The following is a 72,089-nucleotide window of genomic DNA, read 5'->3' on the forward strand; positions in this document are numbered from 1 at the left end:
ATTTAAATTAAGAATATAGGCCGCCTTAGGGAAAACTTAAGACAAAGAAAAATAGAAGTTGGGATAATGACACATGGATTGTGTGCATGTAGATCCTCTTCCAATCTCCTTTCTATTTAATGGATGAAAGGGAGATGAGAGGCATTCATTCTTTTTGGAGGAGAATGTTGGGAGACAAAGGATTCACTAGCTATAGTAGTTGACTGAGGGCTTGAGGGTGACCAGTTGTAGAAATAATTTATGTAGCTAAGAATACAGTTGGGCGAAGAGTCATCCACAAAACATTGTTGCATTAGCAAGATTCAGATAACACAATTATTCTGAAATATCCAATAAGAGATATCATTGCTTTACATGCAAGTATTTTCTTCTTATGTTTTCTTAAATTATATGCTAATAAGTTCAATATTTTGTATTGATTATTGATAACATAGATTTATGTGATTGGTTGCATGTTTTGAATTCTAGGTCACTACATATGATATCAAAACGTGGTCACAGTGCTTGAGACCTATAAGCCATAATATGCATGTTTAAAATCTATTATGTAGATTGGATTATTAGGTTTTATATATATGTGTGTGTGTGTTTGACTATAATTATTTTGTCTTAATTTTTTAATTATATTTGAAATTCTTTAGATTAATTCATTCTTAATATTTTATTATAATTTTTTAGAATTATCCTACATATGAAATACATGACTTTTGGTCTCTTAGTCATCTTGGGCCTTGCTCTTTCTTTTGAAGACTCGACTGACCCAACGTGATTCTTAGAGCTCTTCTCCCTTTTGACAAATTTTTTCCTTTTGCATCCTTCTTTCGCTACATCTCTTTGATATCAGGAATTCCCTCGGCTTTACTTGCAATCCATGAGTACATCCACCTTTTGCCTCTGTAACTCATCCTGGCCCTAGAGCTCTTTCATAAAATTAAATAGGGGTCCTCCTTTGTAATATATGTAATATCCAACCTCAATGCGGTAAATTCCATAAGATATTCAGTCTTTGTGCTATCATAGATTATTAGTTTAATTAATGTTGCAATGTAAGACATGATCCAGGCATGCTGCTTTGCTTGGTAAAGACTTGTTCTAAAAAAAATTCTTCCCATGTCTTGATGTCCAAGAGACAAAAAAAAAAGGAATAGAGAAATTTACTCGAGACAAATTTTATGGCAAATATCAAAACTACATCCCTTTTTTTGAAAGACCATATTTCAAGATAATGAAAAATTTAAACTAAATTTTGATTTTTAAAATAGAAAAAAAAATAGAATATTACTCATTAATTGCATTAAACACATGGACCTTCTGTGCGATATATAGGATGTACATAGAGAACTAACTAGATTCAAGAGGAGTTAATTAACTTCTATTAAAAATAAATTAAATTAAGTGTATATTAATATTTTAATTTATGTTTAAATGAACGTGATTGAATAATTGAAACACATTATTCGCCAAATAAATAAATTGTCATAAGAAAAACTTTTATCCAGTTATTAAATTAGAACTATAATGTAACAAGTAAAATTAGTAGCAAAGTTTCTTATACTTGTTTATTAGAAATATTTTGATGTAATTGTTGTTAGTAATTCAATTATAAGACATTTAAAACTTGTGAAAATGTATTACCTAATAAAAATAAGAGCGATTGTTTCATGTATTTAAAAGTTAAGAATAATTGAATAAATTTAGGTATTAGTAGCTATTGACAATGTTCATATTTTATTTCGTAATGATAAGTTTTGTTACGTGGATGCTATTGTAATGATGTGATAATTATATTCATTTCCTTCGCATATTGATCATTTATACACGTAACAATTCATGAGTGTGATGGATAGAGTAATCATTTGAATTTTGCAACAACTCGCATTAGATTACATTACTTAATATTGTGTGGTTTCAATATTGGTTATGATTTGTTGATGATGTGTTTTTCAGATATTATGAATAAGGGAAAATTTTAAGGGTTAATATTTTCAAATGAATTAATTTTCCATGCTTTTTCTAATTTTTCTTTGTTTTGTTAATTTGTTTTTTTTTTTTTTAAATAATTCAACCAAATTTGATAGAATAAAATTATTTTATCTTAAAATTCGCAAAAAAATGTTATAGAGAGTATATAAAATTATTATAAAATTGAATATTTTTACAAAAATATCATAACACATTTTACAAATTGCGTATTATGGACTAACGAGAGTCTCCAATGTTTCTAAACTTTAAGATAAATTTCCATCCTTAAAATTTTCCCTACTGTGAATAATCAATATTATAACCAGTGGCCTCCATCCTTGTACTAAGCGACCATTCTATTGCTTTTAGTTTTAAATTATTTTGTCAAACCTCTAGATAGGTTTGAACTTTGAACAAGAAGAAGGTGGATTCAAATCTTCTCGAGTGAAGCAAAAGGAATCACATCTTTTATGTGATTTGTTCACACTTTTCATAGTTAAATTAGAGATTTTTCTTGGTTTCTATTTTTATTCAAATATTTTGTTGATTTGGTAGGGTTATATATATATAAACCAAGAAAAATAACAAATCACGTAAAAGCTGTGATTCCTTTTGTTTCACTCGAGAAGATTTGAATCCACATTCTTCTTGTTCAAAGTTCAAACCTATCTAGAGGTTTACTATATATATATATATATATATATATATATAAATTAGGGATTTCACTTGGTCGTTATTTCTATTCAAATATTTTGTTGATTTGGTATGGTTCTACGTCCATGGGAAATAATCTACATAGATTCATCAAAGGTGGCCTAATATATTGGGCCTAACCCCAAGGGCACTGAGGAGATTTGACCTTGTGACCTCCCGATAGGCAAGGTACTTAGCAATGAGGGCTTGACCAATTGAGCTATCCCTTAAAGCTATATATATAATTTCAAAAATAAAAAAACAAATTTAATTAGAGTTTAATATTTATCATAGCTCGATAATTAAAAGGTAGAAAATGAATTACTTTTCATATTAAATTTAAAATTATAAATATTTCTTAAATGATTATTTTTAAAAAATATTATCATTAAAACTCTTTAATATAATGTTAATACTTTTTTTAAAAAAATATTATCATCACAACTTTAATATAATGTCAATGATAAATTTATAATTTATTTATTTAGATCAAAAACATCAAGAAAAACGAGAATATAGAAATTATACATATATTAAAACGAATTTTTTTGTTAAACAATATTATCACCACTTCACCCTTTAATTTTAAATATTTATGAGAAAAAGTCTACGAAAGTTGTAAAATATACCACACATGAAACAATTTCACACTTATTATACTTGGTGGAAACTCAATAGACTTAATAACCTAAAACTCAATATAGATTCCAATAACCATATAGACTTAATAAGGAAGAGTCAATGTTTATAAAAGAGACTCTTAATGGAACATTATGTCACAATAAGACTTGAAGTTGGGTGAGGAGGTTATCATTAAACCCTCCCAACCAATTAAAGTACATGCAATTGAGAATGACAATACTCACCTATTAATAACTTTGTTGCACTCTCTAAGTAAATAAATAATTTTGTTGCACTTTTTGTGTGAATAGATAAATTTAGTTTAACAATGAGTTACACATTTAATTTAGATCTTATACAAAGAGTTTGATGAATTAATTTAATGGTCTTTTAATTAATTTAATGATTGGTTTTAAATTTCATATAAAAAAATTGAGATATTTATAAATTAATTTTCTTTATTAAATATTTGATTTTTAGAATTAATACAATTATATAATTTTTGACCAAAAAAAATTAACAAGTTATTTTACACATATATATTAAAGTGTATATATCTTAACATAAACAACATTAATTTATTATATTCCTAAATTTTGTTATGGTATTCAACAATATAATATTTTATTAGTTGTCTTATTTTTGTGATGAAACCTTTAGGTCTTTATTGTTTTTTACTTTAATTTAACTATATTTAAACAAAGCGGAAGACGCTACTATGTAGTACTTATTGGGCTGAGTGGGCCTAATGGTTAAGAGCATGTGTTTCCTCCTAAGAGGTCACATGTTCAAAACCAGAGGGGGTAGAGTATGTATGCCTTCATAGACTTAGCAGTCAAATCGTTGTATGGAAGTGGGTCCCTTGTCCCACAAACAAAGAGATCTCATGCACCAATTTAGTATTTGGCTTAACTATGACCTTAAAATCAGATAATAATAATTATTATTGCACAAAATTAATAAACTTAATTAACACATTTTCTAACTCATATACCTACTCATAGATAAAACATACCTTGTTCAAATAAACAGATCAACCTCTACATCTACCTCAAATAGAAAAATAGTTTGATCAACCTCTACATCTACCTCAAATAGAAAAATAGTTTGAGCAACCTCATCTACCTCTATTAATAGAAATGTTGCCTCATCCAAAATAACATGAAATGGTTAAATCTCTAACCCAAACACCATTTAAATTACATCAAACTTCCACTTTTCCCAAAACAATTTTGTATAAAGTTTTGAGAGCAAGTCACATGGAAATGCCCAAATCCGTTGATGGTCATGTAAAGGTGTGATATGAATGAAATAATCTCACTCGTGCATACAAATAAATGATCGATTTTGTAACTTCTACATCACCATGCAGTGGAGTTTGGGATAAATAGCTATTCGATCCTACAATGAACTGCTTACCCAGGGATGGTACAATAAATAGGTTAGTCCAGTTGTTCTATAAGAGTAACAAGAAGCATGGGTTCGAATCCCATCTTTTGCATATATTGATTAACTAATGTAAGGGTTAATTAATCGTTATTGCAATGCAAGTTAATTGCAATGTAAGTGTTTATTGATTAACTAATGTCAAGGTTAAAGTTAATTAATTGTTATTGTAATGTCAGTGTTCATGGATTAACTAAGGTTATGGTTAAGACATGGTAAAAGTTTTTTTAATTTTTTAATTTTGAAATTATTTTTATTCTTGATAATTTTATTTAAAACCAAGAAAAAATAATCACTTCTTTTACATCAATCTATTAAAAAATAAAAATTTGAATTTCAAAAATTTAAAGTTTAATTTTAATTTTCAAATTATTCAATTTAATATTTAAATTTTATAAAAATTTTAATAAAGTTTTTAGATTTTTTTTAAAGATTTAATAATTAATTTAAAATTAAATAAATTTGGTAAACAACCAATTACACTACAATTTTTCTTTAAACAAATATAATAAGAAATAGCTTGGGGTATTTTTTTTTTTTAATTTCACATATAAAATAACAAAATACAAAAATCAAAATATATTATTGTTTGTTTCTGTGATCCATAATGAATTAAGCAAAGTCTTTCAATAAAAATCATATACGAGAAATTTTTGGCTAACGCGTTTCGAACCAACAAGTGTGGTTCATCATCAGGACTAGATGAAGATGTACACCATGGCAAAGGCTTAAATAGAGAGCAATTTCTCTACATTGTTCTCTATTTAAGCCTTTGCCATGGTCCATCTCTTCATATGGCCCTGATGATGAACCACATTTGTTGGTTCAAAACATATAAACCAAAAAATTCTCTTATATAATTTCTACCAAAAAAACTTTACTTAATATTATTATGTATCATTTCTCATATGCATTTAATTTATTAAATAAATAAAAAATAAAAGAAATTGCTATCATAAAATATTAATTAATGTAAAATTGTGGTGATCTCCATAATAATGTGGTTCTACAACTCTGGTTCAATAAATAGTTATAAAAATCCAATACAACACTCAAAATCACTAATTCCAAAAATTAAATTATTTTAATTTTAAACTCCATTATTATTCTTGTCATAAGGTATATATATATTTTAAAATCCATTGTTCTTGTCATAAAGTATTTACATTAAATTCCATTATCATAAAGTATTTGTCAAAGTTTATCTCTTACTAAATGCATTAAAGTTTATTTAAATTTGGATCTTTCCTCTTGCATATTGATATTCCTTTTGTACATGATTCCTTGATTCGTCGTAAAAACGTTCAGGGCATCATTTTTGGAGTTCTTTTTTTTAATTTATTAGTCCCCGCTAAATATGCTTTTTGGATAATGAACTCCCTTGAATTACAACTTTTAATCATTTGATTAGTTTATTTTAATCTAGGATTATAAATAACTTTTAAGTAAAAAATATTTTATAATAATTTAGTTTTAAATTATTATTTTAAGTAGTTTAAAAAATTATATGAATATTATAATTATTAATATTATGTATTTAATTTTGTATTTATTTTATCTTTATTTTTAAATATTTATAAATTAAATAATTTTGGTCGTTAAAAATTGTTAAAGTTTTGTGAATATTTAAAATAGTAATGTGAGAACTCAAAATCAAATATGGGTTTAGATGCTTTAGTATCGACATTATGAAGAGGATGCTAAATATGAAGGAATATAGTAGCACAATGAATTTGACTATGGTAACTTGAGGAAATAAAGAAGACTGTAGTTATTTAAGCAAGATGTGGATAAATTATAAGTGATCAAATTAAGAGAATAAAAGTACAATTCTCCAAGGAGTATGTTAGCATCAGGTTTTCACCTTCAATTCAAACAATATTTATCGGTTCATTTTTGCAAAGTCATGGTCATGTAAAGGACCTATTAAATTTTTTGTGAAATTTGTTATCTAAGCCTAGGGACATGTCTAATAAAATATTTTCACCTAACCCTAAGCTTATCCTAAGTATTTTGCAACACATTTAACCTATCACAAACCTACAGTTGGTGCTACAAAATATTTTTGTAGCGCTCACCGAAAAATTTGAAAACTTGGTTTTTGAGCTGCAAACACCATTATTTCGAGTGCCCAAGTGTTTTTTCATAAAGCCTTATCCCTTTTATTCTGTGATTTGACAACTAATTGCATTTTGAAGCCCAAGAGAGACATTGAAAATCAACCCTAATATTCCTTGTTTACCCTAAAATGACATTTCCTAGCAAACCCAGAATTTTGATTTCAAGGAGCGGGAAGGTTTTTAGGCATTTTGTAGTGTTCAACCAAGGTAATCCAAGGTTGGGAAAGGTGTTTGCAACATCATATACTTTACAATATGGTTCGATCAGGTCATGTGAAGAGGTTTGAACCCAATGGTATGTATTTCAACGTCTATCTAGAGATGTTAGTTCTTTTAAGAAATGCAGGATGGGAACCAATGTTCCAACACTTCAACGAACATAATCTGAGTTGGCACCATGGTTTCATCTATTCTTTCGATGGAAGCACAACTAGAATCATAACCTTGCAGTTCCCTATCATAGAGGAATCCATCGTTGAGGCAACATGTTTTCCAACTAAGGGTGAGAGGTGGTTTAAAAAATAGAGATTGCAGAATGCTAACCTGGATTTTTTCTTAAAGGAGGGCAGTCAAAACCAAGATTGGAATGTCAAGGTCCTCCAAAATAATAAGCTAAATCCTGAATGGTCCAATGGCCTCAGAACTATACAACTCTTCTTCACCTGTGAGGGCAGGTATTCTAAAGCCTATTTGTATCATATGAGGTTTTTATGTCATTTAGCAGGCTTTAGCAAGATGATTTTTCCTTATTTCCTTCACTAAAGTTTGCTAAAGATGTGCACTAAAGTAAGAACCAGACCTGAGCTACAACTCCATGAAATTTTTCATCACACCCTAATTAAAATACTATATAAGAATAAGCTAAACAAGAAGGTGGAGTAGTTGAGACAAAGAAACCTAAGACAACTTGCACCTAGAAGATCAAGGAGAGGCCAAACTAGAGTTTCTACCCAAACCCTAGATTAGGAAACCAAGGGAGAGTATAGTCACATCCTTGTTGAAAAACATGATGAAACCCCTGTGAAATAACCAGAGGTTAGGGTTTATGAAAGGAGGACCAGAAGCCAACAAAAACTGATGGTAGAAGAAGAGTAAGAAAAACAACAAGAACCACAAAGTAAAAAAGGAAAAAAAAAAGATAAAAACAAGGGATGAAGAAGCTGAGATAGAGCCTAGGTTTTACCGCAAAAAGCCCCACACTCGCCCTACAAACAATATGAGACTAAATTTCAAGGCTAAAATGAACCTTAGGCTGAAGGAAACATTGATTATTGATGCAAAGGAGGAGACATTGCAAGATTCAAAGAGCAGAAAGAGACAAAGAAAAATAAAGCATGTTGACAAAAAGAAGAAGAAACTTGAAAGGTTGCTAGAATCACACAAAAGCATACTAGAAGGGTGACAAGAAGTCAGAACAAGCTAGACCTCTTTGCTTAGGCTACAAAATCCATGTAGCAATGATCAATTTACTTCATGGGGCAGAGAAATACACAAACCCTAGTTTTTTTTAACCAACCCTAATTGTCCCTCAACATTTTGACCTACTAAGTTTAATTTTTATTTTTTTACAGTAAATTATTTTTTATATGTTATGGTAATATATGAGAGGGTTTTTGTGGCTGAGGGATTATGAGTCAACATGAGGAATGAAATCCTTAAAAGGAGCAAGCAGTTACAGAGCTAGTTACACAGTTTCGACATAATTTATAGGTTCATGCACCAGTTTTTCTACAAGGAGGGAAGACAAGTTTTAGTTCAAGATATCAAGACTAAAAACAAGTGAACAATTCTAGATCCTATAATGAAGTTGTGACCTTGTACTTGTTCCAAGATAATAGCAGGAGATACACACAACAATTCTACAATCTATTTTGACCCATGATATGTGCCAGATAGAGATATGAGTAGCTAAGATGATAGAATTATGATTTTTTTTTTAATTAAACTTTCAGATATTGTATATATCTTGTAATTATTACTACTAGACTTTGAGGATCTTATCTCTTGTTAGAACCCTGGTAAAAATTCCATGTAAAAATATATATAAGGCCATGATGATGGGACACATATTCCAAGCCGAATGGTGGGAGAAACATCCTAGTGGGTGTTAATTAGGTTTATTATGGCTAAGGGAATTGACAAAGGCAATGGATAAGGTTTTGGAAAGGTAGGAGGCATTAATTGGCATTTATTTATGAAAATAATGGAAATTAGGAGAAAAAGGAGGTGAAAGGTCACAGGTTGCATGTGAGGAGAAAAATGAAGGAAAATAATGGAAAATGAAGAAAATAAAGGCCTCATTCATAAAAAGGCTTCTGAGGATCAATTGGTAGGATTTTGACAGGTTTTGGTGGAGCTCTCTTCTATTCTATATCTCTCTCTCTCATACTTTTGGATACTTAGAGTTTTCTTGGAGCACTCTTGGTGGGTGTGGCATACTTGGATTCTTGGAGCAAGAAAGCAAAGGAAGAGCAGGAAAGTGAAACAATACATAGAGATTAGTAGCTACATCGGATTTTATTGCAGGTACCGAGTTGCATGCATGCTTTCTTCACTAGTTTTGGCATGCATGACATATGCATGTGGATCTTTGGTCATGATCTCTTCTTGGCATGGAGGATTGTCTGGATCAACACGGGATTTCCTAGACTTTCCATCTCCTGGTTAGCCATGGTGATTGTGGGTTTACTTTTATTGTTTGTTTTTGGTTGGTTCTAATTTTACCTTAGCTTGGGTTGAGTTACTAGTCCCATAGCCTTGGTTGAACAGACACTCTGGAACCCTTGGTGGGTTGAGTTACTAGTCCTGGAGCCTTGGTTGGACAAAGGTTTTGGAGCTTGATAAAAGTTGTGGATTAAGTTACTAGCCTTGGAGCTTTGGTTGGACAAATGCTTTGGAGCCCTCGATGGCTAGGATGAAGACTGATCTGATGATGGTTTTGTGATGTCTGACCGTGAGGTGGAATCACTATTTGATGGTTTGAGGCGTATGGCCTCTGGAAGCCCTGAATGAGTTTTTGATTGATGTGTTCTATGAGATCCCACATTCATGCTTAGAATATGGCATGAGGGTGAATGGCTTAAGAGAGATTTGGCTTATCCATTCTACGGTCGGGTGGAATGTGGTAGTCCCATCTTTGGTTGGTTCATTGCATTTATTAATGAGAAATTCATTCCCTTTATTTTCATGTGCAAATGTACTGATGTATATATGGATTTTAATGGCTGATATGTTTATGGTATTTTTGTTCCTATTATGCTGGTTATATGTATATGTTGTGACCACAACTATGTATGGATCTCATCATGTTTTTACTTGTTTATGAATGGATAACATATCTATTTCCTAATAAATGATAAGGAAATGAATGACATGAGGAAACAATGGTTCATGGCGATTCTCAGATAAGTATGAGATCCCTACACTTAATTCTATTATTGACACTTGTATAGGTTACATGTTGATGACATGTTTGACGAAATTCCTGTCATGATTAGTAGGGGTCTGGTTATGGTCTTGTTCAACTTATTTCTTTTGCATCCTTGTTTCCTTGTATTCTTACCAATTTTAAGTGATCATTCCTTTTTGGGCAGTGTACTAGGTGTTGGGCTGAAAAAGGTGGCTCAAATCATGGAATGCTGGCAAAACAGAGCATTAGCCTAAAGACTAACTTGCCAGGGTAGTGTCTGGGGAGTGTTATAAATCACCTGGGCAGTGTCTGGGGAGCATTATAACTCGCCTTGGTAGTGTCTATGGAGTGTTGCTCTGGCCTAAGTTGGTTAAAACAATAGTAGGACCCAGGGACATGCTGTCAGAGTGGCTGACTTGTCTCCTGAAGGTTCTGTGGATGATGTTGGGTGATTGTGTGTGATGTTCCATCGATTCCACTTCTTTAAGGTCACATAATAGGTCGAATCCCATCACAGTAGCCTCTCGTCATATGTTTACCCTAGTTGGATAGTTACTTGGGTAGATGTGGGAGGAGGGTGTTACAGAGTGGTATCAGAGCGTGGTTGCGCTCTCCTTGGGTTCTGTGTTGATCATGCTTTCATATTGGTTGCATACATGTTCCTTATGCTTGTAGTCCATGTGCTTGTTGCATTTGCATGGTGTTGATCATGGTTGTAGTGATGTCTCAATGTGAAGGTTGAAGGTGTTGTTGTGGAGTATGTCTTCATGTGTGAATGGTTGGTTATGCTAGAAAATTATATATTACAGAGAAACGGAAAACATAAAATATTGAAAAAATATAAACATAGAAAAAACATCAAAGAAGAGAGACATAAATATACATGGTTCACCCAATTTGGGCTACATCCATGGAGAAACAGCCAATCCTTCCTTTATATTATCCAACTAAATGAAGAGATACAACCTATAGTCGATCCGTTGTAATTTACTCTTTGCTCTCACATAGTCTCCTCTCTCTTTCTCGCTCAAAATACCCATATACATAGCCGCAATATAGTTCCCTCATATATAGTGATGGGTTGCCTTCTAGGGTGAAAAGCCATAAATTAAACATAACTTATACCGTCAGATCATTTGCCTAATGAACGACTAAAATTGACTACGAAATTACAATATTTTACAAGGCAATTTTACATCTATTTTTAGCTTTGGGGGCGCTGCCCCCGAACCCTCGCCAGGGAGGCCTCATAAAAATTGTCATCGCCCCCCTTGGACCCCTTAGTAGTGAGCAAATGACGGTGTTGCCGCCCCATTACAAAATGGGGTCCAATGTGGGGATACCTCTGAATAAAGAAGATAATCAGGGTCCACACTCACCAGATTATGTAGTTGTTATGCATGTATGGTATTGGTTATAGTTATGCATGAATAGTAGGGAAACCATGCCTTGTGAAATCATTATATGAAATTTAGGTCATCATGGTGATATTGGTTGTTATGATGCTAATGTGTTGGCTGAGATAGAACAGGAGATGTATATCATCATAATGAGGTTGCAACATTGGACTTTGGGGTAAGTGCAAATCGTCATACATGTATTGTATGTTTGGCATGCAGGTATGTAAGTCAAGGATTGTTATATGCATTAGGTTTATATAGATTAGGTTTATGTACATGTGTTTTGATGTTATGGTTACATTCATGATAAATGATAGTTTATTAGTATAGTCATATGCACATGTGTTAGATAGTCATGAATGATAGTAACCTATGGTTGTATGCATTGCTATTTTTGTTTATGTTAGATAACTTGATGATCATGTTATATGTTGTTGATGAGTATGCTATAGGTTAACTTGTTGTTGTTATATGTTAGTTAACTTGATGATTAGGGTTATAACATTAATATCTTGATTTTATATGTATCATGTTAAATTGGATTGGACTATGCAGATGGTTATGGTTATGATATTCGGGTATGAGCCAACATATTTGTGATGACTTTGCACACGTGGTTGTTATACATGAATGATAAATGCATATGATGTATGATGAGAACATGTTAGTTAGTTAGTGTTATGGATATCATGATATTAGTTATGTTTGAGTTGACATGTTGTAAAGTTATATCTTGCTAACTAGATGGATTGTGCAGACAAGATAGCTTCCTCTAAGATACATTAAGGTACAAGATTTCTTATGTCATCTATTTAGTTTTTGAATGTTTGATTATGTCATCTATTTGATGTTTGAGTGTTTGGTATCTATTATGTCATATAGTAGATTTATTGAACATGGTATGTTTGCAAGTTGGTTGAATGTTTGATGAATTGCACAATATGAGTAGGTGTTTATAAGGTTTCTTGTCGAAATGATCTTGTTTTAAGAGGATTGTATTAACATGTGTTGAGATAGTTGATATGTACTTGAGTATAGTAGGTGACAGTTGTAGCATTGTGTCAAAGGACTATGAGTTGACTATGAATTATGACATGATTGTTAGTCTTGGTAAAGAATGATTTCAAATTGATAGATATGATTGTCTTGATATTTGGAACATGTGGTTTTCATGTGTGAGGAGTTGCAGGGTAACATGTTAGGTATTAGCATGACAAGGTAACACTTTATGTGTTTACATAACTAACAGTTGGGTGATGTGGCAGTACATAGTAAGCCTCGATTGCAACAAGGTAAAAGGAAGGAAACGGGCAAGAATTCTTTGGCTATGTTTGGAAACCCGAATTTTGAACAAATGAGTGCCTTACATACAAGGAGCCTTCTTAACCTTGATTTTTACTGATATTATGTGGATATGTGCTATAGTCATGAACATGTACTTGACAGGTATATTAGCCAGTCTCCAATTGTAGGAGGATCTGTCAAGGGAATTGGAGTCCCTTGAGAGATGGCATGGATGTGTTTAGTTGCAAGCAATGTGCTTGGCACAACAAGGTAATGTAACTAGTGTATTTTTATGTTTATTTATGCACTGACAATTATGTGTTGATGGCAGTATGATGTAGGGGATTGCATGGCAAAGAGATTTCCATGAAATCTTGAAGAAGGATCGGGTTGAGATTTCCTTGGGAAGAATGGGTATTGGGTCATGGTTTTTTGCTAGTCTTGTGTGTTTGGTCTTTTGGTGCTTTGTTGTACTTGACTACGATTTTGTTTGCATCTTGTGTATGGCCATGCCACTTGGGTTGTGGTGTCATTATTGATTTTCATGGTTTTATTTTTGTTTTCATTTTTTCTTGTCTTTTATGTTTTGAGTGTCTTGGGAATTGGTTGAGAAAGAGGAAAGTTAATGGAGCTCAGGGAGAGCTATGTGGTACTCAACAAGTAATGTAAGACACAGATGAAACTTAGTGCATGAGTAAGTGCAGCAGAAGGTAAGACTATGACAATTGGTTGGACTAGTTGGGTCCATTGTGGTAAATGGATGGTGGTAGTACAATCATGAGAAAGGTAACCAGAAAAGGTAAAGTAAATGGATCTGAGGTGTTAGATGCCTTGGATATGTTGGGAAATATTGTTCTCAATGTTGTGCATGAATAAAGGAAGTTCTATTGACCTTGACCTTGATAACTAGTAATTATTTTATGATCATGATTATGTTGATGTTTATACATGTAGGTGTGTATGTATGTCATGTCTAACAAGGTCATCATGGATCATGATTATTAACGCTAACATTTATATGCATATATATATGTGTGTATGTATGTCGTTGTCTGATAGGACCATGATAGTTTTATGTATATGTATCTATGTCACTGTCTGACAGGGTCATCAAGAATAGTTCTTGTGAAGGAATTATTGCTTACGCTGGAGAATGACATGAAGAGGTTCCTAGTTCATGAGGAATCAAGTGGGAAGAGTAGCTAACACATTTATGAGGTCAGTATCATGTGGTTATGCGTTGATATTATGTGATTATATTATGTCTATGTTATGGATAGGTCATACCAAGGGATACATCAACAAAATGGAAGTTGTGTGGTCTGTGGCATGCTAGGATAAGCAAGGATGGCGGAGAGACACTAGAATCAAGGTTACCTAGTAGAGACAGTGCAGTTTGGATGTGTGGTACTATTGTTGTGCATATGTTGTACATGTTGCATCTGTGATGTTCTGCGCATGCGGTGTTGTGTATATATAGTGTGTGTACATGTTATTTATGCAATGTTATGTACATGGTGGTACATATAGTGTTGTATGAATGTTGCATATGCAGTGATGGGTATAGACGATGCTATGTACATGATGGATATGCGGTGTTGTGTGAATATGGTGTTGTGTGCATGTTGGATATGGTGCTATGTACATGTTGTATATGCAATGCTATGTACATATGGAATTGTGTTCAATTTGTACATATGGTGTTGTGTGCATGATTTTACAAGTGGTGTTGTGAGCATGTGGTGCTATGTACATGTGGTACAAGTGGCGCTGTGTGCAGGTGGTGTTGTGTGCATGTGGCACTGTGTACATGTGGTGTCCTTTACATGTCATGAATGTGGTACCTGTAGGAATTTACAGGGTAAGTTCCTCAGAAAGAATATCAAAAGGACACCGCTCACAACCAGATCACAGATCAATACACCAGTATTTTTGACGTGGTTAAAACCCTCAAAGTGCAAGGAGGGAAACAGTCCACGGCCTGTCCCAACGTGGGTACTACAGGCAATTTATTAATCAAAGAATGAAAATTTACATAAGCTTCTCTCATGCACGGATTACCCGAACAATGACCCTCCATGCGCTTTAAATAGAACTCATGGACCAATCGGGTGTCAAGCCACGGATCAAGTGTCGGTAATACCGAGGTGAGAGTGAACCGTCGGATCACTACATATCGTGACCGTTGGATTATAAGTTACAAAATGTACAACGGTAAAGAAACACACTTTACCTAACTCTAACCTAACTCTATACTAGACCAAGTTGAACTTAACTATATCCTATGTGTCGGAATATCCTAACATCCCCCCTTAAGAACAACTTGGTATAGGATTGAAGGATTTACAAATATGACACAATAGGAGAAGGAAGGAGGCACTAGAGCCTATCCCCCCTTAGTGACAACTTCCTGAACTCCAAGCATATATCAAAGTTTAGTGAACTTCGCCTCTGTGAGAGCCTTTGTGAAGATGTCTGCAACCTGATCATCTGTTGGACAATATTGCACTTCAAGAACATGGTCATGAATGAGCTTTCTGATGAAGTGCATGTGTAGTTCAATGTGTTTGCTGCGCTGATGCTGGACTGGATCTTTGCATAGCTGAATGGCACTTTGATTATCACACCAAAGTGTGGTTGGATGCTGCTGCTCAAAGCCAAACTTTGATAGGATCTGACGAAGCCACAAGGCTTCCTTACTAGCTTCCATGGCACCACGATACTCTGCTTTTGCTGACGGAAGAGAAATGGCAGCCTGTTTCTTACAAGCTCATGTAATAGGTCCTGAACCAAGAGTGAAGACATAACCGGTAGTAGACTTCCGATCATCAGGGTCACTAGCCCAATCAGAATCAGTGAAACCAACTAAAAGAGGAGCTGCTTTGGCACTGTAATGAATCCCAAACTGTACTGTACCTCGAACATAACGAAGTATTCTTTTAGCTGCTTTCCAATGACTTTCACGGGGGTTTTGCATAAAACGAGCAACAAGGCCAACAACAAAGGAAAGATCAGGACGAGTATGGGTTAAATACAAAAGTTTTCCGACAAGTTGACGGTATAAGGTAGCATCAACTTCAGGAGAAGTACAAGAGACTGAAAGTTTGACTCCAGACTGAAAGGGAGAAGGGGCTGGCTTACAGTCTTCCATGTGAAAATGACGAAGAATATCACAAGCATACTTGGACTGGGAAAGGAAAATACCCTCCTGGGATTGCAAGACTTGAAGACCGAGAAAATAGTGTAAGTGTCCTAAGTCTGTCATTTCAAATTTCTTTTTAAGGCTGGACTTCACATGGTTTATAAGGTTGGGATCACTACCAGTAAGAATAAGATCATCAACATAAAGAACAAGGATGATAAGAGAGTTGCCCACTTTCTTGGTGTAGACAGTATTGTCAGAATGACACCTAGAAAAGCCAGATTCTAAAAGAAAGCTATCCATTTTGGCATACCAAGCCCGAGGAGCTTGCTTGAGGCCATAAAGGGATTTCTTAAGTCGACAAACAAGGCTGGAGTCTGTTTGTATGAAGCCAATGGGTTGTTCCATATAGATTTCTTCCTGCAAGTCCCCATGCAAGAAGGCAGATTTAACATCCATCTGATGGACTTCCCATTTTAAAGAGGCAGCAAGGGAAAGAACAAGGCGGATAGAGTTCATTTTGGCAACAGGGGAGAAGGTTTCAGTGTAGTCAATGCCTTCAACCTGTGAAAATCCCTTAGCAATGAGACGAGCTTTATGTTTATCAACTTTCCCATCTGGTCCATACTTGGTTCTGTAAACCCATTTACATCTAACAAGTTTGCGTCCCTTTGGTAGAGGAACAAGATCCCATGTATCATTTGTCATCAATGAATGATATTCTTCATTCATAGCTGCTTCCCAATGTGGATGGCCTGAAGCTTCTGCAAAAGTGTCAGGATCATGATTTACTGGAGCTTGAGCCAGTAAAGAAGAGGCTCTTTCAAACTGAGAACGTGTACGTCGCTGATCTGTAGGATCACCGGCAAGATCACCTGCTGCATCCCGAGTAGCACGGACCCATCTTGGAAGTTGAGGATCCTGAGAAGGTGGGGGAGGATTATCATCCTCGCTTTCATCATCTGAAGAAGAAATGTTTTCAAAAGTAGAAGAGATAGGAAGAGGTGGCACATCCGCCGGACTAGGCTCGCAGGCCGATTTATTTTCATCAAATTTTACATCTCTTCTAATGATAACATTTTTGGACTTAAATGGAATAAGTCTATAACCTTTTACATCTTCAGAATATCCAACAAAAGTACATTTCTCACTCTTAGGTTCTAAAGCTTTATGCTTTTCATCTGGAATATGGGCCCATGCTTCACTTCCAAACACACGAAAGTGACTTACATCTGGTTTAATGGAACTCCAAGCTTCTTCTGGAGTGATATTCTCTAGAACCTTAGTAGGAGTGCGATTGATTATATAATTTGCACAATTAATTGCTTCGGCCCAAAAACTAAGACTGAGTCCTTTAGATTGCAGCATACAATTAGCCATTTCCTTTAAGGTGCGATTTTTCCTTTCAGCTACACCATTTTGTTGTGGAGTGTATGGAACAGTATGTTGCATTTGAATTCCATTTTCGGTGCAAAAGTTGATGAATGTGTTTTTAACATATTCTCCACCATTATCAGTTCTTAGCTTAAGAATTTGATGTCCAGATTGTTTTTCAACAAAGGCTTTGAAGGCCAAAAAAGTGTTAAATACTTCGCTCTTGAGTTTTAAGAAGTATACCCAAGTGCGTCTGGAGAAATCATCAATGAAAGTTAAGAAGTACTTGCAGCCAGAGAATGAAGCAACAGGAAGAGGACCACATAAATCACTGTGCACAAGCTATAAAGGGGTTGAGGCGTGCCAAGAGGCACGTTTGTCAAAACTGTCCCGATGATGTTTTCCGAGTACACATCCGGAACAAACACCATCTCTGCAAGATACCATAGGAAGACCTGTCACCATATTTTCTTTACATAGATGCTGAAGGGAGCGATAGTTTAAGTGACCAAATCGCTCATGCCAAAGTTTGCTCACTTCATCATTATGAGCAACAAATACTGAGGGAAGATTTGATGACCCAAAGTTGTGAAACTTATACAACCTTTTGGAATCATCAGCAAGACCAGTAGCTAGAATCTGTTTAGGATCTTTTAGATCCTTGATTACAACATCATGAGGTGAAAATTCAACAATTTTACCTTCACCTGAATGAGTTATCTGATAGACAGATAGAAGGTTGCAGGATAAGGTTGGAACACATAATACATCATTAAACTGACCATTGTCTAGATGAACAGTTCCAGTCCCTACAACATTAAGAGATCTATCATCACCAATATATATATTTTTGGTGTTACAATCATTTAAAGAAGAAAACATGGCTTGGTTTTTGGCCATGTGATAAGAGGCTCCAGAATCAATGAGCCACTCATGAGAATGAGAAGAAGAAGAAGATACATTTAATGCATAACCAGACTGAGATGATTGACAACGACATGCAGAAAGTGCCATTCCGGAAGTTGAAGTTGAAGTAGGCTCCACATGGATGTTATGTTTCTTCATTGCGGCTTCCAAGGCTTCCATCTTCTTAAAGCATTTAGATTCTAAGTGGCCATCTCGATTACAAAAGTTACAATGTCTATCAGTCTTCTTCCATTTGTTTTTATTGGTCTTATCATTTTGCTGAAATGATCTTTCATTTTGAGGCTGAGATGGTTTAGGACCATTCTTTTGAGGATATTACTTCTTAGGATTCTTTGAATTTGGTTGCTGCTGGGCGGCTAACGCTTTCGCGGAAGAGTTTCCAAGATTAAGAAGACCAAGGTGTAAGAGTTTTTCTTGTTCTCTTATTAAGGAATCACAAAAGGAGTCAAAGGAAGGGGCCTTGTAGTCTTTTCCTTGACAAATGAAAGCTTCCCTTGTAGAATGGAAAGTGGAAACAAATACAGAGTAGGCTGGTCCCAACTTAGTAAGGATGGAATAAATAAGGTTACCATCTTCTTTCTTAACTTTAACACCTTCCAAGAGATATCTAAGGGTCTTGAATTTGGACAAGAAATCTTCAATGCAAGAAAAATTATTAGGATCCAAAGTAAGCAACTCATTTTCAAGTTGATGGGCTCTAATTTCATTTTTAATCCCAAAAACTTTAGCGAGTTTTTCTAATGCTTCATGAGGAGTCTCAAGTTCTGCAATGTGGAATCTAAGATCAAGAGAAATAGACATCCCTATCAAACCACGTGCTTGATCTTGTCTATTTTCCCATTTTGCAGCCTTGTCTTCATCTTTTGGTTTCTTCTCTTGGTCTGTGGCTATTCTGAAGAGACCTTTACTTCTAAGTAAATCTTCCATGTAGGCTACCCATTGGAAGTAGTTAGTGCTGTCAAGAATGACTTGGCATGGACTTTCCATTTTGAAAAAAAAAAAAAAAAACTGAAGCTGAAGATGCTGAAAGTAAGTGTTCCAATGGATAGATCTCGAAAAAATAGGCGGTTTTAAAAAAAACGGCTCTGAAAAAGGCTTCCGGATGAAGAAGTTATGGCTTTTTGAAAAAAAAATTGTTGACGTTGCCGGCAAAGTGCGCGAATGTGCGGGAATGAAAAAAAATCCGCCCCCACAAAATGGAGACTTGAACCCAAGACCTCTACTCTCTTAAAATAGCTTTGAACCAATTGATCTATACAAAAAATTTGAGAGAGAGAGAGAGAGAGAGAGGGGGGGGGGGCCTTGGTTTGCGTGCTTGCCTTGAGAAAGCTCTTTTTTTCCTACAAAACACAAAACACAAAACCCAACACGAATATGCAAAAAAACGAACCTTGCGGCTCGAAGTTAGCTTTAGCCAAAAAACTAGAAATTTTAAAAAAAAATCTCAAAGTTAGCTTTAGCCGAAAAACTAAATATTTTTCTCAATGTTTCTGATTTTCCGAGATCACACTAAGGTGCAGGGAAAAGAGCATACGCATGAGAAAAATCCTTCCTTTCTGTTTCTGATTTGCCCAGATCGCACAAAGTCGCGGGGAAAAGAGCATACGCAGAAATGAAAGGTATAGATCCGGTTAAAAAAAAGGCTAAATAAACTGAGACCGAAATAAGCAGAGAGAAAATAACAGTAAACTGCAAAAAAACACGGTATACCTCCCGATCTGAAAAATGACGCAGCTAGGGCTACCGGAAACCTTTTCGCGTGAAACGAAAGGGGTTCCTCACTGGAACAGATGCTCCGAACACAACAGAGCAATCCTCTCGGCCCGAAAGCAGTCAGAAACAGTAGATCTAGGAAACGACAGCCGCATGCAGTTCTACTGGCTTCAGATTTGGATCACCAACGGACGCGGCCCTCAAATAGCTTTGATACCATGTAGGAATTTACAGGGTAAGTTCCTCAGAAAGAATACCAAAAGGACACTACTCACAACCAGATCACAGATCAATACACCAGTATTTTTGACGTGGTTAAAACCCTCAAAGTGCAAGGAGGGAAACAGTCCACGGCCTGTCCCAACGTGGGTACTACAGGCAATTTATTAATCAAAGAATGAAAATTTACATAAGCTTCTCTCACGCACGGATTACCCGAACAATGACCCTCCATGCGCTTTAAATAGAACTCATGGACCAATCGGGTGTCAAGCCACGGATCAAGTGTCGGTAATACCGAGGTGAGAGTGAACCGTTGGATCACTACATATCGTGACCGTCGGATTGTAAGTTACAAAATGTACAATGGTAAAGAAACACACTTTACCTAACTCTAACCTAACTCTATACTAGACCAAGTTGAACTTAACTATATCCTATGTTTTGAATTGATCGGAGAATCCACAGTGTAAACATTTTTGAACCAACGTTTCGAATCCCAAGTGGGATCCATCATCAGGGTTGAAGAATGATGATAAGAGAAGAGCAAGCAGGGAGAATAAATACTAACGAGGCCAAAACTATCTAAGGAGGAACAAACAGTCGGCTAGAACCCTAATTTTAATTTATTATTATTTTTATCATTTTTATTATATTTTATTTTAATTATTCTTAATAATTAACATTCAAATAAATTAATATAATAATAACTTATACATTAATTAATGTAATATTAATATTAATATGATAATAAATAATTATTATATAATAAATAATTAACTATTACTAAATAATAATAATTAAAATTTTCTTTTTTATAATACCAATTATTAATTAATAACTAAATTAATAAGATCAAAACATATTATAAATGAATAATATTTACAGCTAACCTAAATAATAAATTTCTAAATCATATTAATTGATTAATATATTAATTTAAATTATATTAGAAAATATAAATAATTAATAATTAAAATAGATGAATATAATAATTCATATATTAATTAATAAGATAGCTGATAAATAAATTAACATAGACTTTTTATATAAAATCTTTTTATATATCCTATGTGTCGGAATATCCTAACAGTACCATGTACATGTGGTATTGTGTACACATTGTACAGGTGGTACGATGTACATGTGGCATTGTGTACATGTTGAGCAGGTGGTGCCGTGTACATGTGATCCTGAGCACACGTTGTGTAGGTGGTGCTTTGTATAGGTGATACTATGTACATGTTGTGCATATGGTATTGGTGTACATGTGGTATTGTGTGCATGTCGTACATGTTGTGTTGTGTACATTTGGTACTATGTATGTGTATTGTGTAGTTGTGGTATCATGACATGTGTACTCATTGTGTTGTACTCTATGTAGTACATGTATTTTGTTGTGTTGTATACCAGGAATAGGTACATGTATTGTGTGGCATTGTACATCAGGTATAGATGTATGAGCTGTGTTATATAACAGGTGTATGTGTATGCATTGTGTGGTGTTGTACATTATGTGTAGATGTATTCTTTGTGATGTACATTGTGTACGTATACGTGTTGTGTTGCATTGAACACCAAACATAGGAGTATGTATTGTGTTGTGTTATGCACCGGGTGTAGGTGTATGTATTGTGTTGTGCACTGGGAGTAGGTGTATGCGTTGTATGTCAGGTGTGGATGCATGTATTGCATGGTGTTGTATGTCGTGTGTGGATTGTATGGGTGTGATGTACATTACGTGTGTGTGCACATGGTTGAGGAGAAGGCACTGAGTGTTGTTGGGTATGACAATTGATTTAGTGTGTGTATAGAAATAACAAAGGAAGAAGTAAGGATCAATTAAAGGAGAAGTATCAGTATATTATTTTAGTTTTACTATGCATGTGATTTATGATTCTGGTATATGATGACTATATGTGATCTATGATTCTGGTTCATGATGGTTACATGTGACTTATGATGTTGATCTATGATGGTTGCATTTTGAGCTAACCAAACGTGATATGTTTATGCATAATGTTTTGATCAAACAATTAGTTTGACTTGTTGTAGCAGGAAGTGAAGAAAATTGCAAGTGTACAATATTGACAAGCTACCAATGAGGTATGATGTGAATTTATTTCATTTTATTTTAAATCTAATGGAAGTTATGTTCTAGGAATAGGAATGCATGAACATGCCTAGTTGGGTGGTTTAAATCGACTACAAGAACTGGTAGCAACAACGAAAGAAATTGGAACATGCAACAATACTTTGGTAGAGTACTTCAGGAGTAGGGCCATTGTGGGACACTAGTACCCAATAGTGTCCATTGATTTCCATGAGCATGCTATGACCGATATGATGGTTTTAAGGCAGGGGTATGCCTTCGTTTTTATATCTTTCGATGCTAGGGACCCTTGCTAAGGGATGGACTGCCCGATATGGGGGTACGAATGGAACTTGGAAGGTGAGTGACTGCACGGAAGGGGTGACCGGATTCCCGAGGGACTGTGTAGAAGAGAAGGGAAGGTCATGTATATTTTTTTTGGTCATTAGCATTTCCAGATGGAATCAAATAAATATTAGGAGTGCGCCCTGGAATAATGATCTGGTAACTATTCACTGAGAGGACACGCAGCGCAAGATTATAACACTGGACATTGGATGTAGATTTGACTTTACAGTGGATTCTGGACTTCCTAGGAAGGAGGTGAATCCTGGTATTAATTTGAGGGTGGAGGTGTGATCCTCTAGATTCCCTTGTTGATTGATACAGGCATCATATCCTTTTATTTGTTGGTTTAGGAAATGTGCATATGTGTATATGTGGTTAAGGTAAATACCATAATGAGCTGTGTTATAAAGATCTAGTATGTGGTATGGTTGTTATTTGGCCACAATGTCATGATGTTTTCCTTTTGAGTGGGTCATGTTATCACTTAGGTTGTTCCCTGCCTTTGAAGGGAATACGGTTGAGGTAACCACTAACCAGTCTTTTAGCTGCAGATTCTAGCCAACCTGCAACCAGAGAGGGCTCTCTCTTTGTAATTTAGCTTTGTTCTGGAGTATTTTAGGCTAGTTATTAAGCATAAGTTTTGTTTGGTGTTTAGAAGATGACATTCAGTAGAGCAAGGCTGTAATGTGAGAGAAATTCAGACCATTGGGTTGATCGAGTCTAATGGAAATAAACCTCTGGGTATGGTGTCTTTGGCAATAGGAGAATTACAGAGCAAGATAATCAAACATAGAGACAATTTTCAAGCTATAATAAGGTGAAGTAAAGTCAAGGAATGAAAGGAAATTAAGAATCTTTCATTATGCTAACAGAGGGAAATTGTATAAACATAATCAAGGAGTAATTAAAAGTTCCTTAATTATATTTAAAGTGAAAGAACCAGGGAGGCAAGAGCAATGAAAAATTCTTGTCTATACTGGCCCTGTAGAAAACATAAGAAATTACAGAAATTGAACACAGAGTACAGTGAAGTAAATTCTGTGTTATCCTCCTTTCCTGTAACTTAGAGCAACGATGTTTAGATGTTTAAATAAAACACAAGTATAGTAACATGAGAGTAGAGAAGACTTATTAATCCATGCATTAACATGAGAATTCTGCAATATATCCTTCTGCCATTGATTCCATAACCAACAAATTCACTAGCAAAGCATTCCAACAATCTTTAATTTCAGAAGAGCTCTCAAAACATACAGCACAGGTCCAGAATGATATTCACCAGCCAACAATAATACATATCTTGGGGAAGTATTTATAGAAGAGTTTACAAAATATCCCGTAGGAAGAAATATCAGGTAATAAATTCATCCATCTACTCTGGCAAAGGCAATAATTGATGTAGGAAAAACCACGCAAAAATAAATGAAGGAGTAACTATGCTCTTACAGGTCTGCTTAGGTGTTTTGCTATTGTTGACTTTTTGGCTTGAGTAGTTGGCTGATAGCTGTTTCTTTGATTTGCGTTCCTGTTGTGCTGTCGTTTGCCACCTGTGCCTCAGTTTGTCTCAACACTTTTCAGCACCCATTCCTTCCTTTATCGATTTGATTTTCTGATGGGTGACTTCTGCATTTAACTTTGCTATTATGCAGCAGATCAAAAAAGAATTTTTAAATTACCTTGGTAAAATCTCAAGCATGCTCTCCCACCATTGATTTGTAGGCAGCTGATGTCTCTGTAGCTTAATCAATGTTTCATCAGCTTCAGTGTATGTCTAATAGTTTGGCTGGAACTCAAAAAGATGATTTATTTCATGTTCAATATAAAACAAATTTTCCAATTTGTCATAAAAAACCTGTCCAGAGGGAGGTGTTGTCTCTTCTGTGCTGCTTGATTATGCTATGATTTGATTTGTGAAATAGGTATTTACCCTTTGAGCATACTGTTCATGTGTTAACAGTCTTCCACTATAGGTCAGTAAGCTGGGCAACCCCTTGCTCTGCAACACTGCAAACTTTTGTTTGAAGATATTTATTTCTGCTTGCATCTCTTGGCACTTTCTCTCCAAAGTCTTCACAAAATTCCTCATGGTCAGCACCTTTTTTACGAACATAATTGTGTCTGTTCTGTTCCTTATATCCAGAGCTGCCAATTGTTCACTAGTATGGGTATTTAAAAAATGGATCATTTTGTTGGCCTATTCGAGCTTGTTTTCCAATAATGTTCTGGCATTTTGAGTCTCAAATTGAGCTATCCCAATCAACTCAATCTGGTCATGTATGGTATGGATTGCTGTCCATTGATCAGTAATGGGCTGGCCAATTTTACTCCACAAAATTGTTTTGATTTATGTTAGAGTCTTGTGAAGAGTAAGGTCCTTCTCCAGCTCCTTTATTCTTTTCTCCAAGGCCTTTACTTCCCTTGTCTTCTCAGTCACATCCATTTTTGATTTGTCATATTTTACTTCAATTTTGGCCAGCTTTTCTTTGGCTTCTTTTAGTTCTGCCATTTGCAGTTCCAGAGCCTTTATTTCTTTCATAATTTCCTCCATACTCAGGCTGGCTTCTTGTTCTGCTGCTGCTGTAGTTGTTGCTGAAGTTGAGGCTGGAGCTGAGGTACCTGTTGTTGGTGTTGGATCAGTAGGAGGGACTACTGTGGTGACTGTAGGAGGAGTAGTTTCCAGAGATGCAGTTGTTTGAGCTGGCTGAGAGGCCAACTCTCCCTATTTTCCTTGCAGTGCTTCCCCCAAGGCTTTCTCTGTTTCTAGCAGTCTTTCGTTCATCCTCATAAGTAAACTTACACATCTTCCTGTTCTTTTTGCTATGCTACTTCTGTGGTTTGAGGATGCATTGTAGCCAACAACCTGAGTTGTTTTCTGAGGGCTGCTATGTCTTCTTCTTTCTTCTTAATTAAAGCTTGTACGCCTTTGGGATCATTGGGATGGGATCATTGGGATCATGTCCCAGCTCCATAATGATCTCTTCCAATGATTTGATTCTATTATCCTTGGCCAATGATGAAGCCTTCTCCAATTCCAATTGGGCAGAAGTATTATGAAGTGAATTCTGCAATCTGTGGGCCAATATTGCCTTGTCTGCCAAGGTGGAGTACACCATTTCTCCAGTTTGTTTGTGTAACTCAATCTGGTCCATTGGGTGGATGTCTTTAGCAAGGACTTCCAGATTGGTTCTGATATAATCAGCAGCTGACTAGGGCTGTTGTACTGTAGGCCTGAAATGACTGAGGGTCATTTTTCCTTCTTGGATATCATAAGCTGCCATTAGCCTCTGTTGATTGGTGGGAGCCATTCTTAGTAATTGGTTATAGAGCTGGAACCTTACCAGCTCATTTCTAGCTTTGATTTCAGTGAATTCCTTCTTGATGTCAGAGCCTTGCTTGCTCTGTTTCTTGGTGGATGTAACCTCAACACCTTGTTGTCTCTCTTGCTCCTACTGAAAGGAGCCAACTGATGTTTCCATGCTTGGAGGAATCCGCTGTTCGGTTGTTTCCTCACCCCTTTGATTGCCTGCTGTCTCCTCTATAAATTCTTCCTCGGAGTAGGGGTTTAGCCTTTTCCTTTTCTCTCCTTGCTGTTCTGTGGATGCCCCTGTAGGTGTCTCTTCCTGCCTGTCCCTTTTCTTGGTTATTTCCTCATTGAGAGGAGTTTCTAAGACAGGGATTTCAGGTGATTTTGCTTGTGTTGAAGGGGCTTGTCCTTGACTTTGTTCTTTGCTTGTGTCTGGCCGGTCTACCATTGTCTCCTACTGCTTTGAATGCTGCACCTCGTTGCGTTTAGATGTCCCTGTAGGTGGAGCACTTCCTTGGGCAGGTTGTTGTGAAGTTGTGGCAGCTGATTTGCCTGCTCCAAGGTGTCGTGGCAATGTGAAAAACACATGTCCAATAGAGTCTAGGTCAAGTGTCTTTTCAAACTCTTTCATTTCTTTTTCTAATCTCTCTTCTTCAGTAAGTTCTTCAACTAGTGGGCCTTCTATCCACTCCTTTTGATTAGCATATTGTTCAATCTGAGGGATACTATAGTGCACATATCCTGTAAGCTTGTGTTTGACTCTCCTAAAGCTTATGAAATGTTCAGGGTCATATGGTGACCAAAGAAAACTTTGTTTTAAGTTTGTCTCTCAGAATAGTGTTATCCTCCTTCCATGCTTCTTCCCTTTTATTAAAGATAAAAGGGCCCAATTGGTGCCTTATCTTGAGCTGTGCCTTTTTCCTAGCACTATAGAAATGAGTCAAATCTGAACTACTAAATTGCCAGTAGTATTCCAGGGCAAAGAGTCTCATAGGGACATACTTTGGTAGCTTGTAGGGAGCTAGTTGACAGCCATAGATCCTGATTACTGTGTGGTTTTGGTAAAAATACCAATCACCAATACTATATTGCTTTGAGAGGTGTAATATTTTCTGCATTTCAGCAGAGAGCCTGGTAGGAGGAGTTATTGACAATAAACAGGTGGTTGGATATATGAAAAGGTCAATAAACTCATAATATGTATATGGGGAGCTACTAACATGATGGAAGACTGAGGACCAGAATATTACAGACCTTCGCTCCCCCTTAGCATCCAATTTTTAAAGGGGAACTAGGAAACTATCAGGTTGATAGTACAACATCAAATGGTATATATATGCAGTGTATTTGAACACTCTCTCTCTTTCTAAATTCATGAACTGCTCATGAATTTTGTTAGCTATATAGGTGGCATAATCATACTTGACAGCAGGGGGTTGTTCTGGGGCAAGCATGGACATCAAAGCAAAGACAGTTTCATCCACATTCTCACTTGTTCTAAATCCCAGGATGTAGGAAATCATGTGTATGAGCATTTTTCCAACCTCATTAAACCAGGCATGGTGATAGGGAAATTTGTATATGGAGTGGCAATCTGGTGGCATAAACAGCTTGGCAATTCAGTCAACTTCTACAGAGGACAACTTGGAGGCTTGGTCCAACAAATTTTTCATGGTGAGAGGGATCAAAGGCTGAGCTGGCTCGAAGTGCAGCATCTCATTTATAGACTGAGGGGTGATATAAAAGAGGAAATTTCCAGAAGGGTCCATCACTGCCCTTTGAGAAGGCTCATAATTAGCACAACATTGATGGATGAGGTCAGGGAAGACATTGACTGAAGGCAGGTAGTATATAGGCATATTAGACTCCCAGATTCCAAATATGTCAGTTTTGTTCTTGTGGCTATTCCTTATTTCACAGAAAGCTTGCAGGTGAGGCTTTTCACCCTCCATGTCATCAATCTAGAAATCCCTATCAATAAAAGGTAACCACTCCAACTGCTTATGTGGTGCATTCAAGGGTGCAATGTTCAGGGCCACTGGAGCCTCCATACTTAGTTTTTTGATGACTTTAAACTTAAGGTTAGACTTTCTGGAGCAATAGACAATAGAACACTGGTTTTGTTTTTCCTTAGGAAATCAGAGAGTGAGTTGTGTCCCCAGAAATTGCTGTCTTTTGATGAAATTCACAGTGGACCTAGAATTTGTAGAGTTTGGGTAGGAAGGTGGACAAAAATAGGGGAAACAGTCCTCTTTGGGAGTGAATTTTGACAAATTTGACTTCAGATGTGGATGTTCTTGGAATTTTACCTGTAGAAATGGGCACAAGATATAAAGGAGTGGTCAATATGCAGAGGAAAATAGGCTTACAGGTTTTTCTGTGGAAGCAATGGTTACAGAGTGACTTAGAATATCGGGGTTCGCAGAGAGTAGTGCATTTCACACAAATTCAATTCTTCTGGTAATTGCAACAGCTATGTTTCGTAAAAACAGGGTTTATGGGTATCTATCGGGAAAATACCTGTTTTGCAAGCGACTGGAGTGAAATGTGGTTGCGGAGTGAGCTGAGGGAGTCCAGTTCGCAGGTTGACTTTGCTTGGGTGGCGGTTTCAACGTAATTCTCATGCACACTCTCGACAAAGCGACGAATAGAAAATAACAAAAGACATCACTTTCATGACTTTTAAACAAATTTGGGCTTTTTTGGCTTTTTGGCGCTTTTTATGCTGACGTCATCATGATGTAATTTTGTCGCGTAGTGAAGTACGGGAAGTGATGTGGCTGATGACGTGGAAGGGTGACAGGGTAGACACGGTGGATGGAATAGTGGTGGGGGTGCTGACGCAGACATAGACGTGGGGATGACGTGCGTGGTGGGGAGAAGAGGCGTTAAATGGTTTCCATCAGACCGCTTTTGGTACGGGGCGGTTTATGTCAGATCGGGCTTGATGCAATAGGAATGGGACACGCGTCCCCGCGTATGGCGGCAAAACCACTTTCCATCGGGAGCTAACGTGTGGGTGCGGGGGTGGCTCCGATATCAACGAGGGTCGTTGGATCTACAGCGCCGGATCGGACGATTGACGGGAGAGGTAGGTGGTGGGGTTTTACGATGGGGGACCCGCGTATTATTTTAATGCTTAAATAAAGTTTGGCGGGGTTATAAACTTTGGGTTAGGAGTTTTAATAACCGCGGTTGTTTGATTAATCGAATATTAATCAAATTCCAATGTTTTTTGCGTGGCGACTATGGTTATTCGTTCAACCAGAGGTCAACGAATCCCAGGGTGACAAGTGGCGGGTTGTTATTGGTCCCAGGTGGACCAATGACTCTCGAGGGAAATTTTATAGCCATATTAGGCTGGGGCGGGGTATTTACAATATTGTTGGGTTTTTGTGGATTTTTATACATAGTAGGGGAGGGGGAAATATAAGGGGGATTTATATAGTAAAGTTAGAATATTAATATGAATATGAGGGGGAAGCGCTAGGTGTATGAAACTAAGTCACCTAGGCTTTAGGGTGTTTAGGAGAAACAAAACTTTACACAAGAAATGTAGCTTTTAGCTCTTAAGCAAACCTGAAGTTTCACTTAAGTTTTTCCAAAAATGGAGTGAAGTTAAGAGTTTGGGCAGATCCCAATCTCTTTAAGGGATGTTAGTGAATATTTGTTGTGAGGGAGGAGAGAGGATGTTAGAAATGCAACATCTGATCTGTCATCATACCTTTGCCATGGCACTTGAGACATCCATGAAGTAGATCATATTTGAAAAGAAGACACTACTGACAGACTTGTTTCTGCAACTTCAATCTACTTACCCATTCTACAATCCCTAACATTTTTTCTTCATTTTAATTGGGTGCACTTGAACTTGCAAACCCTGATTTTTCTCTTTTCTTTTGACTACCCTCCTATCTAGATCTACCCTTATTTCTTCCAAGGCTCAGATTAAGCAGTTGAGACCCTTTGCTTCTCTACTTAGCTAATGATCTGCCAAGCTTGAACTGTTTGTACAGACCTTCATTCTCTATTCTACAGCAGGAAATTCAAATATGGACTAGCCCAGATTGAACTGTTGGGACATCCATCAAGTGTGTTCAAAACAGTGTTTGTACTTTGTGAACTTGCTTTACACAAATAAGATAGTAGTGGCATTTTGACTGGCCACTTTGCTGGTCTTTCTTTGGGGTTCATTTTTCTTTTCTTTTTGTTGACCAATTCATTCTTCTTGCCCTTTGATTTTTCTTTTAGGGCATACCCTCTTTACATTTTTTAATTTTCTTTATCTATATACAAAATATGGAACCTTTGCAGCATGGAAAGGATGATCATATTTGGCACTTCCATAGTCAATCATGAGAAATGATACCTATTGGTATAGGAACCTAACAATGGCTCCACTTGGGGATGGCTTTTCCAGGTGAAAAGCCAAGAACAACAGGTCAGATGGCCTTATTTTCATTTTCTAGCTGTCATCTGAAACACACAACTTAAACACGGAGTGAATCTTTGTGGCATGTGTGTACTTCTCATGAGCTGATTTGTGCAAAATTACAGCTCTGTTCTTGCTGGTTTCTCTGAGTATTTGTCACCATCTTTATAATTCCCAAGTTTTCTTTTTGATCTCCTCTGGTGAATTCAAAATATGCTCAAAAGGTGGTACAACTATTTGCTTTCTTCCTTCAAAACTTGCTGCATTCTATCCCTTATCTAATCGCTGTAATGAACGGCTAGACTAGACACTATTTATGTACAGTATATAGTCCTATTATGTTGATCAAAGAGAATCAAAATAATGCTTGAGCTTTCGCCCATTGACTGGGCCTTCCTCAGCTTCTATGCCATCCAAACTTTTCAAAAAATAGGTGTTGTTTCCTTGTACAGCCCGAATGACAAAAGGGCCTTTCCAAAAAAAATCAAATTTGCCATGCTTTCCTTTATCTTCCCTTCTAGAATCCCACCTCAACACTTTGTCTCCTATGAAGAAATATTCAACTTTTGTTCTTTTGTCAAAAATCTTCTTGAGTCTATCTTGCAGAACCTGAGTTCTCTGATATACTTCCTCTCTAGTTTGTTGCAAGTGGATAGTTTGATTGATTCTCCTTTGAACATCATTAGGTTCTGCTTGTATTTCTTGCAGGAACTTGATCACAGGGGTTCCCAAGGATGAGGGGAACACCGCCTCCATGCCATAAACCAATTCATATGGGCTAGTTCCAATAGATCTCTTGGTGGTTAATCTGTCTGCCCATAGTGCATTTACCGGTTTTTTATGCCAATTCTTTTTATTCCCCTCCAAAACTTTTTTGATGATGTTGATTAGGCTTTTGTTGGAGGACTCAGCTAGGCCATTACCTTGAGGATAGTAGGCTGTGGAATGGCCTAGGGTAATGTGGTATTTATGACAAAAATTGATCATTCTTTTGGATTTGAAGGCAGCAGCATTGTCAGTAATAATCTTCTCCAGACAGCCAAATCTAGACAAGATGTTGGTTTCTAAGAATTGCATGATGATTGAGTCATTTGCTTGCCTACAAGGGATGGCTTCTATCCATTTGGTAAAGTAGTCTGTGGCAGTCAAAATCCACTTGTGTTGGCCAGAAGAGGAAGGGTGGATTTCCCCAATGAAGTCTAAACCCCATTGTTGAAATGGTCTTTCAGTTGAAATGGGCCTGAGGGGTAAAGGTAACAGCTTTCTCTTGCCTTCAAAGATCTGGCATTTATGGCATGAAACTACAAATTTTTTCACATCAGCAAACAGGGAGGGCCAATAAAAACCAGCTCTTAGAATCTTATCAGCTGTTGACTTCCAATACAAGTGTCCTCCACAGTCCCCTGCATGAAATTCCTTAAGTATTTTGTTAGTTTCATCCTGAATTAGGCAATTCAACAAAATACCTTCATGGTTTTTCCAAAATAAAACATTGTCTATAATACAAAACTTTGATGCCTTCATTTTCAAGAATCTCTTTTTAGTCCTGGATAACCCTGGAGGAGCTTGCAGGTTTAACAATACAAAACATATGTCAGCATACCAAGGTGATTGTAAAAAGGCTTGATTGATCTGTGGAGTCGCCATCTCCTGTTCGTTATCTAGTTCATTGATGTCAAGGGCTTGGAAATTGGTTTCAGTCATTAATTTAGCTAACCCTTGTCCTTTTATGAGTTTTGTAGGCTTGATCTCAATGTCATACTCTAAGATGTTGGCTATCCATTTACCCCTTTTTCCTTCAATTCCTTCTTGAGTTAGAATATCTTTGACCACGGCATTTGGGACATAAGCAATGACATGTGAATACAAGATATAAACTCTGAAATCCTTAATGGCCTTTACAAGGGCATAGGCCTATTTCTCCATGATTTGATATTTGAGTGGAGCATCTCTAAGTGCTTTGCTGAAGAAAGCAATGGGTTTCTCACATCCTTGGTCATCTTTTTGTAATAGGACAGCAACAATAGTATGCTGAGAGGCAAAGGAAAAGATTATGAAATCTCTATCAAACTTGGGGCTTGTGAGAACAGGTGTTTTAGTCAAAGCCATTTTAATTTCCTCAAAGGCTTGTTTAGCTTCTACTGTCCATTTGACTTTAGAGTCTTTCTTCAGCATATTATTCAATAGTCTTATCAGTTCAGCCAAATTAGGAATGAATCTTCTTAGGAAATTGATCTTCCCCAGAAAGGCTTGTAGTTCCTTAATGTTTCTTGGGTGAGGGACTTGGAGGATAGCTTGTATTTTGTCTAGGTCAATTCTAATGCCATTTTTGAGATTATATGACCTAGGAGTTTGCCTTCTTCTAGGCCAAACAGTGATTTCTTTGGGTTCAATGATATGCCATATTTTCTGCAAATCAGGAATACTTGCCTCAAATGTTCTAAATGTTCTTGGTTTGACTTTGAAAATGCAGTGAGATCATCAAGGTATATGACCAAGAAATCATGGATCTCCTTGGCAAAGGCTATGTCCATTGCTCATTGAAATGTGGCCCCTGCGTTTTTGAGTCCAAAAGGCATTTTGACATATTTGAAGGTTCCCCAAGGTGTTGTAAAGGCAGTTTTGTCTTGATCATCTGGGTGGACTACAATCTGATTAAATCCTGAGAATCCATCTAGTAGTGAGATCCTAGAAGCCCCCACTACCCTTTGTAGGATATGATCCGTTTTTGGTAAGGGGTAGTGGTCTTTGAGAGAGACTTTGTTCAAATTTCTTAAGTCAACACACAGTCTTATTTCTCTCGTTTTCTTTCTAGTAGGCACTAGATTTGAAATCCACTCTGAGAATCTGATAGGCGCAATGATTCCAGCTTCATACATTCGTTTAACTTTCTTTTCAATCAGGGGAAGGAGGACAGGATTCACCCTTATAAGCTTTTGTTTAAAAGGTTTTTGATTCTCTTTCAAAGGTATAGTATGTAGGATGACAAAAGTATCATAGGACTTAAGGTCCTCATAGCTCCATGCAAAGACATCTTGGAACTCCCTGAACAACTCAATGTATTTCAGCTTTTGATCAGGAGGCAATGTTTTGGATAGTTTTACCATTTTGGGATTTTCTGTGGTTCCAATGTTGCAGTCCTCAATTTCAACATTCAGTGGTTGCATTTTTGGTTTTCTTGGGATATCATTTGAATCAAATATATCCTCCAAAGGAGTTAAGCCCGTGGGCAGAAAATTATCCTTTAGTTCAATTACTTCAGATTCTCCCTCAGCCATTTCATCAAGGTCCATTTGCTTCAATTCTTGTAAATTTTTACAGTCAAAGGTTGTTGGATGCAGAATTGAATTTGTTGCTTCAGCTGATATACTTTGCTCACTTTTGTCTATTTGGCGTTGATCATCAATGGTGCTAGTGTCGATGTTTATACTTGAGAATTCCTCTTTCAAAGTCAGGAAATTGTTTATTTGTGTATCATTTTCAAAGACCTGCCAATTTTTGACATTATCTGGGACAACAGGTCTGTGTTTGATTTCAGCAGTGAAGTGGTGGTTGGGCTCAAAAGGAAGCTTGCAAGTGCTGGCAAAGGTTGCCAAGCTATGTGCATGTAAATTATGCTTTCTTGGAATTTTGGTGAGCTGGGATTCTGAGAAGGTGTTAAGTATTTCAATGGCTTCCCCTCTGTAAGCTCTCAACCTAAGATCATTTGTAACAAAATTTCCCTTCATTTGTTGGATAATCAAATCTGAATCCCCTAGAATTGAAACCTTGGTTGCCCCTAGACCTTTGATCAGTTTGAGTCCTAACAAAAGGGCTTCATACTCGGCCATATTGTTTGTACATCTGAAATTTAACCTATATGCATGACCTTCAGCATGGTCATTTTGCATGTTGTGTGTCCAAACTCCTGCCCCTACTCCTAATTTGTTCACTGAGCCATCAAACTCTAAGTACCATAAGATTTCTTGGTTATGACTAGCCTTAAGAGCTTTGGAAGCTTGTTCAATGGGCAGATTTGACTCTTGTAACTCATATGATATGTCATTTTCCTTTGTTGTATTAGTCACATCAAGATTTTTATGATCTTGGGCACTAGATTGTTCATTTATGCTTTTTGTTTGTGTTGTTTCTAGGAGTTTGACATCAGTTTTGGAACACATCTCAGCATTATATAAAATGAATGAATCCATATCGGAATGCATCGAATAGATGGGGAAGTTTTGGGGTTTCTCTTGACTGCTAACCACATATTTCATTAATGTTTCCCAGTGTAATCTCTTTGGCTAGCCAAAGACTGAAATAGTGGCATAGGACATGTCCAGCTGCAAAGATCCTTGGAGTTTTGCACCCCAAGATCTGGACAAAAGCATACCATACTTAGGTGGAATATCAGCTACCACCACATCCATCAAGATTGTTTTTGCTGGATATTGGACCAAAGATACACAAAGGTCTTTAATTAGGCCTAGACACCTGACCTGGCTGGAATCAAAGGAGAACAAGTCTTTGTATGGCCTTGTAATATCTAGGTCTAGTCTTTCCATGACCGACTTAGGCATTAGGTTATGGGAAGCTCCCGAATCAAACATTGCATTATGCAGCACTTTGTCATGAATGTTTAAGCTCACATAGAATGGAGGAACCCCTCCATCTACTGTTTTACCATTGACTTCAGGACCGAAAATCAGTTCTGGTTGATCATCTAGAACATTGACTGCATCCCTATTCTCTGGTATTTGTAGTGACCTATTGATTTGTTCCCTATACACTTCATGTTTAGCCAATTCAGATAGAGGAATGGCTATTTTCAGTTTTCCTATTTCTGTCTCTAGGCTAAAAGGTTTTTCCACTTGAATTCTTGTGTTATGGACAACAAACTTTTCCTTTTCAGCTGAATTTTCAGTGACCTTCTCTTGATCATGAGTGTTGTTCTGAACTAAATCTGTTTTGAAATTATTTTCAGGAGGGCTGGTTACATTTTCTTTCGGAGTAGAGGGTGTGTATGGTTGATTTTTTGAGGGTTGTACCTCTGATATGTCCTCAACAGTGGCCTCCTTTAGGTTGGGATCTATTCTAGCAGGGAGTTCTGTCAGGACAACTTTGTCTTTTGTTTTCTTTGGCTGCTTAGTATCTTTCAGCTTGGCAGGTTCAGGCACATCTATTGTTCTGCTTCTTAATTTGTACTGTTTATGAACCTCATAGACCGCTGCATCATAGCCTTCCCTGAAATCAAATGACTCTCTGGATTTGGTTTGAAATTGATTGAAATTATGAGCTTCTTGGTCATCTTGGGTTAGGAAGATTTTTTGCTCACTGTTTAACCCCATTAGATTGATTTGGGTGTCCTTTGTTGGTCCAGTAGATGTTGAGGCTTTTTCATAGTTTTCTTGAAATGGAGGTCTGATGTTCTGGTCAGGGCCAGCCCTTCTGACATTTGGATTTTGATTTTTTCTAAATTTTGTGTTTCTTGCGGTGTTACTTGGTTGGCCTTCCCAAGATGATTTCCTTTCAATAGTTTCTACTCTATCTCCAAGTTTGTTCATACCTTTAATGATTGCATCCAGTTTTTGTTCAAATGCTGAAGGCTTTTCTTTAAAAGTTGTTCTTCTTTCAGCTTGTGCCAGATTTCGTTTAGCAATCAGGTTTGCCTCCACACTAACAACTATATTCTGCATGTCTACTAAGCTTGGGGGGGCTCTTTCCCTCAGTTGATATGCCATGTCAGAATCAAATCCATCGGGGAATTTGATCAAGGCCAAATCAGGTGGAGGTCTAAGGTTCTGAGGAATAGCATTATAGACATTGTTGAACCTAGCACAATATTCTTGGACGGTTTCTTGTGGCCTATTTTCAAATTGTCATATTCTGTTAAAATGTGTAAAGGGTCTTTCTTCTTTTCCCATCTGTTTAAAAAATATTGATACAGAGCTTCTGAATCGGCTATAGAATTTATAGCAAGTGCTCTAAACCAAATTCTTACATCACCAATTAGACTTTGGACAAAGATCTTCATTCTCACATCATCATCATCAATTTCATAGTTCTCAAAATAGTCTTGCATTTTCTTATGTGTTTCTGGGCTGTATGGGAGCCAGTACCATCAAAATATGTGATTTTTCTCTGATAATCCGGAGGCATAGCCCATGGATTTCCAGGTAATTGTAGAGGAGCATAGCGGTTTGCCATATTTATAGGGATAAATGGTACAACAGGAAGAAATAAGACCGCTGGAACAACAGGGACAGGAGTGGAAATATGTGCAGTGGATGGGGGAGTGGAGAGGATACTTTGAGGTGTGGATAAAGAACTAGGAGAGGCTGTAGAAAGGACTGGTTCTCTCCCAAGAGTAATATCAGATTTAGTAGGATTTTGATGAAGTATATCAAGGTCTAAATCAACAGATTTTTCTAGTTTTTCTTGATTTCTAAGGGTCTTAGAGATGAGATTAGGATTTTCAAAAATAGCTGGAGGATCTGGATCAGGATTTGACCTGGTATACCGAGTTTTCTTCTTCGGAGCCAGCTTCTAAATCTATTCGTAGTAATTTTATAGAAATGTTTAAAGATCACAACTTTTGACAATCTTCTACAGGAAATTCTTTGAAATATAGGAGGCCTTGGGCTTTCCTTTGAATATGTTGAAATAGGGAAACTGATCAAATCTTTGGGACAGCTGTTTAAAGCCTAAAACTAGACTGGAGATTGACTGAAGCAACATTTATTTACTCCTGTAAATGCACAACAAAAACAGTTTCAAAGGCTACCTAGCTAACTTCAGGCTCCATCTGTAGCTTTAGAAAGTAGACAACAGTAACAAACAGTCATTCAGGTCCCCAGTGGAGTCGCCAATTATGTTATCACTCAGGTTGTTCCCTGCCTCCGAAGGGAATACGGCCGAGGTAGCCACTAACCAGTCTTTTAGTTGCAGATTCTAGCCAACCTGCAACCAGAGAGGGCTCTCTCTTTGTAATTTAGCTTTGTTATGGAATATTTTAGGTTAGTTATTAAGCATAAGTTTTGTTTGGTGTTTGGAAGATGACATTCAGTAGAGCAGGGCTGTAATGTGAGAGAAATTCAGACCATTGGGTTGATGGAGTCTAATGGAAATAAACCTCTGGGTATGGTGTCTTTGGCAATAGGAGAATTACAGAGCAAGATAATCAAACATAGAGACAATTTTCAAGCTGTAATAAGGTGAAGTAAAGTCAGGGAATGAAAGGCAATTAAGAATCTTTCATTATGCTAACAGAGGGAAATTGTATAAACATAATCAAGGAGCAATTAAGAATTCCTTAATTATATTTAAAGTGAAAGAACCAGGGAGGCAAGAGCAATGAAGAATTCTTGTCTATACTGGCCCTGTAGAAAACATAAGAAATTACAGAAATTGAACACAGAGTACAACAAAGTAAATTCTGTGTTATCCTTCTTTCCTGTAACTTAGAGCATGATGTTCAGATGTTTAAATAAAACACAAGTATAGTAACATGAGAGTAGAGAAGACTTATTGATCCATGCATTAACACGAGAATTCTGCAATATATCCTTCTGCCATTGATTCCATAACTAGCAAATTCACCAGCAAAGCATTCCAACAATCTTTTATTTCAGAAGAGCTCTCAAAACATACAGCACAGGTCCAGAATGATATTCACCAGCCAACAATAATACATATCTTGGGGAAGTATTTATAGAAGAGTTTACAAAATATCCCATAGGAAGAAATATCAGGTAATAAATTCATCCATCTACTCTGGCAAAGGCAATAACTGATGTGGAAAAAACCATGCAAAAATAAATGAAGGAGTAACTATGCTTGTACAGGCCGGCTTAGGTGTTCCGCTATTGTTGACTTTTTGGCTTGAGTAGTCGGCTGATAGCTGTTTCTTTGATTTGCGTTCCTGTTGTGCTGTCGTTTGCCACCTGTGCCTGAGTTTGTCTCAACACTTTTCAGTGTGCATTCCTTCCTTTATCGATTTGATTTTCTGATGGGTGACTTCTGCATTTAACTTTGCTATTATGCAGCAGATCAAAAAAGAATTTTTAAATTACCTTGGCAAAATCTCAAGCATGCTCTCCCACCATTGATCTGTAGGCAGTTGGTGTCTCTGTAGCTTAATCAATGTTTCATCAACTTCAGTGTATGTGTAATAGTTTGGCTGGACCTCAAAAAGATGATTAATTTCATGTTCAATATAAAACAAATTTTCCAATTTGTCATACAAAACCTGTCCAGAGGGAGGTGCTGTCTCTTCGTGCTGCTTGATGATGTTGTGATTTGATTTGTGATATAGGTATTTACCCTTCGAGCATACTGTTTATGTGTTAATAGTCTTCCACTGCTGGTCAGTAAGCTGGGAAACCCCTTGCTCTGCAACACTGCAAAATTTTGTCTGAAGATATTTATTTCTGCTTGCATCTCTTGGCACTTTCTCTCCAAAGTTTGCACAAAATTCCTCATGGTCAACACCTTTTTTACTAACAGAATTATGTCTATTCTGTTCCTTATATCCAGAGTTTCCAATTGTTCTCTAGTATGGGTATTTAAAAAATGGATCATTTTGTTGGCCTCTTTGGGCTTGTTTGCCAATAATGTTCTGGCCTTTTGAGTCTCAAATTGAGCTATCCCAATCAACTCAATCTGGTCATGTATGGTCTGGATTGCTGTCCATTGATCAGTAATGGACTGGCCAATTTTACTCCACAAAATTGTTTTGATTTCTGTTAGAGTCTTGTGAAGAGTAAGGTCCTTCTCCAGCTCCTTTATTCTTTTCTCCAAGGCCTTTACTTCCCTTGTCTTCTCAGCCACATCCATTTTTGATTTGTCATATTTTACCTCAATTTTGGCCAGCTTTTCTTTGGCTTCTTTTAATTCTACCATTTGCAGTTCCAGAGCCTTTATTTCTTTCATCATTTCCTCCATACTCAGGCTGACTTCTTGTTCTACTGCTACTATAGTTGTTGTTGAGGTTGAGGCTAGAGCTGAGGTACCTACTGTTGGTGTTGGATCAGTAGGAGGGACTGTTGTGGTGACTGTAGGAGGAGCAGTTTCCAGAGATGGAGTTGTTTGAGCTGGCTGAGAGGCCAACTCTCCCTGTTTTCCTTGTAGTGCTGCCCCCAAGGCTTTCTCTGTTTCTAGCAGTCTTTCATTCATCCTCATAAGTAAACTTACTACATCCTCCTCTTCTTTTTGCTATGCTACTTCTGTGGTTTGAGGATGCATTGTAGCTGACAGCCTGAGTTGTTTTCTGAGGGCTGCTATGTCTTCTTCTTTCTTCTTAATTAAAGCTTGTATGCCTTTGGGATCATTGGGATCATGTCCCAACTCCATAATGATCTCTTCCAATGATTTGATTCTATTATCCTTGGCCAGTGATGAAGCCTTCTCCAATTCCAATTGGGCAGAAGTATTGTGAAGTGAATTCTGCAATCTGTGGGCCAATATTTCCTTGTCTGCCAAGGTGGAGTACACCGTTTCTCCAGTTTGTTTGTGTAACTCAATCTGGTCCATTGGGTGGATGTCTTTAGCAAGGACTTCCAGATTGGTTCTGATATAATCAGTAGCTGACTAGGGCTGCTGTACTGTAGGCCTGAAATGACTTAGGGTCATTTATCCTTCTTGGATATCATAAGCTGCCATTAGCCTCTGTTGATTGGTGGGTGCCATTCTTAGTAATTGGTTATAGAGCTGGAACCTTACCGACTCATTTCTGGCTTTGATTTCAGTGAATGCCTTCTTGATGTCAGAGCCTTTCTTGCTCTGTTGCTTGGTGGATGTAAAATCCACACCTTGTTGTCTCTCTTGCTCCTGCTGAAAGGAGCCCGCTGATCTTTCCATGCTTAGAGGAATCCGCTGTTCGGTTGTTTCCTCACCCCTTTGATTTCCTGCTGTCTCCTCTGTAAATTCTTCCTCGGAGTAGGGGTTTAGCCTTTGCCTTTTCTCTCCTTGCTGTTTTGTGGATGCCCCTGTAGGTGTCTCTTCATGCCTATCCCTTTTCTTGGTTCTTTCCTCATTGAGAGGAGTTTGTAAGACAAGGATTTTAGGTGCTTTTGCTTGTGTTGAAGGGGCTTGCCCTTGACTTTGTTCTTTTCTTGTGTCTGGCCAGTCTGCCATTGTCTCCTGTTGCTTTGAATGCTGCACCTCTTTGCCTTTAGATGTCCCTGTAGGTGGAGCACTTCCTTGGGCAGGTCGTTGTGAAGTTGTGGCAGCTGATGTGCCTGCTCCAAGGTGTCGTGGCAATGTGAAAAACACCTGTCCAATAGAGTCTAGGTCAAGTGTCTTTTCAAACTCTTTCATTTCTTTTTCTAATCTCTCTTCTTCAGTAAGTTCTTCAACTAGTGTGCCTTCTATCCACTCCTGTTGATTAGCATATTGTTCAATCTGAGGGATACTATAGTGCACATATCCTGTAAGCTTGTGTTTGACTCTCCTAAAGCTTATGAAATGTTCAGGGTCATATGGTGACCAAAGAAAACTTTGTTTTAGCTTAAGTTTGTCTCTCAGAATAGTGTCAGCCTCCTTCCATGCTTCTTCCCTTTTATTAAAGATAAAAGGGCCCAATTGGTGCCTTATCTTGAGCTGTGCCTTTTTCCTAGCACCATAGAAATGAGTCAAATCTGAACTACTGAATTGCCGGTAGTATTCCAGGGCAAAGAGTCTCATAGGGACATACTTTGGCAGCTTGTAGGGAGCTAGTTGATAGCCATAGATCCTGATTACTGTGTGGTTTTGGTAAAAATACCAATCACCAATACTATATTCCTTTGAGAGGTGTAATATTTTCTGCATTTCAGCAGAGAGCCTGGCAGGAGGAGTTATTGACAATAAACAGGTGGCTGGATATATGAAAAGGTCAATAAACTCACAATATGTATATGGGGAGCTACTAACATGATGGAATACTGAGGACCAGAATATTACAGACCTTTGTTCCCCCTTAGCATCCAATTTTTTAAGGGGAACTGGGAAACTATCAGGTTGATAGTACAACATCAAATGGTATATATATGCAGTGTATTTGAACACTCTCTCTCTTTCTAAATTCATGAACTGCTCATGAATTTTGTTAGCTATATAGGTGGCATAATCATACTTAACAACAAGGGGCTGTCCTGGGGCAAACATGGACATCAAAGCAAAGACAGTTTCATCCACAATCTCACTTGTTCTAAATCCCAGGATGTAGGAAATCATGTGTATGAGCATTTTTCCAACCTCATTAAACCAAGCATGGTGATAGGGAATTTTGTATCTGGAGTGGAAATCTGGTGGCATAAACAGCTTAGCAATTCGGTCAACTTCTGCAGAGGACAACTTGGAGGCTTGGTCCAGCAAATTTTTCACGGTGAGAGGGATCAAAGGTTGAGCTGGCTCGAAGTGCAGCATCTCATTTATAGACTGAGGGGTGATATAAAAGAGGACATTTACAGAAGGGTCCATCACTGCCCTTTGAGAAGTCTCATTATTAGCACAACATTGATGGATGAGGTCAGGGAAGACATTGACTGAAGGTAGGTTGTATATAGGCATATTAGACTCCTACATTCCAAATATGTCAGTTTTGTTCCTATGGCTATTCCTTATTTCAAAGAAAGCTTGTAGGTGAGGCTTTTCACCCTCCATGTCATCAATCTGGAAATCCCTATCAGCAAGAGGTAACCACTCCAACTGCTTATGTGGTGCATTCAAGGGTGCAATGTTCAGGGCCACTGGAGCCTCCATACTCAGTTTGTTGATGACTTTTAACTTAAGGTTAGAGTTTCTGGAGCAATAGACAATAGAACACTGGTTTTGTTTTTCCTTAGGAAATCAGAGAGTGAGTTGTGTCCCCAGAAATTGCTGCCTTTTGGTGAAATTCACAATGGACCTAGAATTTGTAGAGTTTGGGCAGGAAGGTGGACAGAAACAGGGGAAACAGTCCTCTTTGGGAGTGAATTTTGACAAATTTGACTTCAGATGTGGATGTTCTTGGAATTTTACCCGCAGAAATGGGCACAAGATACAAAGGAGTGGTCAATATGCATAGGAAAACAGGCTTACAGGTTTTTCTATGGAAGCAATGGTTACAAAGTGACTTAGAATATCAGGGTTCGTAGAGAGTAGTGCATTTCACACAAATTCAATTCTTCTGGTAATTGCAATAGCTATGTTTCGTAAAAACAGGGTTTATGGGTATCTATAGGGAAAATACCTGTTTTGCAAGCGACTAGAGTGAAATGTGGTTGCGGCGTGAGTTGAGGGAGTCCGGTTCACAGGTTGAATTTGCTTGGGTGGCGATTTCAACGTAATTCTCATGCAGACTCTCGACAAAGCGACGAATAGAAAGTAAAAAAAAGACATCACTTTCATGACTTTTAAACAAATTTGGGCTTTTTCGGCTTTCTGGCGCTTTTTATGCTGACGTCATCATGACGTAATTTTTTCGCGTAGCGAAGTACGGGAAGTGACATGGGTGATGACGTGGAAGGGTGACAGGGCAGACACGGTGGACAGAATAGTGGTGGGGGCACTGACGCTGACACAGACGTGGGCATGACGTGCATGGCGGGGAGAACAGGCAATAAATGGTTTCCATCGGACTGCTTTTGGTACGCGTGCGGTTTCTGTCAGATCGGGCTCGATGCAATAGGAATGGGACACGTGTCCCCACGTACGACAGCAAAACCACTTTCCATAAGGAGCTAACGTGCAGGTGTGGGGGTGGCTCCGATATCAACGAGGGCCGTTAGATCTACAGCGTCGGATCGGACGATTGACAGGAGAGGTAGGTGGTGGGGTTTTATGACGGGGGACCCACGTATTATTTTAATGCTTAAATAAAGTTTGGCGGGGTTATAAACTTTGGGTTAGGAGTTTTAATAACTGCGGTTGTTTGATTAATCAAATATTAATCAAATTCCAATGTTTTTTGCGTAGCGACTATGGTTATTCGTTCAACCGGAGGTCAACGAATCCCAGGGTGACAAGTGGCGGGTTGTTATTGGTCCCAGGTAGACCAATGACTCCCGAGGGAAATTTTATAGCCATATTAGGCCGGGGCGGGGTATTTACAATATTGTTGGGTTTTTGTGGATTTTTATACATAGTAGGGGAGAGGGAAATATAAGGGGGATTTATATAGTAAAGTTAGAATATTAATATGAATATGAGGGGGAAGTGCTAGGTGTATGAAACTAAGTCACCTACGCTTTGGTGTTTAGGAGAAACAAAACTTTACACATGAAATGTGGCTTTTTCACTTAAGTTTTTCCAAAAATGGAGTGAAGTTAAGAATTTGGGAAGATCCTAATCTCTTTAAGGGATGTTAGTGAATATTTGTTGTGAGGGAGGAGAGAGGATGTTAGACATCCAACATATGATTTGTCATCATACCTTTGCCATGGCACTTGAGACATCCATGAAGTAGATCATATTTGAAAAAGAAGACACTACTGACAGACTTGTTTCTGCAACTTCAATCTACTTACCCATTCTACAATCCCTAACATTTTTTCTTCATTCTAATTGGGTACACTTGAGCTTGCAAACCCTGATTTTTCTCTTTCCTTTTGAATGCCCTCCTATCTAGATCTATCCTTATTTCTTCCAAGGCTCAGATTAAGTAGTTGAGACCCTTTGCTTCTCTACTTAGCTAATGATCTACTAAGCTTGAATTGTTTGGAAAAACCTTCATTCTCTATTCTACAGCAGGAAATCCAAATATGGACTAGCCCAGATTGAACTATTGGGACATCCATCAAGTGTGTTCAAAACAGTGTTTGTACTTTGTGAACTTTCTTTACACAAATAAGATAGTAGTGGCATTTTGACTAGCCACTTTGCTGGTCTTTCTTTGGGGTTCATTTTTCTTTTCTTTTTTTTGACCAATTCATTCTTTTTTTCCTTTGATTTTTCTTTTAGGGGATACCCTCTTTACATTTTTAATTTTCTTTATCTATATACAAAATATGGAACCTTTGTAGCATGGAAAGGATGATCATATTTGGCACTTCCATAGTCAATCATGAGAAATGATATCTATTGGTATAGGAACCTAACAGGTCACTCATTGTAAATATTGCAACGAGCTATGTTATAAAGCTCCATGGGCAATATGTTTTGTTTTTAGTAGTCTTGTTGGTTATAGGTGTCATTGAACACCGAGGACAGTGTTCCCCCAAGGGGGAGGGTTTTGTAACAACCCTGGTGAAAATTCCATGTATATATATATATATATATATATATATATATATATATATATATATATATATATATATATATATATATATATATATATATATATATATAAGGCCACGGTGATGGGACACGTATTCCAAGTTGAATGCTGGGAGAAACATCTTGGTGGGCATTGATTCAACTTATTATGGCTAAGGGAATTAGCAAAGGCAATGGCTAAGGTTTTGGAAAGGCATGAGGAATTAATTGGCATTTATTTATGAAAATAATGGAAATTAGGAGAAAAAGGAGGTGAAAGGTCACAGGTTGCATGTGAGGAGGAAAATGAAGGAAAATAATGGAAAATGAAGAAAATAGAGGCCTCATTCATAAAAAGGTCTATGAGGATCAGTTAGTAGGCTTTTGACGGGTTTTGGTGGAGCTCTCTTCTATTCTCTCTCTCTCTCTCTCTCTCTCTCTCTCTCTCTCTCTCATACTCTTGGATACTTAGAATTTTCTTGGAGCACTCTTGGTGGGTGTGGCATAGTTGGATTCTTGGATTAAGAAGGCAAAGGAAGAGAAGGAAAGCACAAGAAGGCATCAGGATCAACAACTACATCATATTTTCTTGTAGGTATCGAGTTGCATGCATGATTTCTTCACTAGTTTCGGTATGCATGGCATATGAATGTGGATCTTTGGTCATGATTTGTTATTTACATGGAGGATTTCTTTGATTGACAGTGGATTTCCTAGCCTTGACATCTCCTGGTTAGCCATGGTGATTGTGGGTTTACTTTCATTGTTTGTCTTTGGTTGGTTCTCATGTTTCCTTACCTTGGGTTGAGTTACTAGTCTCGTAGCCTTGGTTGGAAAAACACTTTAGAGCCTTGTATCAACTTGGGTTAAGTTACTAGTCTTGTATCTTTGGTTGGACAAATGCTTTGGAGCCCTTGGCGGGTTGAGTTACTAGTCCTGGAGCCTTGGTTGGACAAATTCTCTAGAGCCCGGTAAACGTTGTGGGTTGAGTTACTAGTCCTGGAGCCTTGGTTGGAAAAATTCTCTAGAGCACTAGATGGCTAGGATAGAGACCGATCTGATGACGGTTTTGTGATGTCCGACCGTGAGGTGGAATCACTATTTGATGGATTGAGGCAGATGGCCTCTGCAAGCCATGGATGAGTTTTTGATTGATGTGTTCTATGATATCCCACATCCATGCTTGAAATATGGCATGGGGGTGAATGGTTGAAGAGAGATTTGGCTCAGCCATTCTAGGGTAAGGTGGAACATGGTAGTCCCATCTCTAGTTGGTTCATTACATTTATTAATGAGAAATTCATTCCCTTGATTTTCATGTGCAAATGTATTGATGTATATATGGATTTTGATGTCTAATATGTTTATGGTATTTCTGTTCCTATTATGCTGGTTATATGTATATGTTGTGACAACAACTATGTATGGCTCTCAACCTGTTTTTACTTGTTTATGAATGGATATTGTATCTATGTCCTAATAAATGATAAGGCATCAAATGACATGAGGAAACAATTATTCATAGCATTTCTCAGATAGGTATGAGATCTGTACACTTAATTATGTTGTTTACACCTGTAGGTGACATGTTGATGATATGTTTGATGAAATGCCTGTCATGAATAGTAGGGGTGTAGTTATTGTATTGTTCAAGTTATTACTTTTGCATCCTTGTTTCCTTGTATTCTTATCAAATTTAAGTGATCATTCCATTCTGGGTAGTGTCTCGGGCGCTGGGATGAAAAAGGTGGTTCAAATCTCGGAATACTAGAAAATTAGAGCATTAGCCTAGACACTAACTCACCTAGGCAGTTGTTGTGGCCACCAACAACCCCCCTCCTTCTTTAAGTATTAGCAATAACACTAAAGAAGTGGGGAACCTTAGTAAAAAATTCAAAAACTTTTATAATTTTTTTTTGTATTATACTCCTTAAAATATATCGCACAGAGAAGAGTAAAACATTTCTTTATGAGCACAATAAAAAACTGCGAAGAAGCAACGCGAAATTCATCGCATCACATACATTAAGAAGTGCCCATAAATAAAAAAAATCTCTGATGGACGATATGCGACATCGCATATCGCAACATCGCATAAACAACACACAATAACTTAACAAATTGCAATGATCTGCGATCTGCGATCTTGCGATAAATGCGATCTACGATCTTACGACAAATGTGATCTGCGATCTTGCAATAAATGCGATCTGCAATCTTGCGATAACGAGATTCTGTGATAAACTGATCAGAAAACTCTGCGATGACACATCTTGATAATGCGATCTGCGATGCTGTGATGCGAGTCGCAGAAATCACCCATCGCAAATTTTCCTCGGCTCAGCATTCAAGAAAAGCTGTCCCTAGACCAAAAAAATTGGGCGCGCGCCTTAAAAGAAATTAATGAAATGTACGCCAAAGTATTCATGAAGGACAATTTTGTGTTTTTCGAAGAGTCGGTTCACTATGGGTGTCATGATTTTATACATTCGTAGAGCTTAGGACTTTCGTGTCAAAATTTATTATCATTACTGTTATAGACATTTTTGTGCCCTACAACCCGAAGCACAAAATGTCCATAAACCAAGGGGTCCTAAGTCCCTAAAAGTGTTGTTCTAACCCCTAAAGGAACAAGGTCAACAGATTACAGCTTCTCCCAGAAGTTCTCCATGAGAAACTACTCAGAATTGGTCAAAACAAGATCATTGCAGCTGCTCCACTGGCTAAGTGCGTTGCATCTCACCTAAATACACTGTGAGGGTGCGTTTCATTTCAAAAGTCCCTTCTGTGGGGTGCGATGGGTGAGAAATGACAAATGGCAGTGTCATTCCGTGAGGTGGAGAGGCAATGGAAGCTTCCAAAATCTTCTCCTATGACACTTTCCTCACTGAATTCGACCAAGGATGAGTAAGAGGCCCTCAGTATCCAAGTGGAAGCAAGAAATGTCAGAGAGAAGACACTAATCAAATCACAAGCTGACTCATCCCCCTTACAGATATCTATATATGGATCCCTCATCCCAGAGATCCAGAGGCTGGAATTTTTCATATTGTAAGGAATTGCTGTTGGTTTCTAGAGACAAACATCAGATTGTTGGGTGATCTAAGCTTTGTTTGAGGTGAAGAGGGGCTTCTTTGCTGGGAGGTTGATGCTGGGTCGGAACAACTAGTTGTAACTCCTCCTGGATCTTTTCTTGTTTATCAATAAAAGTTATTTGAGTTTTCCTCCATGCTTTTGTATCATTGATGCTTGTTACATTTGTATGGTCAATTTACATCTGATCCTAGATTGTTTATGATTATAGATCCATGTCTTTGTATAGTGCTATGCTTCTGTGATCTTACAGGTACTTTGTGAAGTTGGGCGTGCAAGGGAGCAGGTAGCTGAGGACTATCAAAGAAGAGAGGGATCGAATCGAAGGATTAGCGCAAGACAGAGGTTGGTCTTTCTGTTCCTCTCTATCTATAATTCATAAAGGAAAAACAAAAATAGTTTTTCTCTGTTTGTTTCTAAGGCAGCTGCCACACCTTAGTGGGATAGAGCAGTTCTAAATAGACACTTTTCCCTGTAACAAAATGGCGACTCCACTGGGGAGTAATTAGTTTGTTTGTTTATCATTCTTTGTTGTTTGCTTCATAAACTTACGAGTAAGCATTCGAACTGCATTTTCCATAACAAATGCAAAGTAGACAACTGCTACTTCAATCCATCTACTGGATCTATTTATGATTTAAACAACTGATTCACAAACTATCTGATTGCCCTTGTGATAGCTCTTAGATCCTCCTTAGATCTACCCCTGATTGTTGCATTACTGATTGCTTTTTACTCGGCCAAAACCCAAGAACTGAACTGCAAACTGTGACCCGAAACCCGAACAGAGTCTCGTTTCTAGCCCACCGCAGGTACTGTTCAGAGATTCTGAATTTCAACGCACTTCCCGAGTGGAAAACCTGCACTGCATTTCAGATTCTCTGTGTTAAAGGTGCGCTGATCAGACTAGCTCTGTGCAGTTGTGGCTTTTGTGATTCATTCTTTCCAATTCTATTCTTGAATTTTGCTGCCTGTGATCAGTATATGTCTGTTTGAAACCCCTTTTCCTTACTGTTATTCTGCCTCCTTTGTACAAAAGAACTGTAGATGTTTTTGTGTGTTTGTTGAGTCGTTTACAGTTCTCCTTTGCAAAAGTAGCATAATCGTACTGTCGCCCTTTGATTTGAAACTGTTGCAAGTGTCGATTTCAGTCCTAGGAAAGAGTTTGATTGTTGTTGATGGTCGATTATCCTGTTACTATTGCTTTTGGTCTGAATTTGTAATTTTCTAGTGTCAAAAACAAGTATTCATTTCAAAATCTTAAGGTGTCGTAATCATCTCCATTTTTTATTCTGAAAAGAAGCTTGTTTATATTTGTCGCTTGAAAAGAAATTCAGATTTTTGCATCAACTTTCTTTTTAGCATCCATATACTAAGAAAGTCGAAAACAAATACATGCATGTGCATTTGCATATAGACAATCTGATTGGCTTGATTTAGGAAAGTGCATTTAGAGTGTGCTCTTTGCTCTTTGTGAAAATATTCTGTCTTTCTTTTCCCTAGTAGCTAGGATTTTCATTGCATAAAGGAGATAAAAAGTTTGTTTATCATCTTAGATTGCATTTTAGGAATTACATCTACATCTCGTGGTGAAACCGAAAGGCAAAATTCATAAACAAGATCAACTTAAAATAAATTCAATGAATCTAACAACGCTTTGGAACTTAACGCACAACATTTAGAAGTCTAGGCTAGAGACGTATTCCGGCATCGTAAAGCCTGGTAACTGTTGTTCTCACTGATGGTTGGGTGATTCCTCCACTTTGAGACGATAAGTGCTAGTACGGACTTGTGCTCCCACGTACCGTCGAGTATTTTTTGGGAGACCCCAATAGGCTTAATCCTTTATCCATAGGAAGCCATGTCTGCCGCCCTATCGATCGCAATGCACTGAACACAGCATTCGGGAAGATTGACTGCCGTACCGTAAAAAGTATTCTATAGTTTTGTGATTGGTTTGGTACTCCCTCTACCTAGACTTCCAGACTAGTCCCTTTCGTTCCTTTTCAGACTCCTTAATAGAAAAGGTCCATCTGAGAACTTGTCACTTCAGGCTCATTAAAAATCGAAGGAGACTAGAGTCATCTTTTGTTTTTTCTCGACTCTTAAAAACTGAAAAAACAAGTTGTGTCAAAGCGTCTAAAATTTATTTTAAATGGAATATTCATTACCCTTTCCTACGTTGATCTTGGGTTGAGAAAATGGAATCCACCAACCAAGGGATTCCCCTTGGAGGAAATCCTAGTCCCTTCTCCTCTTGGGGAGATGTTGGTGCACCCCATATGGCCACATTGTCGCTTCCAGGACTGACAATTGGTTTACCTGTATGGCTCTTCTCAACCTCTGTCGTTCAGAACACCGCAATTCCTGAACAATCAAATCAACAATTAGATGAGTCCAGAGTTACCCACCAACCTTCTACTTCCTCTAATTCTTCCTCTCCTCCTTCCTCTTCGCTTGATGGGGCTGGTAAAGCCAAAAGTCAAGTACCTAAGGAGAAGAAGGAAAAGAAGAAGAAAGAGAAGAAGAAGAAGGAGCCAAAAGTGAATGGGGGCAAACGAGTGTCGTCTAGCGAAAATCCACACACTGCACCGACCAGGCCTAAATCACCATGTGTCATTTGAAAAGGAGACCACTATCACAGAGATTGTCCTTGCATCCCTCAGATCTTAAGGGACTAGTCTCCTCGTTTGCATAACCCGGTGTCGTCAACCTCTGATGATCATGTTGAAAACACATCGTCAACTAGTGAAAGTGAAGCCCCAGGACAAAAAGGAAAATATAGATTTCTTTGTAAACTGTGCGAAGGCGATCATGCCGTCCACCGTTGTCCCTTCTTAGATGAAGCTAAAAGAGTTTTGGACGATCATCCGGTTTCACCGTTACGACTTCCTCCTGGATATAAAAAAATCTTGCCGAGTCCGTCACTAGTTGAAAATCTGGCTGGCCCGCTCAGGTGGTTGGCCGAAGCACCCATCATTGAAGATAAACCGTCTGAACCCATACCAGACGAAAGTCAAAAGGTCGAGGCGGCAGTTGACCCGGTCTTGCCTTCAGAGGTTCCATCTTCAGATGATACAGTCACTGAAGAGAACAAGGATGACACCGTCCAAATTCTTTTCATAAGCACAGACTCCAACGAACATGGGGGCAATTTACCCGTTCCTTTACCGCAGGAAGGAAGTTCGTCAGAGTCGTACCCAGCCGTCTATTCGATCCAACCTCCAAGCAACCTAGTTGTCTCCTTCGACTGGAATCAACTAGGCAGACCCCGTTTACCAGCTAGTGTACCATTCCGAATCATTGTTCAAATATATAGAATGGTTATGGCTGGTACCATCATAGATGAGGGGGCTTCTGTGAGTATCCTTTCCTCAACTGCTTGGAAAGCGCTTGGTTCGCCATCGCTTTTGCCTGAGATGAGAAATCTAACAGGTTTTGATAAAGGAACCAGTTGACTGTTAGGGATCCTTCCCAATGTGCCCATAACATTGAGAGGGAAAACCGTTCACATTAACGTAATGGTAGTTCAAGGACCCCTGGATTACAATCTAATCCTTGGACGAGACTATATTTATTGCATGAGAGCCATCGTCTCATCACTCTTTAGAGTGATGTGTTTTCCGCACGAAGGAAGAGTGGTCAAGCTCGTAGACCAACTTTCATTTCCCGGATCACGCATAGCAAATAGTCATATACCATCCCTAAATGGTCTTTTCACGCAAGAAATGTCTCAATCCCCAGTCCGTCCACCCGATGAGCGCGAGTGATTCGGGGGACATGACTGAAACCCAGGGGGCATGCACCCTGGTCTGCTTCGGCAGGAAAACTTCGGGTATAGGGTAGGTTTCCGCGAGAAAATATGACTAGTCTGTACTCCTGTCCGTGATTGGAAGAGGGGGTTATTCTAGAACAAGATTCTCTTGTCAAAGTTACGTAAGTGGAGTAACCTCCTCCACTTACCTTTGTCTATTTTGATAGACATCGCTGAAGAAGTGTTTTGTTTGCGCTGTGAATAGAGAAATCTTTGGGTAGCCTGAAAGAGGTATACCTTTCCTGATAAAACAAATGTTTTGTCAGCTCGAACAGAAGGTGACCTTGAAACTCTGTTTTAAACCTGGGGGCATGCAAACCTTTTGGTGTGCAAGCAAAGAGCGACTATTTATTTTTTAAATTTTTAGGTCCTCTAACCCTTTAAACTCGTAGGATTGGTCGTTTCCTAACTCGCATAAAGAAAGGATGTGGGGCAAAACTCTAAAAATTGTTGTTTTATATGAGACATTCTTATCACACGACTGGATTAATCGAGCAGTGTTACCGCAGGGTTCAAGCTCGTTAAAAAATAAACCCGCATCGAGCAGTTTTAGCACATAGTTCAAGCTCGTTAAAAAATAAACATAAGACATGAGCAAATGTTCCCCCCCGCATTTAAGCTCATTAAAAAATGAACTATTCCCCGGTAAATAACCATCGTGAATGTAGTACTTCAGCCGTTAAAACCTTGGTTGTGTTTGCACCATCACCTCCACTTTTTCATTGGCCGATCATTCACCTCCATTTGATTGTTTACCCATTTTGAGGAACAGCTGCAAAGAGTGATTTCACTAGCCATCCTTGTGACACTGCCGTGATTGGAAAATTCCAAACCTTACCTGGAATCAGCTGCTACCCGTTTTATCACTCGTTCCTCAAAAGACTAGTCTCCTTTAAGCTCTTTTCAACTGACTCGTAAAGTATGAAAAGATTTCTGAGCCATTGGCCTCTCCAGCTCGTTAAAGGGACAGGAAGTGTTATCCATCCTCTAGAGTTTAATCTTTTTGGACCTGAGGGATTATTACACAAAAAGATCGAGCGCTTGTTTTGTTCGGCTCGTTAAAAGTATCGAAAATTCATCCCTTCTGTATTGTTTTATACTTTTTCGGACTTAAGGGATTAGATGACGAAAAAGGAATTTTGGAGTTACCTTTATGTTCCTTTTCAGACTCTCTAAAATTGAAAAGGACCGAGTTATCTTTTTCGTTAAACTCGTTAAAAAGATTAATAGCGACAAACTTGTCTATAGACGAGAACGAGTTTCACTATCGCTAGGCTCGTTAAAACATAGCGATGGGTTTTCCCGAAGGGAAAATTATAGAACAAGCATATGCTATCCTCCTCAAGCTTGACAAAAATAAAGAGGTACTGGTCAGCAATGATCGGGGACAAATTGGGAAGAAAACGCAAAGAAACTTTGTTGGTAGCAAGTCGCTCTTGAACATGACACTTCCACTCCGTGTCCGAGTCGGGTTGGGTTGTTTCGTTCACCGGTCACATCACCATGGTCACGCCATGCCATCCACATTTGGGGTTAATGCTACCAATCCATCACATCAGTGTCGCCGATATGTTCAAGAGAAGTCATTCAGTGAATTCACCTGTGTCTCACCCACTACCATACATTATACTCCATTCTTTCATGACCGCCACCCTGAACCTTATATCACCAGATCGTTTTCACCTCCATTAAAATCATTTGCTCCGTTCCATGTCATTGATGTGGGATTCATTAAGGCCCTCCTGTGACGGATCACTTCTTGTCGACATCAACTCATTATCGAAGAAGTTGATTTAGGAACACCCCATTCAGTACTTTGAAGCTTGCATGCCTCAATGGCAAGTTTCTCACTTCCGGCGACAGGTTTACATCAATGGCCTTCGACCGAAAGATTTTGCGTTGTGTTCGACGCCAAGTCCTTTATTCACACCACGTGAATTGTACTGCAGTACCTTGAGGGTCATTATCATTATCGGTGATTCCTCTCACGCTTGTTAACAGTTTACATCATTGACTGGTAATCAAGCGATGTCTTTCCATGTTCGACTTCAGAACATTTCTCACATGGATCGACTTGTACTTTGAGTGAAGATCGGACGAGATTGAAGACCCCGGATCTAGTTTCATCCATCCGGGCTACGATATATATTCAGGGAAATAAAGACATTAAATGTACATCATTACAACACAGATAATCATCCTATCAAAAGGATGATGGCTCTACCAGAATCATCAGTCTACACTCAGACGATTGTCTGTCCTATGTACATGAAAATGAATTTATAAAGCTGAGCATGGGAATGCCTGCCTCAGCTAGATCATGAAAATAGTATGAAGATAATGTATTGTATTGTATCTTATTACAGGTCTCCTCCCAGCATTAAAATAACTTCGGATCCTCATAATAAAGAATTTCACCCGACACCAAAAGGTTAACGGCCTCATACTTTAGGGGACAACTGTTATAGACATTTTTGTGCCCTACAACCCCAAGCACGAAATGTCCATAAACCAAGGGCTCATAAGTCCCTAAAAGTGTTGTTCTAACCCCTAAAGGAACAAGGTCAACAGATTACAGCTTCTCCCAGAAGTTCTCCATGAGAAACTACTCAGAATTGGTCAAAACAGGATCATTGCAGCTACTCCACTCACTAAGTGCGTTGCATCTCACCTAAATACACTATGAGGGTGCGTTGCATTTCAAAAGTCCCTTCTGTGGGGTGCGATGGGCGAGAAATGACAAATGGCAGTGTCATTCCGCGAGGTGGAGAGGCAATGGAAGCTTCCAGAATCTTCTCCTATGACACTTGCCTCACTGAATTTGACCAAGGATGAGTAAGAGGCCCTCAGTCTCCAAGTGGAAGCAAGAACTGTCAGAGAGAAGACACTAATCAAATCACAAGCTGACTCATCCCCCTTACAGATATCTATATATGGATTCCTCATCCCAAAGATCCAGAGGCTGGAATTTTGCATATTGTAAGGAATTGCTGTTGGTTTCTAGAGACAAACATCAGATTGTTGGGTGATCTAAGCTTTGTTTGAGGTGAAGAGGGGCTTCTTTGCTGGGAGGTTGATGCTGGGTCGGAACAACTGGTTGTAACTCCTCCTGGATCTTTTCTTGTTTATCAATAAAAGCTATTTGAGTTTTCCTCCATGCTTTTGTATCATTGATGCTTGTTACATTTGTATGGTCAATTTACATCTGATCCTAGATTGTTTATGATTATAGATCCATGTCTTTGTATAGTGCTATGCTTCTGTGATCTTACAGGTACTTTGTGAAGCTGGGCGTGCAAGGGAGCAGGTAGCTAAGGACTATCAAAGAAGAGAGGGATTGAATCGAAGGATTAGCGCAAGACAGAGGTTGGTCTTTCTGTTCCTCTCTATCTATAATTCATAAAGGAAAAACAAAAGTAGTTTTTCTCTATTTGTTTCTAAGGCAACTGTCACACCTTAGTGGGATAGAGCAGTTCTAAATAGACACTTTTCCCTGTAACAATTTCTCTTTTCCTTTGCGTGAATTGTAGTAATGAAAAACAGGAAACAACATGAAGCAATGTGCAGGAAACATCTAAGGAAAAAGGGAAAGCGTCAATGCTCAGAGAACAGAGAAGAGATGTCCTCATAAACGGATACCGCATGCAACAGAAACGCAGATTTCAGAGTATTACTGAACAGATGCTGATATCAATAGGCGATTCAACACTCAAGGTCAAAAGCTCACAAAAGCATCATGTTTACAAAATTCCGAAGCTTATGCCCGGTAAAGGAAAAAGCGCTAAAGGCGGAAAACGCACCAGAAAGGTCCGGATCAAAGAACGGAGGCAGTTTTCGATGCGCGATTAGTGCCTAGCACTAATCACGCATTGCTAAGAAAATTGTTCAGAAAGCAAAGTCCCTAATTTGCTTAGTCATCCACGAGTCCAAAAACCAAGATAGCAAAAGCATAAGCAATTTGAGAGAAATTTGGGTTGTTACCAAGCATATACGCAGTAAATTCGCCCAGCCAGAGGATGATTCCCAAAAATATCTTCTAGTTTACTAGAAAGTGGTGCCAGCGCTTGCCATTTCTATTTGCGTAGCTCAAGCAAAAGCAGAAAACAACCAGCTGACTCTTCCCAGGCAAATGTTGCATGCTCGCAACATTAAGGAGCAAATGCAGAAATAGTTAGGAATTAGATTAAATTTTTAGAAATAAGTTTGTTTAGGTAAAGGGCGGTCATTTAAACCGTATCCTAAATTTATGTAATTAAGTTATTTAGTTAGCAGTATTTAAACCCTTCTCATGCATTTAGAGAAGGGTCCAGAAATTTGTCAAAAACTTGTCCTCAGAACATGCACTTTTGCACCCTCAGAAGAGGTTTTGATGAATGAATGGATCAAGGTTTATTAATGTTTGCATTTGATATCTGCTACTGATGTTGGACTTCTGTACTCTTGGTAGATATTAGAACAAGGAGAGATAAATCATTGTTGCTTGAAGCTTATGAGTAGGACCAGTCATAAATGGTACTTTTATCTCTTGGCCATTTCTGCTTATATTCTTAAAGTCATATACAATTTTTAGTTTTTTATATGTTATTGCATGAATGTTTGAGTTACCATTTGGCACTTTTGTACGGTGGAGCTATTTATTTATGTTTGATATATGAATAACTTATTATGTGATATGCCGTTCACAACTGTTTTGCCTAACTTTTTATGCAGAGTGGTTCATCTTAATTGATTTCCATTCTTATGATAGCTGAATGATCTTTATTACCAGTTATTATTTGAAATCTCTTTAGATCGCATAATAAAAGAAATACATCCCGGGTTAGCATAGATTAGATGTGTTGTTTTCATTAGATTACAATAGCAGAGAATTAGATTAAAGTATCTTAGATTAGAACTCTTTGATCAACATCATCCAACTCTGCACACACACACACCCTTAGATTGGGAAACTGGTCCCATTATCCCCAGTCAGACCCGCTATACCAAACGGATAAGGAGCTGCCAACCAAGGTCTGGACCGGGCGGGTATCCCCCTTGTTGTCGACCCAATTTTCGGGGCTTCAACCATTCTAGGGTAAGGTGGAACATGGTAGTCCCATCTCTAGTTGGTTCATTACATTTATTAATGAGAAATTCATTCCCTTGATTTTCATGTGCAAATGTACTGATGTATATATGGATTTTGATGTCTAATATGTTTATGGTATTTCTGTTCCTATTATGCTGGTTATATGTATATGTTGTGACAACAACTATGTATGGATCTCAACCTGTTTTTACTTGTTTATGAATGGATAATGTATCTATGTCCTAATAAATGATAAGGCATTGAATGACATGTGGAAACAATTATTCATAGCATTTCTCAGATAGGTATGAGATCTGTACACTTAATTATGTTGTTTACACCTGTAGGTGACATGTTGATGATATGTTTGATGAAATGCCTGTCATGAATAGTAGGGGTGTAGTTATTGTATTGTTCAAGTTATTGCTTTTGAATCCTTGTTTCCTTGTATTCTTATCAAATTTAAGTGATAATTCCATTCTGGGTAGTGTCTCGGGCGCAGGGATGAAAAAGGTGGCTCAAATCTCGGAATACTAGAAAATTAGAGCATTAGCCTAGACACTAACTCACCTAGGCAGTGTATGGGGAGCATTATAACTTTCCTGGGTAGTTTTTGGGGAGAATTATAACTCACCTTGGCAGTGTCTAGGGATCGTTACTCCGACATAAGTTAGTTAAAACAATAGTAGGACCCAGGGATAGGCTATGAGAGTGGCTGACTTGTCTCTTGAAGGTTCTGTGGATGATGTTGGATGACTGTGTGTGATGTTCCGGCAATTCCACTTCCTTAAGGTCACATAGGAGGTCGAATCCCATGATAGTAGACTTTCGTCAGATGTTTACCCCGGTTGGCTAGTTACTTGGGTAGACGTGGGAGGAGGGTATTACATATCTATTATATTTTCCCTATATATTACATGATAAATATGGAAAAAAGGTTGGTTTTTATGAAAGAATAGCCATTGTCTGTGTGTTGAAAGATTTATCAATCTACATTTCCCAATATTAGTAGATTTTGATCAGTGATAAAAATATTCATGTGATGGTATGTCTTAGTATGCATTTTCTACATGTTTTAGTGTCTCCTTCTTTGTGATTTCATTTGAATGTATGGTCTTCTAAATATTTGAATAAGAGTGAATGCTACTAAATTCATGCTAGTTTTGATACTCTGTTTCACATATTTCAAGTATTTTCAATCCTATCTTCTAAATCTACTTTAGGATTCATTTTATATGCCCTACTATAGTGGAATGTTTTTCCTATTTTCTTCCATCAGTTATAATGATAACCAATGTGTAGGATATTCTATCTACCTTGCCTTTGTCAAGGCTGATCAAACAACCAACATCTTGGTAAATTGGCATAAACCCTATATTGTTGACTCCATTATCCAATGGAATATCTCCATCATACCCAACCAAACCTTACATATACACGACACAATGAAAGATATAGCCACTATGTAAAAGTAAAGTTAGTTGTTGATTCAATGATTAGACTATCAAAGAGAGAGCCCTCTTTGGATGGAATGGGCTAGACCTCAATATATAAGTTGAATTGCAAAGGTTACCTTAGAAACTTCTCTCCTATAGCTAAGAGAATTTTTCTGAGTGATAACATCTTGGTGACTCCATTGGGGACATGAAAGTTTCATCTTTGCTATAACTGCTTTGAAGATTAGATTTACTTTCTGAGGGAAAAAAAAAGGTTAGATAAGAATATTGACTGTTATATTTGCTCTGGTGACTCCAAATTATAAAGTTTAAGGCTATTTCATTGGAAATTCTGGCATATAGAAGGATTCATACAAGGAGGCATCCAGATCCTAATCCACCATAGATCCTGGGAAGCCCGGAAAACATCTTCAGGAAAAGGAAGTCTGCAAAAGAAATAGGTACAATTCTTTTATAAAATTCTTTGTCTCTACCTAAAGAGATAAAATCTATCGAGGACATTCAATTTGATCTTTCGAGCATAGACTATTCAAATAAAAATCAGAGTCTAGCTTGTTATAAAAAATCCTTGATGAAACAAAGATAAAACCCTATATTCCTAGTACTATTCAAGGAGTAAGTGTTTTAGAACAATATAACGATATTTGGTTACAATTTTTTAAATTAGAGCATCTGGTTCATCAACTTCAAATAATTGTTTCTAAATCTCCCACATTTCAGTATCCTCTTCCACTATTTTCTACTCCAGTTGTTTCACTTCCCCATTCCATACTGTTATGTCCCAACTCTTCCTATTGTATATACTACAACCATTTCATTAACTATTATAACAAGATTTTCTCTTCCTCTGTCATTTGCATTCAAGGTTCCTAATGTTGGTTCAACGTCATCTCAAAAATGGATGTTGTATATGCCCCTCTCAATCTCCAAACTCCACCACATGAACTTCCCTTGAATTATGGACAATGTTTACTTTAGTTTGATTGTACAAGACCCCTTACAACTCAACAACATGTGGATAAACTGAATGATTTCATTGATATAGAGGAGGTAGATCATGAATATGTTAAATTAAGACTTTTTGCACAAAGTATCTCAAGGGAGGTTAAGAAATGGTTTAGAGCCTTACCAGCAACAAGAATTGCTAATTTTCAATAGTTTGAACAACTCTTTCTTGCTAGGTGTGAGGTGAAGAAAAAGACTCTACAAATATTGGACGAATATGAGAATCTGAAAAGAAACCGAGGGGAGACAATTCAAGAATTTTCAGCAAGGTTCAATAGGGTTTAAAATTCAATCCCTATTGATATTAAGCTCCCCCTGGTTTAGCCTTGCTTCACTATCCTGATGATTTTTATTTTGAGCTAGATTATCAACCCAGAGAGAGGAATCCTGCTACCTGAGAGGCTATGAAAAACAATTCTATAGGAGTGGAAGAAAATTTGTTGACTAAAATAGCAAAGATGAAGACTAACAAAAGAGTAGTATTTAAGGAGGAACCATCTTCTTCATCAGACACTAAATTTTATGTTATGTTAAAGACAATGGAGAAACTGGTCGACAAGTTGACCCCTCCTAGAAGTGAGCCTCAACCTCAAGTGAGAAATCCTAATTTTAGAAGGCCACTTGGACCTCAGCCTCACTAGAAGAATCCAGATGATCATCAAATAGTTAGAGCTCCATTTCTTGAAAATTTTGTTGATGAATATGATAATGAAGAGACAGAGCAATGAAAATTAATTTGTTTTGATGACGATGAAACACATGTATTTTAAAAAAATAGGAGCATGAAAGGTCTGCTGAGCTTTCATAAGAAAGAGATAGTAATTAGCTGATGTTTGATTTAGAAATATATCAGAAGGGGTATAATAATGTTATTGCTGATTTCCAGAGGTAGTATAAAATCCACGCCATAAATGTGGTTGTTGCTAAACCTCCTTCAGGGAAAGTTTCCATTGAGAAGAAACAAACTGAGCCCAAGACAGTCGAAGAGCTAAGAAAATAGTGGATTTAAAGAAGGATGCATCTAATTAGGGCGATGGAATTAGAAAGGAAGGAAATGTCAAAGGTTTGGAAGAAGTACAATCTTCTTTCAGTCTGGAGAATGAGATAGGGAAGGTTAATATATTCATTCCTTTTGTTGAATTATTTAAGAATATGCAGTACAAAGAATAAATTATCAAGATGATAAAGAGCTCACCAGTTGATCTAACATTGAACATGAGTAATCAAGATTCTCTTAATATATAAGACAATTCACCTATATTCTTATTTGGTTCACATGCTACTAAGTTAAATGAATATGTACCCCCCTTTTATGTAAGCTTCAATATCCATGACATGGTTTCGCATAATGCAATTCTCGATTCAGGGGTTTCACACAAATTGATGCCCAATATTGTTATGGATAATCTATGGATGGATATCACAAGACCCTACAAGGATTTTCTTTCATTTGATACCAAAAAAGTACAGCGTCTAGGGCTGATCAAAGACATGGTTGTGAACTTAACTCAAATTCCAGCGAAGAGTATAGTAATGGATGTTGTGGTAGCAGATATACCACTGATATTTGGAATGCTACTTTCTCGTGCTTGGGAATATAAAGTAGGTGGTACACTGCAGATGGACATGTCCTATGCCTTCATCCTTATTTTTGGAGAAATAAGGAGACTCTACAAGGGAGTTCAAATGAAATATGTGGTAAGTAGTAAGGCAGAACTAGAAAATCATACAATTTATGCTATAGACATTGATTTGGGGTCAACAATCTTATTTAATGATTTGAATTTGGAGGAATAAAATCAACAACAAATGGAAGTGCAAATTCAGCCAAAAGATGATCAAGTGGCTGACATAGATGAGACATGGAGCATGTGTTTTAATGGGTCTGTTTGAAAAGAAGGACCAAGAGCTGGTATATGGATCATTTCACCAGATGGAGGTAGCCAAGTGTATTCTTTTAAGTTATATTTTGAGTGTTCTAATAATGTAGCTGAATATGAGGCTTTAGTCATTGGTTTGAACATACTCAAAAAGAAAAGAGCTAAAAGGATTCATATTTTTGGGGACTCAGAGATCATTATAAATCAGGTTAAATGGTTATATCAGATAAATCATCCAAGGATGAGAGCTTACATAAACGAGGTTTGGGATTTATTTGATAATTTCTTTGTTGAGCCAAAAATTTCAGTAGTTTCTAGACAGGAAAATTACATTACTGATTCACTGGCTAGTACAACAAGTATGTTCAAAATTCCTATTTACCCAAATAAGAAATATCAGGTAGAGATGAGATACATACCCTCCATTCCAAACAACATAAAGCACTGAAAGGTATTCGAATATGATCAAGAAATATAACTATTTTTGGAAATGATTGGTGAGTTTGCCAATAGTCCTATTGATGAAGACATGGATTCATAAAATCAGGCTAATACAAATGACTTTGTAAATGTTTTAGGAGATTAGAAAATAATCCAACTAAGAAATAATTTCTTGCCTAGTGGGTTAATGGCTCTAAAGAAGTTATTTGACACAAATGATGTGGCCGTAAACCCAAAAATGAAGTTTGACAGTAATGAATTACAAGACTTCAATTTAGGCACAAAAAAAGGAACCAAAGTTTGTCAAAATTTCAAATTCTTTAAATGTGGTGCAACGAGAGAAATATGCTTCTTTATTGAAGGAGTTTTTCAATGTCTTTGCATGGAAGTATGAAGATTTAAGGGTCTATGCCAGAAGTATAATTGAACACAATATACCCTTAAAGGAAAATGAAAATCCTTTCAAGCAAAAACTAAGGAGAATAAATCCTAAGTTGCTGCCATTAATAGATAAAGAGGTGAAAAAGTTGTTCGATTCTAAGATTATAATTTCTCTGAGATTTTCAAAATGGGTTGTTAATCTTGTACGAGTAAGGAAAAAGAATGAGGAGATTCAACTGTGTGTGGATTTCAGAAATCTAAACAAAGTGTCATTAAAAGATAATTACCCATTGCCTAAGATGGACCACATTTTGCAAAGTGTTGTTGGAGTTGAGAGGATTTCAATGCTAGATGGTTTTTCAAGGTACAATAAGATATCATTGCATCCTGAAGACCAAGAAAATACAACCTTTAGTACACCATGGGGAACACTCATATATTCCAAAATTCCTTTTGGATTAATGAACACATGAGCTACATTTCAGAGGGCCATGGAAAAAGCCTTTTCAAGAGAGAAGAATAATTTTGTGGTGATCTATCTAGATGATATCACAGTATATTCAATATTCGATTTAGAGAATTTAAAACATCTTAGGAAAGTATTATTGAAATGCAGAAAATTTGGTGTTTCCGTGAACACCAAAAAATCACATTTTGCTATGAAAGAGGGTAAGATTTTGGGCAAGGGTAAGTATCTAAGGATGGCATCCAAATTGATCCAGAGAGAGTTGAAGAAATACAAAAACTTGAGTTACCCAAAAGTACAAAGGAGGTTCAATAATTTTTGGGAAGAGTAAATTTTTTGCGTAGGTTCATTCCAAACTTTGCTGAAATTTTAAGGGTAATTAAAAACATGTTGAAAAAAAACAGTGAAGTAAAGTGGACACTTTTAGCCAAGAAATATTTTGAATAAATAAAAAAAGTAATCATTAAAACCCATATTCTTATCAGCCCATACTTCTCAAAATATTTCTTTTCATTTGCTTCAGAACATACTATCCGACGGGGATTATTGCAGAAAAATCAGGGAAACCAGGAGCATCCAATTTCATTTTTTAGTACAAATTTGAGAGATACAGAGCTAAAATACAACATTATGGAGAAACATGCCTTTTCATTAGTGAAATCACTCAAATATTTTAGAGTTTATGTTTTGCACTCTCATGTAACAATGTTTGTTCCTAATGTTGTTGTAAAAGACATCCTAAGCTAGCTTGACAATGATGGTCAAAGAGTTAAGTGGATTGCAATATTAGTGGACTATGATCTAGAGATTAAATAAATAAAATTAATCAAAGGTAAAGGTATGGAAAAATTGATGATTGAAATTAATCATGACACTTCGAGAATAAATGTTTTCTAAATTTTTTCCAATGATTCAGAAGAAAGGATAATTCTTAAATATCCGATGAGCTTAGAAATCCCCCTTCGTATAGTGACATAATATATGTTCTTAAATATTTGGAAGCCCTACCAAGGATGGATAAAACTAGAGAAAGGTATTTGAAGCTGAAAAGTGCTAAGTTTTGTTTTATGGATGGTTACTTGTTTTGGAAAGATCCAACATGGATCCTTTTGAATTGTCTCTGTGAAGCTAAAGCAAAACATGTGGTGAAATAATGTCATCAAGAAGTGTGTGGAGGGAATCACTACTGGAAAGCCACAACCAATAAAATCCTCAGGGCATGCTACTATTGACCAACTCTTTTTGTAGATGTACACAAAGTTTCTGTCATTACCTCTGAATCCAATCTCAGTTGAAACTCCATTTCCACAGTGGGGGTTGGACTTTTTTGGAGAAATCCACCCACACTCTTCAGGACAACATAAATGGATATTAACTTCCACCGACTACTTTACCAAATGGATTGAAGCTATACCTATAAGACAGGCTACTGATAGTGTAGTGATTCAGTTTTTAGAGAGTATCTTTTCAAGGCTTGACTTCCCTAGAAAAATCATAACGGATAATGCCCAGTATTTTAAATCTCATAAAATGGTTAAATTTTGTGACATTTATCATGTTACATTAGGTCATTCAACATATTATTTCCCTCAGGGTAATAGACTAGCCGAGCCATCTAACAAAAGTTTAGTCGAAATTATCTAGAAATTGTTAGAAGAGAACAAGAAGGCTTGGCATACCAAGTTGAAGTTTGCACTGTGGGAAGATAGGATCAACATTAAAAAGTCCATTGGTGCATAACCATTCCACTTAGTCTATGGCACAAAAGTGTTTTTCCAAATTTCCTTAAGTTTACCCGTGATGAGATTATTACAGGAACATGAGGCAGAGCTTGATGATTTTCAAAGAAGGACTAATCAATTTATTGAAGTACAGGAACTAAGAGAGAGGGTATATCAACAGTCTATGTTTTTTGAGGAAAAAATAAAACAAAACCATGATAAGAAGGTCAATGAGGATGATTTTAAGATTCATAATTTAGTCTTGAAGTGGGATTTCATATTTGAGGAAAAAGGGAAACATGGAAAGTTTGATCATTTATGGAAGGGGCCTTACAAAATTTCTACTTTCAAAGGTAAGAGTGCTTTTATTTTGGAATATACAAATGGACTGTTGTTAAGTGGAGGTCCAATAAATGGATGCTTCCTAAAACATTTCCTTGTTTGAGAGATATTAGTCATCATAGTTCATTGTACATATCCATGTTCAAAGCAATTTGAAAGACTGGACAACAATTTTGAAGGATTTGAAGTTCAAGGTGAAGGCCATAAGATTGTGATGAGGGGTTGTCACACTTTATAGAAATTTCAGTTTTATGTTTTAGTTAAGTAGTTTCAGAGTGTTTATTTTTCAAAATAAAGCAAAGTTAAATTTTCAAGTTTTTTCATAGGAAATTTTCGGAGTTTTTAGCCTAATGGATTAGGAAAAAGGTAAACATGTTATTACTGCTTCCTAAGGAGGTAGTATCCCCATTGGAGCCAACTATTAGCATAAGGTTTTCACCTTCAGTTTAGGCAATATTTATCAGTTCATTTTTGTAAAGTCATGGTCATGTAAAGGGCTTATTAATTTCTTTTTAAATTTGTCATCTAAGCCCAGATACATGTCTAATCAAATATTTTCACCTAACCATAAGATTATCCTAAGTTTTTCATAGTGAATTTAACCTATCACAAGCCTACAACTAGCACTATGAAATATTTTTGTAGCGCGATGATATAAAATATTTTCGTAGCACTCACCGAAAAATTTGAAAACTCGGTTTTTGAGATGTTAATGCCATTATTTCGAGTGCCCAAGTGTTTTTTCATAAAGACTTAGCCCTTTTAATCCATGATTTGATCGCCAACTACATTTTGAATCTCAAGAGAGACGTTGAAAATCAAACCCTAATCTGCCTTCTTTACCTTAAAATGGTATTTTCTAGCAAACCCATAATTTTGATTTCAGTGTGCAGGAAGGTTATTAAGCATTTTGCAGTGTTCAACCAAGGTAATCCAAGGTTGGGAAAGGTGTTTTCAACATCATAGAATTTACAATATGGGTTGATCATGTCATGTGAAGAGGTTTGAAGAAATGGTATGTATTTCGAAGTCTATCCAAATATGTTAGTTCTTTTCATAAATGTATGATGGGAACTAGTGTTCCAACAGTTCAACGAAAATAATATCAGTTGGTGCCATGATTTCATCTATTCTTGCAATGGAAGCATAACTAGAATCATAACCTTGTAGTTCCATATCACAAAGGAATCCATTGCTGAAGCAACATGTTTTCCAACTGAGAGAGAGAGGTGGTTTAAAAAACAAAGATGGCAGAATGTTGACTTGAATGTTTTTTTGAAGGAGGACCATTATAATCAGGACTAGAATGTAGTGGTCCTCCAAAATATGTGAAATCCCAAATGGTCTGATTCCCTCAGAACTGTACAACTCTTCTTCACCTATGAAGGGAGGTATTCTAAAGCCTATTTGTATCATATGAGGTTTTTATGTCATTTAGCAGGCTTCAGTTAGATGAATTTGCCTTCTTTCTTTCACCAAAATTTGCTAAAGATGTGAACTAAAGAAAGAACCAAACCTGAGCTACAACTCTGTTACATTTTTCATCACAACCTAATCAAAATCCTATAAACTCATGAGCTAAACAAGTAGGTGGAGTAGTTGAGATAGAGAAATGTAAGACAACCTGCACCTAGAAGATCAAGGAGAGTCCAACTCAAAGTTTCTACCCTAACGCTAGCTTAGGAAACCAAGGGAGAGTCTAGTCACATCCCTATTGAAAAACATGATGATATCCTTGTGAAAGAACCAGAGGTTAGGTTTGATGAAAGTAGGACCAAAATCCAACAGAAATTGATGGTGGAAGAAGAGGAAGAAAAATAGAGAGCAGCAAATAGTAAAAAAGGCAAACAAAAGATAGAAACAGAGGATGAAGAAGCTGAGATAGAGCCTAGGATTTACTGCAAAAATCCTCACACTTGACCTACAAACAAGGTGAGACTAAATTTCAAGACTAAAATGAACCCTAGGTTGAAGCAAAAATGGTTATTGATGTAAAGGAGGAGACTGTGGAAGCTTTAAAGAGTAGAAAGAGACATAGGAAAGCAAATCATGTGGACATAAAGAAGAAAGAAACCCTAAAGGCTACCAAAATAACACAAAAACCTACTAGAAGGGTGACAAGAAGTTAGAACAAGCTAGACCTCCTTGCTCAAGCTACAAAATCCATGGAGCAATGATCAATTTACTTCATGGGGTAGAGAAATACACAAACCCTCAGTTTAATATTTTTTTACAGTAAATTATTTTTGATATGTTATGGTAATATATGAGATGGTTTTTGTGGTTGAGAGAGTATGAGTCAACATGAGGAAATAAAGCCTTGAAAGGAGCAAGCATCTACAGAGGTAGTTACACATTTTGGGCATAATTTACAGGTTCATGCACCAATTTTTCTACAAGGAGGGAAGATGAGTTCCAGTTCAAGATGTCAATGCTACAAACAAGTAAACAGTTCCAGATCCTATAATGCAGATGTGACCTCGTCCTTGTTCCAAGATACTAGTTGGAGATACGTACAACAATTATACAATTTGTTTTCACCAATGATATGTGCTAGATAGAGATACGAGCAACTAAGATGATAGAATTATGATTATTTTTTTAATTAAACTTTCATATATTGTATATATTTTGTAATCATTACTACCAGCATTTGACGATCTTATATCTATTGTACTTTTCCTATATATTACATGAGAAATATGGAAAAAAGGTTTGTTTGTTTTTGTTTTGTTTTTTTTATTTTTTTGTTTTTATCTAAACTTAAACTGGAGCGAAAGAAATTATAGATATAACCATAAATACAAAGATGCGGCAAAAATAACACCTCATTTCATTAATATAAAATACTAAAATATACTTGCAAACATAATGGAAATAAAATAGCTCGGGCAATGGTAGCTTATCTTTGAGAAGATATGTGGTGGCTACATGCCTCTGAACTATGTTATAATGAGGCTCGAAGGCATATTTATTATTGAGAAACAATGGAAAACCCTAAACATCCAAAAACCTAACCCTACGAGATGAAGCACCAAAACTATGGGCCCCATTTGGGTAAATTGGTACATAAACTTCTCGGGGTCGTAACCTTGACATACGATCTTCGTTTGATGCACACAATACCTCATTAGAAATATTTATCTGAGGAATACAACTTTCAAATGAAGCCATCAGCCAAAGATTGATATTTGTCTAATTTTCACAAAAAACATAGTTTAGGGCCTCAAAACGACTCTGTAAGTTCAGGACCTAAAAAACTGCCAAATATAGTAAATTGTGCTACAATTAAGGAAACTGAAAAACAAAAAGAGCCAATGGTGGGGTCCAAGTGGAATAGGTGGTGGTCACCAATATCCACTTGGATCAGTTATCCCTCTTGGGAAGCAATGGTCCCCATTGTGTTGAGTGCTTCCATGAGATGGGGAAACTTCTGCTGAACTTGGTCCATGGTGAGCCACTTGCCTTGATGCAGGAGTTGGTCAACTTTGAAAACCCAATATAATTGGATATTCTACTATTGAGTGTTCTTTATATGTGTGCCCATGATCCGATCAGTTGTGGCATGTTCCATGCAGTCTGGGTTTAGCTTTGTTGGTGTGAGTTGTTTTGCATTGTTGGATGTGTCCAACAATGGTGGAAAGTATGTCCAAAGAAGGTCTTCATTGAACACTGGGTGCAGACCAAGGAGCGGTGGAATGATGAGCTCAAAGGAATTATCCCCTACGACCTTGGTGATGGTCTATCGCCCATATTAGAGTGGGTGAAGCTTGCGGTTGGGTCCAGCGAGGCTATTGTAACCAAACTTTTTCTCCCACTCGGAACTTGTGCAACACTCAATGTTGATCGTGGCACTGCTTGTACTTAGCATTAGCTCTGTCCAATATATCATGGAATTGCTATAGGATGTGTTAAATGTGATCAATGAAGCTATTATCCTTGTTAGCTTCAAATTGCGAGCTGAATTTTCTTGAGTAGATGCAAATGGTATGGCCACATCAATAGGTCATAATGGATGAAATCTCAGCACTACCTGAAAATGGTTGTGGCCCATTGAGTTATGGAGAGATTTGTTGTAGCTGTGTTGGACATAAGGGAGGCTTTCATTCCATTTGCATGGATTCTTCAAGTTGTACATGTGTATAAGGTGTACAATCATGCTGTTGACGACCTCTGTTTTGCCATCAGTTTTGGGGTGGAAAGTCGTGGACTTAGTAAGTTTGGTATCCAACATTGACCATAGACTTGACCAAAATGCACTTAGGAATTTGTTGGCCTGATCTAAGACAATGGACTGTGGAATCCCAAAGTGTACCCACACTCACTCAAAGAAGAGATTAGTAGTGACTTATGCTGTGATACTCTTCTTGCAGGTTTCCATAATGGCCATCTTAGAGAATCTGTTGATGACCATGAAAACACAGTCATTATCGTGCTTAGTAGAGGGAAGGCCCGACATGTAATCCATAGAGATGGATTCCCAAGGTCAACTAGGAGTAGGAAGAGGAGTATATAAACCTTTATTTTTTATGGTTGGTTCAATAATGGCATAGGCAATGTAGGATTGAATGTACTTCCCAACATCCTGATGAAGGTTTGGCCAATAAAAACACTTCTACTATGCTGCCACTATTTTCTCTACTCCAAAACGTCCAGTGACTTAATTATTGTGTGCCTCCTAAATCCTCTTGGCATGTTCACTTGAAGGAACACAAATGTGTCCCAGGTGGCATAACAAGGTGTTGGCTTGATGGGACCTAACCCAAGTTCAACATTAGTCAGCCAAGAAAATCCCTACATTACTGACCCTTTCGGCATCAGCCCACAGAGCGCGGACCGAAGTCTCACCCGAAGTAGTATGGGGTAATGCAGGAACCAAGTTTCCACACCCTGAGATGGTTGTGATGTCGATCTATACTTCTTGATCCTGCCTTTGTGCAGATCGATAAGCCTTTAGGGCTTATCGATGTTCCTTCTCTTCCATCCTTCAGTACCTCCATGAAGGTACTCGACTGATATTCGTGCAACCCTAACCCGAGGTCTAGGCACTCATGCACCTCTGCATCGCTGTATAAGTTCCCAAGTTATCTTAAGTGTTACCTAATCTACCATGCATTTACAGTTACCTTTGCATAATCCTTTACTCTTGCTTGTGTTCAATTAACATATATAATCAAATACATTCGCGCATCAAATAAGAATTATAATGTAAACCCAGATTGTAACATAATATAATCAGATGCATTAAATAGAGACAAAATACACAGTGATTGCAGAATAATTCTCTTTATTGATATCTCAAGTTTAGTATAGACTCTATTTTCCCTGCACACACAGCTGCAGGGGTCCGCGCACTCAGCTGCGGACTTCCACCCTAGGCCTCTACGCACTCAGCTACAGAGCCTCTACCTATGCTAAGACTCGAGAACACTTAGAAATTCTTACCCAAAATCCTTCTTTCCATTTTCTACTCTCTCTTAGACTCTTCTAAGACTCCCTTTTTATACAATCCCATGGTCCGCAGACCATAGGTAGATCTTTACAGCTGACATGATACTTCAAAAAATGAGGGTGGACAAACCTTTGACCTCTTTTTTCTCCACAACCACAAAATGCGGAGGCTTTACATATTTATTACAAAATTTGGGCCTTCCACACCAAACATGGGCTTTTAGCCCTAAAACTAGCTCTTGGGGGAACCCATTCTAAACAGGCCCCCAACACAAACATGGTGACTCGCCCTCGAGTCACTCTGTGGGCACGGAGATCTTGGTGTGAAGATCCCCCATCTCAACCTGCATAATAGCTACCTCGATGGTGCATTTCACGGCCGCCTGCTTTATTTGTTCGACCAACTACTCTATTTTTGGCCCTACATTATCAGCCTACAGCCTCTGCTGAGTCTCCTCCAGACTAGCCAGCTTGCCTTCAATGGAGGTGATGATCAAGTAGGCCTCGTCTGACCAAGGCTTAAAGCATGCCTTCAGCATCGCCTATTTATGCTGAGCTTCATCTACCTGCTCCTTCAATGCCTTGGCCTCCTACAGCTTCACGAGTCTTTGTGTGAGGGGAACAGTACCCTTTTACCTCATCATAGCGTTTTTGCAGCTCTTGTGCCTCTATTTCTAGCCTCTGCACAGTAGGGTATTCTTGTAGGCTGGTAAGTACTTTGAACGACTATTCAAAAAGTGTTGTGCAGTCCACCACTACACTTTCTATTTTCGCTATTGCCTCTGTTATAGTAGTCCCTCAACTGAAATTCTGCGATTTGGAGGTTCAGCTCCAACTGAACCTTTTCCAATTCTGTGCGGGTGTTGTACACCCCCATAGTGCGTTTGTGAACGTGCACATCTACCAGCTCATTCGCAAGAATGGCCAAATCTAGGACCATTCAGCATGCTTCCTCCATGGCCTTAATCATGTGTTGATTCGTGTTAGTGAGTTCCATCATGGATGCGAGGGCGGAGTCTCGTTGCATGCCCATCTGAGTATTGTTGATCTTCTACTCACTAATCACCTGCAAAGCATGCTGTTCGCAGGCCCTCAGCTCCACGATCACCCCATCCTACAGTAGGTGGAGTGCCTCGCTAGGAAGCGCTACCAAGTTCAGCCCTACTCCCTTGATTGAACTGACATCGGGCCTGTTGGCTTTGGTCTCTATCGTCAGTGCTCCATTTGGCAACACTCTGGCTCGGGATTCCTTCGCACGCAACATCCTGATGACTTCTAAAGTACCAATATGTAACTCTCGTAGATTCTCCTGAATGGACCCCAATGCCTACTGTTGGTGCTGCTCAAACTACTGCAGTAGTTCCACGGTGGCATCCTGCACTATATCCCTAATGTCATTTAGATCCCCCTTTGTTAAGGTGATTAGGTCCATGGACGTCTTTCTAGCCTTGGACTTCTTCCGTGGCCCTACTTTTTCTTGTCCCCTTGTATGCTTGATACGGAACGGAGGTGTCTGCAGGTCCACTCGTCCCTATTCTGTCTGATCGTCCTCTTCTTCCTCTTCTTTTGGGGAGGGCAACTTCTCTTTGTTGGAGTTGCGCTCCTCTCCTCATGTTTATCCACATATCTTCTATGTGGCTACGCAGTTTGCCTTAGCCTTATCCTCGGCCTCCTTCCTCCTTTTCTCAGCCAGCTACTCCATTTTGAGCTTGGCTTCATCCTTCTTTCGTTGTGTGGCTGTGTTTCTGGATCCTAGCATCAAATCTGAGGTAGTGTTCCATTTTGTCAGCCAGCTGTCAATAACCACTTGAATCGCATCATTCGTAGCTAAGTAGGGAAATTCATGCCACTTATGCTTGGGGTTCTTTCACACCCTTATGGATACATGGTGGAAATAAACCTTAAACTCCGTGTATAGATGCAATTTATCAAAGATAGTAGGCGAAAACTGCGGCTTGTGGTTGATGGCCATGTGCATATTCATCTCCATAAAGATCCAAAAGATCTTGCTATCCTTGATCCGTGGAGGATACTTAGTCCCCCATAGCGAAGCATACTTCGTGGCCTCAGGCAGGTTCGACATGACTAAGGGAAATTGGCTGTCTTCGGGTAGCTCCCAAGCTACCAGTATGATGGACAGTAAGAGCCACGCATATTGGAAGGTCTTGCTGAGATCCTGCACCTTACTGTAGTTCACGAGGAACTCACCACAGCCCTCCGCGCATTGGGCTGATAGAGCTATGATAGGTTCCGGTACTTCATCGGAGCAACACTTCCACATGACCTTTCCT

The sequence above is a fragment of the Pinus tabuliformis genome, chromosome 2_1, assembly GCF_031772625.1.
Source record: "Pinus tabuliformis cultivar Carrire ecotype Pingquan chromosome 2_1, CPIR1, whole genome shotgun sequence".
Taxonomy (NCBI): Eukaryota; Viridiplantae; Streptophyta; class Pinopsida; order Pinales; family Pinaceae; genus Pinus; species Pinus tabuliformis.